The following is a 72089-nucleotide window of genomic DNA, read 5'->3' on the forward strand; positions in this document are numbered from 1 at the left end:
GACTTGTAATTTTAATAATTCATATTTAGACACAAAAGAATTGTCTCTAGCACCTTTTGTGAATAATTTGAAGAAGGAATTCAGAAGTTTCAGATCAAATTTCACATTGCACATTTCTGCATTTCAAGGTATTAGTCTGATGAAGGACTTGTAGACAAAAAGGTTACTTCTTGAAGAAAATAATTCTCGTGAACATTCATTAAAATTGGTCAAGGTGTCATTCATATTTCTGTGGAGGATAGTTGTGCTTCTGCACACTGCCTCGTGCATTGAACTCTCCAGCCAGCGGTATCCTGAACTGCAGCATTTTTCCGTTGTATTCACAGGTAATTGCTACCATGTTCAGGAATCCACTCTCTTGTTACTCTCGTTCAAGCTCCTAATTCCTGCAGTTATTCATGCTACTGGCAGTTGATGAGTAGGCAGACATTTCGTTCATGTTTGTAGTACATGTATGATGATGCGGGGGTAAATCTGAATTGAATTGGTGTGTATTATCTGATGTTTCTCTATCATCTAGGCTTGATAAAATGACCAACCTGACCCCTCTGGTTTTCCTTGGCATGATGGACCATGTCGAATCAACAGTATGTATTTGCTTGTATTAAACTATCCCTCCAGTCACCTGTTGCACGATCAATGCCCAACCAGCAACCTGGGTATTCAGTTATTTGCACTTCACAATTTACAGCCTCCTAACATGTGTTTCATTGCACTGGATTCTGAAAGGAAGACTATATTGTGTAGCTTTCGCTTTGCTGTCTTGGTAGAAACTGAACTGACTGCCGTCAGCTTGGATTCGAAAGAAAATTTGGACTGCAGGTATCATGCAGCATTCATTTTTAAATTCAACTTCTTTTCCTGAAGAACGAGAAAATGCTCATCTATTTATTCTGAGTGGGTTTTTTTGCTATACAATAGTGGAGCTCTTGCTTTCGGCCATCTCTCCAAACTTCCCAGTCAGCTGCCTCCTGAACATGGGCATCTTCTGTTGAATTAATGAGAAAGTGCTGCCACGTTTAGGAGATGGCTCTCTGGCTGCTCACATCCATCTGAGGATATAACAGACATCAGAGCGACAATCCCTTCAAAAAGAAAAAGAGTTGTCACAGAAAATTTCCTGCATTTCTCCATTTCAGTCTCTCTTATTCGGAAATTTGTCTTTGGTAATGGTCACTGGTTCACAGGTTTCTTTGTATTGAAACACACAACAAGGTTGTGAAAGGATAGATTCAATAATGGAAGTCGAGTTTTCGCCCACTTTTAGATAATATTGCTGAATTTAAGTTTTATGACAAGAAAGTGTGTATTCAAAATTTGCACGTTTTAAATTCCGGACCATTAGCATTTAACATTCTTACACTGAGCACAAAAAATTTGTGCTTCTGTCTTGTGGGAATGATTTCAAGACGGAGTTCAGAAGAGTCTGAACAAGTTTGACTGCACAAATACCAATTTTTCAAAGTAATAGCATGAAGAGCATTGCACCAGATTGGAAAATTCACAGGAAAACCAGTTTTTTTGAACATTCTCATATTTGTCACGTTGTAGGTAATATTGTGTCTCTGGCTTTGCCCTTGTCCATTGAAAATTCCAGCCAGCGGTATCCTGAACAGCAGCATTTTCCGTTGTATTCACTGGTAAGTGCTGCCATGTTCAGGATTCAGCTCTGTGGCTACTCTCGATCAAGCTCATGGTTCCAGCAGATACCCTTGCAATGGCCAGTTATTATGTAGGCAGAGGTTTTGCTCAGGTATGCAGTAAATGTGCTATCATTTAGAGATGAATAGGAACGGAAATGTTGGTTGTGATCTAATGTTTATACATAATGTGTAGCTTTGATGGAAGATTTAATCTGAATTCTCTCACTAGTCTTAGGCATTACTGAAGTTGGTGGATGTCAAATCAACAAGTTGCATTCCGTTGCATGAAACACTACATGCGAGAACCCAGAGCACGATCATTGCTAATCGGGAAACATGTGTGTACAAATATTTTGACGTCTTAACTTCCAGACTTGTAATTTTAATAATTCATATTTAGACACAAAAGAATTGTCTCTAGCACCTTTTGTGAATAATTTGAAGAAGGAATTCAGAAGTTTCAGATCAAATTTCACATTGCACATTTCTGCATTTCAAGGTATTAGTCTGATGAAGGACTTGTAGACAAAAAGGTTACTTCTTGAAGAAAATAATTCTCGTGAACATTCATTAAAATTGGTCAAGGTGTCATTCATATTTCTGTGGAGGATAGTTGTGCTTCTGCACACTGCCTCGTGCATTGAACTCTCCAGCCAGCGGTATCCTGAACTGCAGCATTTTTCCGTTGTATTCACAGGTAATTGCTACCATGTTCAGGAATCCACTCTCTTGTTACTCTCGTTCAAGCTCCTAATTCCTGCAGTTATTCATGCTACTGGCAGTTGATGAGTAGGCAGACATTTCGTTCATGTTTGTAGTACATGTATGATGATGCGGGGGTAAATCTGAATTGAATTGGTGTGTATTATCTGATGTTTCTCTATCATCTAGGCTTGATAAAATGACCAACCTGACCCCTCTGGTTTTCCTTGGCATGATGGACCATGTCGAATCAACAGTATGTATTTGCTTGTATTAAACTATCCCTCCAGTCACCTGTTGCACGATCAATGCCCAACCAGCAACCTGGGTATTCAGTTATTTGCACTTCACAATTTACAGCCTCCTAACATGTGTTTCATTGCACTGGATTCTGAAAGGAAGACTATATTGTGTAGCTTTCGCTTTGCTGTCTTGGTAGAAACTGAACTGACTGCCGTCAGCTTGGATTCGAAAGAAAATTTGGACTGCAGGTATCATGCAGCATTCATTTTTAAATTCAACTTCTTTTCCTGAAGAACGAGAAAATGCTCATCTATTTATTCTGAGTGGGTTTTTTTGCTATACAATAGTGGAGCTCTTGCTTTCGGCCATCTCTCCAAACTTCCCAGTCAGCTGCCTCCTGAACATGGGCATCTTCTGTTGAATTAATGAGAAAGTGCTGCCACGTTTAGGAGATGGCTCTCTGGCTGCTCACATCCATCTGAGGATATAACAGACATCAGAGCGACAATCCCTTCAAAAAGAAAAAGAGTTGTCACAGAAAATTTCCTGCATTTCTCCATTTCAGTCTCTCTTATTCGGAAATTTGTCTTTGGTAATGGTCACTGGTTCACAGGTTTCTTTGTATTGAAACACACAACAAGGTTGTGAAAGGATAGATTCAATAATGGAAGTCGAGTTTTCGCCCACTTTTAGATAATATTGCTGAATTTAAGTTTTATGACAAGAAAGTGTGTATTCAAAATTTGCACGTTTTAAATTCCGGACCATTAGCATTTAACATTCTTACACTGAGCACAAAAAATTTGTGCTTCTGTCTTGTGGGAATGATTTCAAGACGGAGTTCAGAAGAGTCTGAACAAGTTTGACTGCACAAATACCAATTTTTCAAAGTAATAGCATGAAGAGCATTGCACCAGATTGGAAAATTCACAGGAAAACCAGTTTTTTTGAACATTCTCATATTTGTCACGTTGTAGGTAATATTGTGTCTCTGGCTTTGCCCTTGTCCATTGAAAATTCCAGCCAGCGGTATCCTGAACAGCAGCATTTTCCGTTGTATTCACTGGTAAGTGCTGCCATGTTCAGGATTCAGCTCTGTGGCTACTCTCGATCAAGCTCATGGTTCCAGCAGATACCCTTGCAATGGCCAGTTATTATGTAGGCAGAGGTTTTGCTCAGGTATGCAGTAAATGTGCTATCATTTAGAGATGAATAGGAACGGAAATGTTGGTTGTGATCTAATGTTTATACATAATGTGTAGCTTTGATGGAAGATTTAATCTGAATTCTCTAACTAGTCTTAGGCATTACTGAAGTTGGTGGATGTCAAATCAACAAGTTGCATTCCGTTGCATGAAACACTACATGCGAGAACCCAGAGCACGATCATTGCTAATCGGGAAACATGTGTGTACAGATATTTTGACGTCTTAACTTCCAGACTTGTAATTTTAATAATTCATATTTAGACACAAAAGAATTGTCTCTAGCACCTTTTGTGAATAATTTGAAGAAGGAATTCAGAAGTTTCAGATCAAATTTCACATTGCACATTTCTGCATTTCAAGGTATTAGTCTGATGAAGGACTTGTAGACAAAAAGGTTACTTCTTGAAGAAAATAATTCTCGTGAACATTCATTAAAATTGGTCAAGGTGTCATTCATATTTCTGTGGAGGATAGTTGTGCTTCTGCACACTGCCTCGTGCATTGAACTCTCCAGCCAGCGGTATCCTGAACTGCAGCATTTTTCCGTTGTATTCACAGGTAATTGATACCATGATCAGGAATCCACTCTCTTGTTACTCTCGTTCAAGCTCCTAATTCCTGCAGTTATTCATGCTACTGGCAGTTCATGAGTAGGCAGACATTTCGTTCATGTTTGTAGTACATGTATGATGATGCGGGGGTAAATCTGAATTGAATTGGTGTGTATTATCTGATGTTTCTCTATCATCTAGGCTTGATAAAATGGCCAACCTGACCCCTCTGGTTTTCCTTAGGAATCTTGGCATGATAGACCATGTCAAATGAACAGTATGTATTTGCTTGTATTAAACTATCCCTCCAGTCACCTGTTGCACTATCAATGCCCAACCAGCAACCTGGGTATTCAGTTATTTGCACTTCACAATTTACAGCCTCCTAACATGTGTTTCATTGCACTGGATTCTGAAAGGAAGACTATATTGTGTAGCTTTCGCTTTGCTGTCTGGGTAGAAACTGAACTGACTGCCGTCAGCTTGGATTCGAAACAAAATGTGGACTGCATGGATCATGCAGCATTCATTTTTAAATTCAACTTCTTTTCCTGAAGAACGAGAAAATGCTCATCCATTTATTCTGAGTGGGTTTTTTTTGCTATACAATAGTGGCGCCCTTGCTTTCGGCCATCTCTCCAAACTTCCCAGTCAGCTGCCTCCTGAACATGGGCACCTTCTGTTGAATTAATTGGAAAGTGCTGCCACGTTTAGGAGATGGCTATCTGGCTGCTCACATCCATCTGAGGATATAACAGACATCGGAGCGACAATCCCTTCAAAAAGAAAAAGAGTTGTCACAGAAAATTTCCTGCATTTCTCCATTTCAGTCTCTCTTATTCGGAAATTTGTCTTTGGTAATGGTCACTGGTTCACAGGTTTCTTTGTATTGAAACACACAACAAGGTTGTGAAAGGATAGATTCAATAATGGAAGTCGAGTTTTCGCCCACTTTTAGATAATATTGCTGAATTTAAGTTTTATGACAAGAAAGTGTGTATTCAAAATTTGCACGTTTTAAATTCCGGACCATTAGCATTTAACATTCTTACACTGAGCACAAAAAATTTGTGCTTCTGTCTTGTGGGAATGATTTCAAGACGGAGTTCAGAAGAGTCTGAACAAGTTTGACTGCACAAATACCAATTTTTCAAAGTAATAGCATGAAGAGCATTGCACCAGATTGGAAAATTCACAGGAAAACCAGTTTTTTTGAACATTCTCATATTTGTCACGTTGTAGGTAATATTGTGTCTCTGGCTTTGCCCTTGTCCATTGAAAATTCCAGCCAGCGGTATCCTGAACAGCAGCATTTTCCGTTGTATTCACTGGTAAGTGCTGCCATGTTCAGGATTCAGCTCTGTGGCTACTCTCGATCAAGCTCATGGTTCCAGCAGATACCCTTGCAATGGCCAGTTATTATGTAGGCAGAGGTTTTGCTCAGGTATGCAGTAAATGTGCTATAATTTAGAGATGAATAGGAACGGAAATGTTGGTTGTGATCTAATGTTTATACATAATGTGTAGCTTTGATGGAAGATTTAATCTGAATTCTCTAACTAGTCTTAGGCATTACTGAAGTTGGTGGATGTCAAATCAACAAGTTGCATTCCGTTGCATGAAACACTACATGCGAGAACCCAGAGCACGATCATTGCTAATCGGGAAACATGTGTGTACAGATATTTTGACGTCTTAACTTCCAGACTTGTAATTTTAATAATTCATATTTAGACACAAAAGAATTGTCTCTAGCACCTTTTGTGAATAATTTGAAGAAGGAATTCAGAAGTTTCAGATCAAATTTCACATTGCACATTTCTGCATTTCAAGGTATTAGTCTGATGAAGGACTTGTAGACAAAAAGGTTACTTCTTGAAGAAAATAATTCTCGTGAACATTCATTAAAATTGGTCAAGGTGTCATTCATATTTCTGTGGAGGATAGTTGTGCTTCTGCACACTGCCTCGTGCATTGAACTCTCCAGCCAGCGGTATCCTGAACTGCAGCATTTTTCCGTTGTATTCACAGGTAATTGATACCATGATCAGGAATACACTCTCTTGTTACTCTCGTTCAAGCTCCTAATTCCTGCAGTTATTCATGCTACTGGCAGTTCATGAGTAGGCAGACATTTCGTTCATGTTTGTAGTACATGTATGATGATGCGGGGGTAAATCTGAATTGAATTGGTGTGTATTATCTGATGTTTCTCTATCATCTAGGCTTGATAAAATGGCCAACCTGACCCCTCTGGTTTTCCTTAGGAATCTTGGCATGATAGACCATGTCAAATGAACAGTATGTATTTGCTTGTATTAAACTATCCCTCCAGTCACCTGTTGCACTATCAATGCCCAACCAGCAACCTGGGTATTCAGTTATTTGAACTTCACAATTTACAGCCTCCTAACATGTGTTTCATTGCACTGGATTCTGAAAGGAAGAATATATTGTGTAGCTTTCGCTTTGCTGTCTGGGTAGAATCTGAACTGACTGCCGTCAGCTTGGATTCGAAACAAAATGTGGACTGCATGGATCATGCAGCATTCATTTTTAAATTCAACTTCTTTTCCTGAAGAACGAGAAAATGCTCATCTATTTATTCTGAGTGGGTTTTTTTTCTGATACAATAGTGGAGCTCTTGCTTTCGGCCATCTCTCCAAACTTCCCAGTCAGCTGCCTCCTGAACATGGGCACCTTCTGTTGAATTAATTGGAAAGTGCTGCCACGTTTAGGAGATGGCTCTCTGGCTGCTCACATCCATCTGAGGATATAACAGACATCGGAGCGACAATCCCTTCAAAAAGAAAAAGAGTTGTCACAGAAAATTTCCTGCATTTCTCCATTTCAGTCTCTCTTATTCAGAAATTTACCTTTGGTAATGGACACTGGTTCACAGGTTTCTTTGTATTGAAACACACAACAAGGTTGTGAAAGGATAGATTCAATAATGGAAGTCGAGTTTTCGCCCACTTTTAGATAATATTGCTGAATTTAAGTGTTATGACAAGAAAGTGGGTATTCAAAATTTGCACGTTTTAAATTCCAGACCATTAGCATTTAACATTCTTACACTGAGCACAAAGAATTTGTGCTTCTGTCTTGTGGGAATGATTTCAAGATGGAGTTCAGAAGAGTCTGAACAAGTTTGACTGCACAAATACCAATTTTTCAAAGTAATAGCATGAAGAGCATTGCACCAGATTGGAAAATTCACAGGAAAACCAGTTTTTTTGAACATTCTCATATTTGTCACGTTGTAGGTAATATTGTGTCTCTGGCTTTGCCCTTGTCCATTGAAAATTCCAGCCAGCGGTATCCTGAACAGCAGCATTTTCCGTTGTATTCACTGGTAAGTGCTGCCATGTTCAGGATTCAGCTCTGTGGCTACTCTCGATCAAGCTCATGGTTCCAGCAGATACCCTTGCAATGGCCAGTTATTATGTAGGCAGAGGTTTTGCTCAGGTATGCAGTAAATGTGCTATCATTTAGAGATGAATAGGAACGGAAATGTTGGTTGTGATCTAATGTTTATACATAATGTGTAGCTTTGATGGAAGATTTAATCTGAATTCTCTCACTAGTCTTAGGCATTACTGAAGTTGGTGGATGTCAAATCAACAAGTTGCATTCCGTTGCATGAAACACTACATGCGAGAACCCAGAGCACGATCATTGCTAATCGGGAAACATGTGTGTACAAATATTTTGACGTCTTAACTTCCAGACTTGTAATTTTAATAATTCATATTTAGACACAAAAGAATTGTCTCTAGCACCTTTTGTGAATAATTTGAAGAAGGAATTCAGAAGTTTCAGATCAAATTTCACATTGCACATTTCTGCATTTCAAGGTATTAGTCTGATGAAGGACTTGTAGACAAAAAGGTTACTTCTTGAAGAAAATAATTCTCGTGAACATTCATTAAAATTGGTCAAGGTGTCATTCATATTTCTGTGGAGGATAGTTGTGCTTCTGCACACTGCCTCGTGCATTGAACTCTCCAGCCAGCGGTATCCTGAACTGCAGCATTTTTCCGTTGTATTCACAGGTAATTGATACCATGATCAGGAATCCACTCTCTTGTTACTCTCGTTCAAGCTCCTAATTCCTGCAGTTATTCATGCTACTGGCAGTTCATGAGTAGGCAGACATTTCGTTCATGTTTGTAGTACATGTATGATGATGCGGGGGTAAATCTGAATTGAATTGGTGTGTATTATCTGATGTTTCTCTATCATCTAGGCTTGATAAAATGGCCAACCTGACCCCTCTGGTTTTCCTTAGGAATCTTGGCATGATAGACCATGTCAAATGAACAGTATGTATTTGCTTGTATTAAACTATCCCTCCAGTCACCTGTTGCACTATCAATGCCCAACCAGCAACCTGGGTATTCAGTTATTTGAACTTCACAATTTACAGCCTCCTAACATGTGTTTCATTGCACTGGATTCTGAAAGGAAGAATATATTGTGTAGCTTTCGCTTTGCTGTCTGGGTAGAATCTGAACTGACTGCCGTCAGCTTGGATTCGAAACAAAATGTGGACTGCATGGATCATGCAGCATTCATTTTTAAATTCAACTTCTTTTCCTGAAGAACGAGAAAATGCTCATCTATTTATTCTGAGTGGGTTTTTTTTCTGATACAATAGTGGAGCTCTTGCTTTCGGCCATCTCTCCAAACTTCCCAGTCAGCTGCCTCCTGAACATGGGCACCTTCTGTTGAATTAATTGGAAAGTGCTGCCACGTTTAGGAGATGGCTCTCTGGCTGCTCACATCCATCTGAGGATATAACAGACATCGGAGCGACAATCCCTTCAAAAAGAAAAAGAGTTGTCACAGAAAATTTCCTGCATTTCTCCATTTCAGTCTCTCTTATTCAGAAATTTACCTTTGGTAATGGACACTGGTTCACAGGTTTCTTTGTATTGAAACACACAACAAGGTTGTGAAAGGATAGATTCAATAATGGAAGTCGAGTTTTCGCCCACTTTTAGATAATATTGCTGAATTTAAGTGTTATGACAAGAAAGTGGGTATTCAAAATTTGCACGTTTTAAATTCCAGACCATTAGCATTTCACATTCTTACACTGAGCACAAAGAATTTGTGCTTCTGTCTTGTGGGAATGATTTCAAGATGGAGTTCAGAAGAGTCTGAACAAGTTTGACTGCACAAATACCAATTTTTCAAAGTAATAGCATGAAGAGCATTGCACCAGATTGGAAAATTCACAGGAAAACCAGTTTTTTTGAACATTCTCATATTTGTCACGTTGTAGGTAATATTGTGTCTCTGGCTTTGCCCTTGTCCATTGAAAATTCCAGCCAGCGGTATCCTGAACAGCAGCATTTTCCGTTGTATTCACTGGTAAGTGCTGCCATGTTCAGGATTCAGCTCTGTGGCTACTCTCGATCAAGCTCATGATTCCAGCAGATACCCTTGCAATGGCCAGTTATTATGTAGGCAGAGGTTTTGCTCAGGTATGCAGTAAATGTGCTATCATTTAGAGATGAATAGGAACGGAAATGTTGGTTGTGATCTAATGTTTGTACATAATGTGTAGCTTTGATGGAAGATTTAATCTGAATTCTCTCACTAGTCTTAGGCATTACTGAAGTTGGTGGATGTCAAATCAACAAGTTGCATTCCGTTGCATGAAACACTACATGCGAGAACCCAGAGCACGATCATTGCTAATCGGGAAACATGTGTGTACAAATATTTTGACGTCTTAACTTCCAGACTTGTAATTTTAATAATTCATATTTAGACACAAAAGAATTGTCTCTAGCACCTTTTGTGAATAATTTGAAGAAGGAATTCAGAAGTTTCAGATCAAATTTCACATTGCACATTTCTGCATTTCAAGGTATTAGTCTGATGAAGGACTTGTAGACAAAAAGGTTACTTCTTGAAGAAAATAATTCTCGTGAACATTCATTAAAATTGGTCAAGGTGTCATTCATATTTCTGTGGAGGATAGTTGTGCTTCTGCACACTGCCTCGTGCATTGAACTCTCCAGCGAGCGGTATCCTGAACTGCAGCATTTTTCCGTTGTATTCACAGGTAATTGCTACCATGTTCAGGAATCCACTCTCTTGTTACTCGTTCAAGCTCCTAATTCCTGCAGTTATTCATGCTACTGGCAGTTCATGAGTAGGCAGACATTTCGTTCATGTTTGTAGTACATGTATGATGATGCGGGGGTAAATCTGAATTGAATTGGTGTGTATTATCTGATGTTTCTCTATCATCTAGGCTTGATAAAATGGCCAACCTGACCCCTCTGGTTTTCCTTAGGAATCTTGGCATGATAGACCATGTCAAATGAACAGTATGTATTTGCTTGTATTAAACAATCCCTCCAGTCACCTGTTGCACGATCAATGCCCAACCAGCAACCTGGGTATTCAGTTATTTGCACTTCACAATTTACAGCCTCCTAACATGTGTTTCATTGCACTGGATTCTGAAAGGAAGACTATATTGTGTAGCTTTCGCTTTGCTGTCTTGGTAGAAACTGAACTGACTGCCGTCAGCTTGGATTCGAAACAAAATGTGGACTGCATGGATCATGCAGCATTCATTTTTAAATTCAACTTCTTTTCCTGAAGAACGAGAAAATGCTCATCCATTTATTCTGAGTGGGTTTTTTTTGCTATACAATAGTGGAGCCCTTGCTTTCGGCCATCTCTCCAAACTTCCCAGTCAGCTGCCTCCTGAACATGGGCATCTTCTGTTGAATTAATTGGAAAGTGCTGCCACGTTTAGGAGATGGCTCTCTGGCTGCTCACATCCATCTGAGGATATAACAGACATCGGAGCGACAATCCCTTCAAAAAGAAAAAGAGTTGTCACAGTAAATTTCCTGCATTTCTCCATTTCAGTCTCTCTTATTCAGAAATTTACCTTTGGTAATGGACACTGGTTCACAGGTTTCTTTGTATTGAAACACACAACAAGGTTGTGAAAGGATAGATTCAATAATGGAAGTCGAGTTTTCGCCCACTTTTAGATAATATTGCTGAATTTAAGTGTTATGACAAGAAAGTGGGTATTCAAAATTTGCACGTTTTAAATTCCAGACCATTAGCATTTAACATTCTTACACTGAGCACAAAAAATTTGTGCTTCTGTCTTGTGGGAATGATTTCAAGATGGAGTTCAGAAGAGTCTGAAAAAGTTTGACTGCACAAATACCAATTTTTCAAAGTAATAGTATGAAGAGCATTGCACCAGATTGGAAAATTCACAGGAAAACCAGTTTTTTTGAACATTCTCATATTTGTCACGTTGTAGGTAATATTGTGTCTCTGGCTTTGCCCTTGTCCATTGAAAATTCCAGCCAGCGGTATCCTGAACAGCAGCATTTTCCGTTGTATTCACTGGTAAGTGCTGCCATGTTCAGGATTCAGCTCTGTGGCTACTCTCGATCAAGCTCATGGTTCCAGCAGATACCCTTGCAATGGCCAGTTGTTATGTAGGCAGAGGTTTTGCTCAGGTATGCAGTAAATGTGCTATCATTTAGAGATGAATAGGAACGGAAATGTTGGTTGTGATCTAATGTTTATACATAATGTGTAGCTCTGATGGAAGATTTAATCTGAATTCTCTCACTAGTCTTAGGCATTACTGAAGTTGGTGGATGTCAAATCAACAAGTTGCAGTCCGTTGCATGAAACACTACATGCGAGAACCCAGAGCACGATCATTGCTAATCGGGAAACATGTGTGTACAAATATTTTGACGTCTTAACTTCCAGACTTGTAATTTTAATAATTCATATTTAGACACAAAAGAATTGTCTCTAGCAGCTTTTGTGAATAATTTGAAGAAGGAATTCAGAAGTTTCAGATCAAATTTCACATTGCACATTTCTGCATTTCAAGGTATTAGTCTGATGAAGGACTTGTAGACAAAAAGGTTACTTCTTGAAGAAAATAATTCTCGTGAACATTCATTAAAATTGGTCAAGGTGTCATTCATATTTCTGTGGAGGATAGTTGTGCTTCTGCACACTGCCTCGTGCATTGAACTCTCCAGCCAGCGGTATCCTGAACTGCAGCATTTTTCCGTTGTATTCACAGGTAATTGCTACCATGTTCAGGAATCCACTCTCTTGTTACTCTCGTTCAAGCTCCTAATTCCTGCAGTTATTCATGCTACTGGCAGTTCATGAGTAGGCAGACATTTTGTTCATGTTTGTAGTACATGTATGATGATGCGGGGGTAAATCTGAATTGAATTGGTGTGTATTATCTGATGTTTCTCTATCATCTAGGCTTGATAAAATGGCCAACATGACCCCTCTGGTTTTCCTTAGGAATCTTGGCATGATAGACCATGTCAAATGAACAGTATGTATTTGCTTGTATTAAACTATCCCTCCAGTCACCTGTTGCACGATCAATGCCCAACCAGCAACCTGGGTATTCAGTTATTTGAACTTCACAATTTACAGCCTCCTAACATGTGTTTCATTGCACTGGATTCTGAAAGGAAGACTATATTGTGTAGCTTTCGCTTTGCTGTCTGGGTAGAATCTGAACTGACTGCCGTCAGCTTGGATTCGAAACAAAATGTGGACTGCATGGATCATGCAGCATTCATTTTTAAATTCAACTTCTTTTCCTGAAGAACGAGAAAATGCTCATCTATTTATTCTGAGTGGGTTTTTTTTCTGATACAATAGTGGAGCTCTTGCTTTCGGCCATCTCTCCAAACTTCCCAGTCAGCTGCCTCCTGAACATGGGCACCTTCTGTTGAATTAATTGGAAAGTGCTGCCACGTTTAGGAGATGGCTCTCTGGCTGCTCACATCCATCTGAGGATATAACAGACATCGGAGTGACAATCCCTTCAAAAAGAAAAAGAGTTGTCACAGAAAATTTCCTGCATTTCTCCATTTCAGTCTCTCTTATTCAGAAATTTACCTTTGGTAATGGACACTGGTTCACAGGTTTCTTTGTATTGAAACACACAACAAGGTTGTGAAAGGATAGATTCAATAATGGAAGTCGAGTTTTCGCCCACTTTTAGATAATATTGCTGAATTTAAGTGTTATGACAAGAAAGTGGGTATTCAAAATTTGCACGTTTTAAATTCCAGACCATTAGCATTTAACATTCTTACACTGAGCACAAAAAATTTGTGCTTCTGTCTTGTGGGAATGATTTCAAGATGGAGTTCAGAAGAGTCTGAACAAGTTTGACTGCACAAATACCAATTTTTCAAAGTAATAGCATGAAGAGCATTGCACCAGATTGGAAAATTCACAGGAAAACCAGTTTTTTTGAACATTCTCATATTTGTCACGTTGTAGGTAATATTGTGTCTCTGGCTTTGCCCTTGTCCATTGAAAATTCCAGCCAGCGGTATCCTGAACAGCAGCATTTTCCGTTGTATTCACTGCTAAGTGCTGCCATGTTCAGGATTCAGCTCTGTGGCTACTCTCGATCAAGCTCATGGTTCCAGCACTTACCCTTGCAATGGCCAGTTATTATGTAGGCAGAGGTTTTGCTCAGGTATGCAGTAAATGTGCTATCATTTAGAGATGAATAGGAACGGAAATGTTGGTTGTGATCTAATGTTTATACATAATGTGTAGCTTTGATGGAAGATTTAATCTGAATTCTCTCACTAGTCTTAGGCATTACTGAAGTTGGTGGATGTCAAATCAACAAGTTGCATTCCGTTGCATGAAACACTACATGCGAGAACCCAGAGCACGATCATTGCTAATCGGGAAACATGTGTGTACAAATATTTTGACGTCTTAACTTCCAGACTTGTAATTTTAATAATTCATATTTAGACACAAAAGAATTGTCTCTAGCACCTTTTGTGAATAATTTGAAGAAGGAATTCAGAAGTTTCAGATCAAATTTCACATTGCACATTTCTGCATTTCAAGGTATTAGTCTGATGAAGGACTTGTAGACAAAAAGGTTACTTCTTGAAGAAAATAATTCTCGTGAACATTCATTAAAATTGGTCAAGGTGTCATTCATATTTCTGTGGAGGATAGTTGTGCTTCTGCACACTGCCTCGTGCATTGAACTCTCCAGCCAGCGGTATCCTGAACTGCAGCATTTTTCCGTTGTATTCACAGGTAATTGCTACCATGTTCAGGAATCCACTCTCTTGTTACTCTCGTTCAAGCTCCTAATTCCTGCAGTTATTCATGCTACTGGCAGTTCATGAGTAGGCAGACATTTTGTTCATGTTTGTAGTACATGTATGATGATGCGGGGGTAAATCTGAATTGAATTGGTGTGTATTATCTGATGTTTCTCTATCATCTAGGCTTGATAAAATGGCCAACCTGACCCCTCTGGTTTTCCTTAGGAATCTTGGCATGATAGACCATGTCAAATGAACAGTATGTATTTGCTTGTATTAAACTATCCCTCCAGTCACCTGTTGCACGATCAATGCCCAACCAGCAACCTGGGTATTCAGTTATTTGAACTTCACAATTTACAGCCTCCTAACATGTGTTTCATTGCACTGGATTCTGAAAGGAAGACTATATTGTGTAGCTTTCGCTTTGCTGTCTGGGTAGAATCTGAACTGACTGCCGTCAGCTTGGATTCGAAACAAAATGTGGACTGCATGGATCATGCAGCATTCATTTTTAAATTCAACTTCTTTTCCTGAAGAACGAGAAAATGCTCATCTATTTATTCTGAGTGGGTTTTTTTTCTGATACAATAGTGGAGCTCTTGCTTTCGGCCATCTCTCCAAACTTCCCAGTCAGCTGCCTCCTGAACATGGGCATCTTCTGTTGAATTAATTGGAAAGTGCTGCCACGTTTAGGAGATGGCTCTCTGGCTGCTCACATCCATCTGAGGATATAACAGACATCGGAGCGACAATCCCTTCAAAAAGAAAAAGAGTTGTCACAGTAAATTTCCTGCATTTCTCCATTTCAGTCTCTCTTATTCAGAAATTTACCTTTGGTAATGGACACTGGTTCACAGGTTTCTTTGTATTGAAACACACAACAAGGTTGTGAAAGGATAGATTCAATAATGGAAGTCGAGTTTTCGCCCACTTTTAGATAATATTGCTGAATTTAAGTGTTATGACAAGAAAGTGGGTATTCAAAATTTGCACGTTTTAAATTCCAGACCATTAGCATTTAACATTCTTACACTGAGCACAAAAAATTTGTGCTTCTGTCTTGTGGGAATGATTTCAAGATGGAGTTCAGAAGAGTCTGAACAAGTTTGACTGCACAAATACCAATTTTTCAAAGTAATAGCATGAAGAGCATTGCACCAGATTGGAAAATTCACAGGAAAACCAGTTTTTTTGAACATTCTCATATTTGTCACGTTGTAGGTAATATTGTGTCTCTGGCTTTGCCCTTGTCCATTGAAAATTCCAGCCAGCGGTATCCTGAACAGCAGCATTTTCCGTTGTATTCACTGGTAAGTGCTGCCATGTTCAGGATTCAGCTCTGTGGCTACTCTCGATCAAGCTCATGGTTCCAGCAGATACCCTTGCAATGGCCAGTTATTATGTAGGCAGAGGTTTTGCTCAGGTATGCAGTAAATGTGCTATCATTTAGAGATGAATAGGAACGGAAATGTTGGTTGTGATCTAATGTTTATACATAATGTGTAGCTTTGATGGAAGATTTAATCTGAATTCTCTCACTAGTCTTAGGCATTACTGAAGTTGGTGGATGTCAAATCAACAAGTTGCATTCCGTTGCATGAAACACTACATGCGAGAACCCAGAGCACGATCATTGCTAATCGGGAAACATGTGTGTACAAATATTTTGACGTCTTAACTTCCAGACTTGTAATTTTAATAATTCATATTTAGACACAAAAGAATTGTCTCTAGCACCTTTTGTGAATAATTTGAAGAAGGAATTCAGAAGTTTCAGATCAAATTTCACATTGCACATTTCTGCATTTCAAGGTATTAGTCTGATGAAGGACTTGTAGACAAAAAGGTTACTTCTTGAAGAAAATAATTCTCGTGAACATTCATTAAAATTGGTCAAGGTGTCATTCATATTTCTGTGGAGGATAGTTGTGCTTCTGCACACTGCCTTGTGCATTGAACTCTCCAGCCAGCGGTATCCTGAACTGCAGCATTTTTCCGTTGTATTCACAGGTAATTGCTACCATGTTCAGGAATCCACTCTCTTGTTACTCTCGTTCAAGCTCCTAATTCCTGCAGTTATTCATGCTACTGGCAGTTCATGAGTAGGCAGACATTTTGTTCATGTTTGTAGTACATGTATGATGATGCGGGGGTAAATCTGAATTGAATTGGTGTGTATTATCTGATGTTTCTCTATCATCTAGGCTTGATAAAATGGCCAACCTGACCCCTCTGGTTTTCCTTAGGAATCTTGGCATGATAGACCATGTCAAATGAACAGTATGTATTTGCTTGTATTAAACTATCCCTCCAGTCACCTGTTGCACGATCAATGCCCAACCAGCAACCTGGGTATTCAGTTATTTGAACTTCACAATTTACAGCCTCCTAACATGTGTTTCATTGCACTGGATTCTGAAAGGAAGACTATATAGTGTAGCTTTCGCTTTGCTGTCTGGGTAGAATCTGAACTGACTGCCGTCAGCTTGGATTCAAAACAAAATGTGGACTGCATGGATCATGCAGCATTCATTTTTAATTTCAACTTCTTTTCCTGAAGAACGAGAAAATGCTCATCTATTTATTCTGAGTGGGTTTTTTTTCTGATACAATAGTGGAGCTCTTGCTTTCGGCCATCTCTCCAAACTTCCCAGTCAGCTGCCTCCTGAACATGGGCACCTTCTGTTGAATTAATTGGAAAGTGCTGCCACGTTTAGGAGATGGCTCTCTGGCTGCTCACATCCATCTGAGGATATAACAGACATCGGAGCGACAATCCCTTCAAAAATAAAAAGAGTTGTCACAGAAAATTTCCTGCATTTCTCCATTTCAGTCTCTCTTATTCAGAAATTTACCTTTGGTAATGGACACTGGTTCACAGGTTTCTTTGTATTGAAACACACAACAAGGTTGTGAAAGAATAGATTCAATAATGGAAGTCGAGTTTTCGCCCACTTTTAGATAATATTGCTGAATTTAAGTGTTATGACAAGAAAGTGGGTATTCAAAATTTGCACGTTTTAAATTCCAGACCATTAGCATTTAACATTCTTACACTGAGCACAAAAAATTTGTGCTTCTGTCTTGTGGGAATGATTTCAAGATGGAGTTCAGAAGAGTCTGAACAAGTTTGACTGCACAAATACCAATTTTTCAAAGTAATAGCATGAAGAGCATTGCACCAGATTGGAAAATTCACAGGAAAACCAGTTTTTTTGAACATTCTCATATTTGTCACGTTGTAGGTAATATTGTGTCTCTGGCTTTGCCCTTGTCCATTGAAAATTCCAGCCAGCGGTATCCTGAACAGCAGCATTTTCCGTTGTATTCACTGGTAAGTGCTGCCATGTTCAGGATTCAGCTCTGTGGCTACTCTCGATCAAGCTCATGGTTCCAGCAGATACCCTTGCAATGGCCAGTTATTATGTAGGCAGAGGTTTTGCTCAGGTATGCAGTAAATGTGCTATCATTTAGAGATGAATAGGAACGGAAATGTTGGTTGTGATCTAATGTTTATACATAATGTGTAGCTTTGATGGAAGATTTAATCTGAATTCTCTCACTAGTCTTAGGCATTACTGAAGTTGGTGGATGTCAAATCAACAAGTTGCATTCCGTTGCATGAAACACTACATGCGAGAACCCAGAGCACGATCATTGCTAATCGGGAAACATGTGTGTACAAATATTTTGACGTCTTAACTTCCAGACTTGTAATTTTAATAATTCATATTTAGACACAAAAGAATTGTCTCTAGCACCTTTTGTGAATAATTTGAAGAAGGAATTCAGAAGTTTCAGATCAAATTTCACATTGCACATTTCTGCATTTCAAGGTATTAGTCTGATGAAGGACTTGTAGACAAAAAGGTTACTTCTTGAAGAAAATAATTCTCGTGAACATTCATTAAAATTGGTCAAGGTGTCATTCATATTTCTGTGGAGGATAGTTGTGCTTCTGCACACTGCCTCGTGCATTGAACTCTCCAGCCAGCGGTATCCTGAACTGCAGCATTTTTCCGTTGTATTCACAGGTAATTGCTACCATGTTCAGGAATCCACTCTCTTGTTACTCTCGTTCAAGCTCCTAATTCCTGCAGTTATTCATGCTACTGGCAGTTCATGAGTAGGCAGACATTTTGTTCATGTTTGTAGTACATGTATGATGATGCGGGGGTAAATCTGAATTGAATTGGTGTGTATTATCTGATGTTTCTCTATCATCTAGGCTTGATAAAATGGCCAACCTGACCCCTCTGGTTTTCCTTAGGAATCTTGGCATGATAGACCATGTCAAATGAACAGTATGTATTTGCTTGTATTAAACTATCCCTCCAGTCACCTGTTGCACGATCAATGCCCAACCAGCAACCTGGGTATTCAGTTATTTGAACTTCACAATTTACAGCCTCCTAACATGTGTTTCATTGCACTGGATTCTGAAAGGAAGACTATATTGTGTAGCTTTCGCTTTGCTGTCTGGGTAGAATCTGAACTGACTGCCGTCAGCTTGGATTCGAAAGAAAATGTGGACTGCATGGATCATGCAGCATTCATTTTTAAATTCAACTTCTTTTCCTGAAGAACGAGAAAATGCTCATCTATTTATTCTGAGTGGGTTTTTTTTCTGATACAATAGTGGAGCTCTTGCTTTCGGCCATCTCTCCAAACTTCCCAGTCAGCTGCCTCCTGAACATGGGCATCTTCTGTTGAATTAATTGGAAAGTGCTGCCACGTTTAGGAGATGGCTCTCTGGCTGCTCACATCCATCTGAGGATATAACAGACATCGGAGCGACAATCCCTTCAAAAAGAAAAAGAGTTGTCACAGTAAATTTCCTGCATTTCTCCATTTCAGTCTCTCTTATTCAGAAATTTACCTTTGGTAATGGACACTGGTTCACAGGTTTCTTTGTATTGAAACACACAACAAGGTTGTGAAAGGATAGATTCAATAATGGAAGTCGAGTTTTCGCCCACTTTTAGATAATATTGCTGAATTTAAGTGTTATGACAAGAAAGTGGGTATTCAAAATTTGCACGTTTTAAATTCCAGACCATTAGCATTTAACATTCTTACACTGAGCACAAAAAATTTGTGCTTCTGTCTTGTGGGAATGATTTCAAGATGGAGTTCAGAAGAGTCTGAACAAGTTTGACTGCACAAATACCAATTTTTCAAAGTAATAGCATGAAGAGCATTGCACCAGATTGGAAAATTCACAGGAAAACCAGTTTTTTTGAACATTCTCATATTTGTCACGTTGTAGGTAATATTGTGTCTCTGGCTTTGCCCTTGTCCATTGAAAATTCCAGCCAGCGGTATCCTGAACAGCAGCATTTTCCGTTGTATTCACTGGTAAGTGCTGCCATGTTCAGGATTCAGCTCTGTGGCTACTCTCGATCAAGCTCATGGTTCCAGCAGATACCCTTGCAATGGCCAGTTATTATGTAGGCAGAGGTTTTGCTCAGGTATGCAGTAAATGTGCTATCATTTAGAGATGAATAGGAACGGAAATGTTGGTTGTGATCTAATGTTTATACATAATGTGTAGCTTTGGTGGAAGATTTAATCTGAATTCTCTCACTAGTCTTAGGCATTACTGAAGTTGGTGGATGTCAAATCAACAAGTTGCATTCCGTTGCATGAAACACTACATGCGAGAACCCAGAGCACGATCATTGCTAATCGGGAAACATGTGTGTACAAATATTTTGACGTCTTAACTTCCAGACTTGTAATTTTAATAATTCATATTTAGACACAAAAGAATTGTCTCTAGCACCTTTTGTGAATAATTTGAAGAAGGAATTCAGAAGTTTCAGATCAAATTTCACATTGCACATTTCTGCATTTCAAGGTATTAGTCTGATGAAGGAGTTGTAGACAAAAAGGTTACTTCTTGAAGAAAATAATTCTCGTGAACATTCATTAAAATTGGTAAAGGTGTCATTCATTTTTCTGTGGAGGATAGTTGTGCTTCTGCACACTGCCTCGTGCATTGAACTCTCCAGCCAGCGGTATCCTGAACTGCAGCATTTTTCCGTTGTATTCACAGGTAATTGCTACCATGTTCAGGAATCCACTCTCTTGTTACTCTCGTTCAAGCTCCTAATTCCTGCAGTTATTCATGCTACTGGCAGTTCATGAGTAGGCAGACATTTCGTTCATGTTTGTAGTACATGTATGATGATGCGGGGGTAAATCTGAATTGAATTGGTGTGTATTATCTGATGTTTCTCTATCATCTAGGCTTGATAAAATGACCAACCTGACCCCTCTGGTTTTCCTTAGGAATCTTGGCATGATAGACCATGTCAAATGAACAGTATGTATTTGCTTGTATTAAACTATCCCTCCAGTCACCTGTTGCACGATCAATGCCCAACCAGCAACCTGGGTATTCAGTTATTTGCACTTCACAATTTACAGCCTCCTAACATGTGTTTCATTGCACTGGATTCTGAAAGGAAGACTATATTGTGTAGCTTTCGCTTTGCTGTCTGGGTAGAATCTGAACTGACTGCCGTCAGCTTGGATTCGAAAGAAAATGTGGACTGCATGGATCATGCAGCATTCATTTTTAAATTCAACTTCTTTTCCTGAAGAACGAGAAAATGCTGATCTATTTATTCTGAGTGGGTTTTTTTTGCTATACAATAGTGGAGCTCTTGCTTTCGGCCATCTCTCCAAACTTCCCAGTCAGCTGCCTCCTGAACATGGGCATCTTCTGTTGAATTAATTGGAAAGTGCTGCCACGTTTAGGAGATGGCTCTCTGGCTGCTCACATCCATCTGAGGATATAACAGACATCAGAGCGACAATCCCTTCAAAAAGAAAAAGAGTTGTCACAGAAAATTTCCTGCATTTCTCCATTTCAGTCTCTCTTATTCAGAAATTTACCTTTGGTAATGGACACTGGTTCACAGGTTTCTTTGTATTGAAACACACAACAAGGTTGTGAAAGGATAGAGTCAATAATGGAAGTCGAGTTTTCGCCCACTTTTAGATAATATTGCTGAATTTAAGTGTTATGACAAGAAAGTGGGTATTCAAAATTTGCACGTTTTAAATTCCAGACCATTAGCATTTAACATTCTTACACTGAGCACAAAAAATTTGTGCTTCTGTCTTGTGGGAATGATTTCAAGATGGAGTTCAGAAGAGTCTGAACAAGTTTGACTGCACAAATACCAATTTTTCAAAGTAATAGCATGAAGAGCATTGCACCAGATTGGAAAATTCACAGGAAAACCAGTTTTTTTGAACATTCTCATATTTGTCACGTTGTAGGTAATATTGTGTCTCTGGCTTTGCCCTTGTCCATTGAAAATTCCAGCCAGCGGTATCCTGAACAGCAGCATTTTCCGTTGTATTCACTGGTAAGTGCTGCCATGTTCAGGATTCAGCTCTGTGGCTACTCTCGATCAAGCTCATGGTTCCAGCAGATACCCTTGCAATGGCCAGTTATTATGTAGGCAGAGGTTTTGCTCAGGTATGCAGTAAATGTGCTATCATTTAGAGATGAATAGGAACGGAAATGTTGGTTGTGATCTAATGTTTATACATAATGTGTAGCTTTGGTGGAAGATTTAATCTGAATTCTCTCACTAGTCTTAGGCATTACTGAAGTTGGTGGATGTCAAATCAACAAGTTGCATTCCGTTGCATGAAACACTACATGCGAGAACCCAGAGCACGATCATTGCTAATCGGGAAACATGTGTGTACAAATATTTTGACGTCTTAACTTCCAGACTTGTAATTTTAATAATTCATATTTAGACACAAAAGAATTGTCTCTAGCACCTTTTGTGAATAATTTGAAGAAGGAATTCAGAAGTTTCAGATCAAATTTCACATTGCACATTTCTGCATTTCAAGGTATTAGTCTGATGAAGGACTTGTAGACAAAAAGGTTACTTCTTGAAGAAAATAATTCTCGTGAACATTCATTAAAATTGGTCAAGGTGTCATTCATATTTCTGTGGAGGATAGTTGTGCTTCTGCACACTGCCTCGTGCATTGAACTCTCCAGCCAGCGGTAACCTGAACTGCAGCATTTTTCCGTTGTATTCACAGGTAATTGCTACCATGTTCAGGAATCCACTCTCTTGTTACTCTCGTTCAAGCTCCTAATTCCTGCAGTTATTCATGCTACTGGCAGTTCATGAGTAGGCAGACATTTTGTTCATGTTTGTAGTACATGTATGATGATGCGGGGGTAAATCTGAATTGAATTGGTGTGTATTATCTGATGTTTCTCTATCATCTAGGCTTGATAAAATGGCCAACCTGACCCCTCTGGTTTTCCTTAGGAATCTTGGCATGATAGACCATGTCAAATGAACAGTATGTATTTGCTTGTATTAAACTATCCCTCCAGTCACCTGTTGCACGATCAATGCCCAACCAGCAACCTGGGTATTCAGTTATTTGCACTTCACAATTTACAGCCTCCTAACATGTGTTTCATTGCACTGGATTCTGAAAGGAAGACTATATTGTGTAGCTTTCGCTTTGCTGTCTTGGTAGAAACTGAACTGACTGCCGTCAGCTTGGATTCGAAAGAAAATGTGGACTGCATGGATCATGCAGCATTCATTTTTAAATTCAACTTCTTTTCCTGAAGAACGAGAAAATGCTGATCTATTTATTCTGAGTGGGTTTTTTTTGCTATACAATAGTGGAGCTCTTGCTTTCGGCCATCTCTCCAAACTTCCCAGTCAGCTGCCTCCTGAACATGGGCATCTTCTGTTGAATTAATTGGAAAGTGCTGCCACGTTTAGGAGATGGCTCTCTGGCTGCTCACATCCATCTGAGGATATAACAGACATCAGAGCGACAATCCCTTCAAAAAGAAAAAGAGTTGTCACAGAAAATTTCCTGTATTTCTCCATTTCAGTCTCTCTTATTCGGAAATTTGCCTTTGGTAATGGACACTGGTTCACAGGTTTCTTTGTATTGAAACACACAACAAGGTTGTGAAAGGATAGATTCATTAATGGAAGTCGAGTTTCCCCCCACTTTTAGATAATATTGCTGAATTTAAGTGTTATGACAAGAAAGTGAGTATTCAAAATTTGCACGTTTTAAATTCCAGACCATTAGCATTTAACATTCTTACACTGAGCACAAAAAATTTGTGCTTCTGTCTTGTGGGAATGATTTCAAGACGGAGTTCAGAAGAGTCTGAACAAGTTTGACTGCACAAATACCAATTTTTCAACGTAATAGCATGAAGAGCATTGCACCAGATTGGAAAATTCACAGGAAAACCAGTTTTTTTGAACATTCTCATATTTGTCACGTTGTAGGTAATATTGTGTCTCTGGCTTTGCCCTTGTCCATTGAAAATTCCAGCCAGCGGTATCCTGAACAGCAGCATTTTCCGTTGTATTCACTGGTAAGTGCTGCCATGTTCAGGATTCAACTCTGTGGCTACTCTCGATCAAGCTCATGGTTCCAGCAGATACCCTTGCAATGGCCAGTTATTATGTAGGCAGAGGTTTTGCTCAGGTATGCAGTAAATGTGCTATCATTTAGAGATGAATAGGAACGGAAATGTTGGTTGTGATCTAATGTTTATACATAATGTGTAGCTTTGATGGAAGATTTAATCTGAATTCTCTCACTAGTCTTAGGCATTACTGAAGTTGGTGGATGTCAAATCAACAAGTTGCATTCCGTTGCATGAAACACTACATGCGAGAACCCAGAGCACGATCATTGCTAATCGGGAAACATGTGTGTACAAATATTTTGACGTCTTAACTTCCAGACTTGTAATTTTAATAATTCATATTTAGACACAAAAGAATTGTCTCTAGCACCTTTTGTGAATAATTTGAAGAAGGAATTCAGAAGTTTCAGATCAAATTTCACATTGCACATTTCTGCATTTCAAGGTATTAGTCTGATGAAGGAGTTGTAGACAAAATGGTTACTTCTTGAAGAAAATAATTCTTGTGAACATTCATTAAAATTGGTCAAGGTGTCATTCATATTTCTGTGGAGGATAGTTGTGCTTCTGCACACTGCCTCGTGCATTGAACTCTCCAGCCAGCGGTATCCTGAACTGCAGCATTTTTCCGTTGTATTCACAGGTAATTGCTACCATGTTCAGGAATCCACTCTCTTGTTACTCTCGTTCAAGCTCCTAATTCCTGCAGTTATTCATGCTACTGGCAGTTCATGAGTAGGCAGACATTTTGTTCATGTTTGTAGTACATTTATGATGATGCGGGGGTAAATCTGAATTGAATTGGTGTGTATTATCTGATGTTTCTCTATCATCTAGGCTTGACAAAATGGCCAACCTGACCCCTCTGGTTTTCCTTAGGAATCTTGGCATGATAGACCATGTCAAATGAACAGTATGTATTTGCTTGTATTAAACAATCCCTCCAGTCACCTGTTGCACGATCAATGCCCAACCAGCAACCTGGGTATTCAGTTATTTGCACTTCACAATTTACAGCCTCCTAACATGTGTTTCATTGCACTGGATTCTGAAAGGAAGACTATATTGTGTAGCTTTCGCTTTGCTGTCTTGGTAGAAACTGAACTGACTGCCGTCAGCTTGGATTCGAAACAAAATGTGGACTGCATGGATCATGCAGCATTCATTTTTAAATTCAACTTCTTTTCCTGAAGAACGAGAAAATGCTCATCTATTTATTCTGAGTGGGTTTTTTTGCTATACAATAGTGGAGCTCTTGCTTTCGGCCATCTCTCCAAACTTCCCAGTCAGCTGCCTCCTGAACATGGGCATCTTCTGTTGAATTAATGAGAAAGTGCTGCCACGTTTAGGAGATGGCTCTCTGGCTGCTCACATCCATCTGAGGATATAACAGACATCAGAGCGACAATCCCTTCAAAAAGAAAAAGAGTTGTCACAGAAAATTTCCTGCATTTCTCCATTTCAGTCTCTCTTATTCGGAAATTTGCCTTTGGTAATGGTCACTGGTTCACAGGTTTCTTTGTATTGAAACACACAACAAGGTTGTTAAAGGGTAGATTCAATAATGGAAGTCGAGTTTTCGCCCACTTTTAGATAATATTGCTGAATTTAAGTGTTATGACAAGAAAGTGTGTATTCAAAATTTGCACGTTTTAAATTCCGGACCATTAGCATTTAACATTCTTACACTGAGCACAAAAAATTTGTGCTTCTGTCTTGTGGGAATGATTTCAAGACGGAGTTCAGAAGAGTCTGAACAAGTTTGACTGCACAAATACCAATTTTTCAAAGTAATAGCATGAAGAGCATTGCACCAGATTGGAAAATTCACAGGAAAACCAGTTTTTTGGAACATTCTCATATTTGTCACGTTGTAGGTAATATTGTGTCTCTGGCTTTGCCCTTGTCCATTGAAAATTCCAGCCAGCGGTATCCTGAACAGCAGCATTTTCCGTTGTATTCACTGGTAAGTGCTGCCATGTTCAGGATTCAACTCTGTGGCTACTCTCGATCAAGCTCATGGTTCCAGCAGATACCCTTGCAATGGCCAGTTATTATGTAGGCAGAGGTTTTGCTCAGGTATGCAGTAAATGTGCTATCATTTAGAGATGAATAGGAACAGAAATGTTGGTTGTGATCTAATGTTTATACATAATGTGTAGCTTTGGTGGAAGATTTAATCTGAATTCTCTCACTAGTCTTAGGCATTACTGAAGTTGGTGGATGTCAAATCAACAAGTTGCATTCCGTTGCATGAAACACTACATGCGAGAACCCAGAGCACGATCATTGCTAATCGGGAAACATGTGTGTACAAATATTTTGACGTCTTAACTTCCAGACTTGTAATTTTAATAATTCATATTTAGACACAAAAGAATTGTCTCTAGCACCTTTTGTGAATAATTTGAAGAAGGAATTCAGAAGTTTCAGATCAAATTTCACATTGCACATTTCTGCATTTCAAGGTATTAGTCTGATGAAGGAGTTGTAGACAAAAAGGTTACTTCTTGAAGAAAATAATTCTCGTGAACATTCATTAAAATTGGTAAAGGTGTCATTCATTTTTCTGTGGAGGATAGTTGTGCTTCTGCACACTGCCTCGTGCATTGAACTCTCCAGCCAGCGGTATCCTGAACTGCAGCATTTTTCCGTTGTATTCACAGGTAATTGCTACCATGTTCAGGAATCCACTCTCTTGTTACTCTCGTTCAAGCTCCTAATTCCTGCAGTTATTCATGCTACTGGCAGTTCATGAGTAGGCAGACATTTCGTTCATGTTTGTAGTACATGTATGATGATGCGGGGGTAAATCTGAATTGAATTGGTGTGTATTATCTGATGTTTCTCTATCATCTAGGCTTGATAAAATGACCAACCTGACCCCTCTGGTTTTCCTTAGGAATCTTGGCATGATAGACCATGTCAAATGAACAGTATGTATTTGCTTGTATTAAACTATCCCTCCAGTCACCTGTTGCACGATCAATGCCCAACCAGCAACCTGGGTATTCAGTTATTTGCACTTCACAATTTACAGCCTCCTAACATGTGTTTCATTGCACTGGATTCTGAAAGGAAGACTATATTGTGTAGCTTTCGCTTTGCTGTCTGGGTAGAATCTGAACTGACTGCCGTCAGCTTGGATTCGAAACAAAATGTGGACTGCATGGATCATGCAGCATTCATTTATAAATTCAACTTCTTTTCCTGAAGAACGAGAAAATGCTCATCTATTTATTCTGAGTGGGTTTTTTTTCTGATACAATAGTGGAGCTCTTGCTTTCGGCCATCTCTCCAAACTTCCCAGTCAGCTGCCTCCTGAACATGGGCATCTTCTGTTGAATTAATGAGAAAGTGCTGCCACGTTTAGGAGATGGCTCTCTGGCTGCTCACATCCATCTGAGGATATAACAGACATCAGAGCGACAATCCCTTCAAAAAGAAAAAGAGTTGTCACAGAAAATTTCCTGCATTTCTCCATTTCAGTCTCTCTTATTCGGAAATTTGCCTTTGGTAATGGTCACTGGTTCACAGGTTTCTTTGTATTGAAACACACAACAAGGTTGTTAAAGGGTAGATTCAATAATGGAAGTCGAGTTTTCGCCCACTTTTAGATAATATTGCTGAATTTAAGTGTTATGACAAGAAAGTGTGTATTCAAAATTTGCACGTTTTAAATTCCGGACCATTAGCATTTAACATTCTTACACTGAGCACAAAAAATTTGTGCTTCTGTCTTGTGGGAATGATTTCAAGACGGAGTTCAGAAGAGTCTGAACAAGTTTGACTGCACAAATACCAATTTTTCAAAGTAATAGCATGAAGAGCATTGCACCAGATTGGAAAATTCACAGGAAAACCAGTTTTTTGGAACATTCTCATATTTGTCACGTTGTAGGTAATATTGTGTCTCTGGCTTTGCCCTTGTCCATTGAAAATTCCAGCCAGCGGTATCCTGAACAGCAGCATTTTCCGTTGTATTCACTGGTAAGTGCTGCCATGTTCAGGATTCAACTCTGTGGCTACTCTCGATCAAGCTCATGGTTCCAGCAGATACCCTTGCAATGGCCAGTTATTATGTAGGCAGAGGTTTTGCTCAGGTATGCAGTAAATGTGCTATCATTTAGAGATGAATAGGAACAGAAATGTTGGTTGTGATCTAATGTTTATACATAATGTGTAGCTTTGGTGGAAGATTTAATCTGAATTCTCTCACTAGTCTTAGGCATTACTGAAGTTGGTGGATGTCAAATCAACAAGTTGCATTCCGTTGCATGAAACACTACATGCGAGAACCCAGAGCACGATCATTGCTAATCGGGAAACATGTGTGTACAAATATTTTGACGTCTTAACTTCCAGACTTGTAATTTTAATAATTCATATTTAGACACAAAAGAATTGTCTCTAGCACCTTTTGTGAATAATTTGAAGAAGGAATTCAGAAGTTTCAGATCAAATTTCACATTGCACATTTCTGCATTTCAAGGTATTAGTCTGATGAAGGAGTTGTAGACAAAAAGGTTACTTCTTGAAGAAAATAATTCTCGTGAACATTCATTAAAATTGGTAAAGGTGTCATTCATTTTTCTGTGGAGGATAGTTGTGCTTCTGCACACTGCCTCGTGCATTGAACTCTCCAGCCAGCGGTATCCTGAACTGCAGCATTTTTCCGTTGTATTCACAGGTAATTGCTACCATGTTCAGGAATCCACTCTCTTGTTACTCTCGTTCAAGCTCCTAATTCCTGCAGTTATTCATGCTACTGGCAGTTCATGAGTAGGCAGACATTTCGTTCATGTTTGTAGTACATGTATGATGATGCGGGGGTAAATCTGAATTGAATTGGTGTGTATTATCTGATGTTTCTCTATCATCTAGGCTTGATAAAATGACCAACCTGACCCCTCTGGTTTTCCTTAGGAATCTTGGCATGATAGACCATGTCAAATGAACAGTATGTATTTGCTTGTATTAAACTATCCCTCCAGTCACCTGTTGCACGATCAATGCCCAACCAGCAACCTGGGTATTCAGTTATTTGCACTTCACAATTTACAGCCTCCTAACATGTGTTTCATTGCACTGGATTCTGAAAGGAAGACTATATTGTGTAGCTTTCGCTTTGCTGTCTGGGTAGAATCTGAACTGACTGCCGTCAGCTTGGATTCGAAACAAAATGTGGACTGCATGGATCATGCAGCATTCATTTATAAATTCAACTTCTTTTCCTGAAGAACGAGAAAATGCTCATCTATTTATTCTGAGTGGGTTTTTTTTCTGATACAATAGTGGAGCTCTTGCTTTCGGCCATCTCTCCAAACTTCCCAGTCAGCTGCCTCCTGAACATGGGCATCTTCTGTTGAATTAATTGGAAAGTGCTGCCACGTTTAGGAGATGGCTCTCTGGCTGCTCACATCCATCTGAGGATATAACAGACATCGGAGCGACAATCCCTTCAAAAAGAAAAAGAGTTGTCACAGAAAATTTCCTGCATTTCTCCATTTCAGTCTCTCTTATTCGGAAATTTGCCTTTGGTAATGGTCACTGGTTCACAGGTTTCTTTGTATTGAAACACACAACAAGGTTGTTAAAGGGTAGATTCAATAATGGAAGTCGAGTTTTCGCCCACTTTTAGATAATATTGCTGAATTTAAGTGTTATGACAAGAAAGTGTGTATTCAAAATTTGCACGTTTTAAATTCCGGACCATTAGCATTTAACATTCTTACACTGAGCACAAAAAATTTGTGCTTCTGTCTTGTGGGAATGATTTCAAGACGGAGTTCAGAAGAGTCTGAACAAGTTTGACTGCACAAATACCAATTTTTCAAAGTAATAGCATGAAGAGCATTGCACCAGATTGGAAAATTCACAGGAAAACCAGTTTTTTGGAACATTCTCATATTTGTCACGTTGTAGGTAATATTGTGTCTCTGGCTTTGCCCTTGTCCATTGAAAATTCCAGCCAGCGGTATCCTGAACAGCAGCATTTTCCGTTGTATTCACTGGTAAGTGCTGCCATGTTCAGGATTCAACTCTGTGGCTACTCTCGATCAAGCTCATGGTTCCAGCAGATACCCTTGCAATGGCCAGTTATTATGTAGGCAGAGGTTTTGCTCAGGTATGCAGTAAATGTGCTATCATTTAGAGATGAATAGGAACAGAAATGTTGGTTGTGATCTAATGTTTATACATAATGTGTAGCTTTGGTGGAAGATTTAATCTGAATTCTCTCACTAGTCTTAGGCATTACTGAAGTTGGTGGATGTCAAATCAACAAGTTGCATTCCGTTGCATGAAACACTACATGCGAGAACCCAGAGCACGATCATTGCTAATCGGGAAACATGTGTGTACAAATATTTTGACGTCTTAACTTCCAGACTTGTAATTTTAATAATTCATATTTAGACACAAAAGAATTGTCTCTAGCACCTTTTGTGAATAATTTGAAGAAGGAATTCAGAAGTTTCAGATCAAATTTCACATTGCACATTTCTGCATTTCAAGGTATTAGTCTGATGAAGGAGTTGTAGACAAAAAGGTTACTTCTTGAAGAAAATAATTCTCGTGAACATTCATTAAAATTGGTAAAGGTGTCATTCATTTTTCTGTGGAGGATAGTTGTGCTTCTGCACACTGCCTCGTGCATTGAACTCTCCAGCCAGCGGTATCCTGAACTGCAGCATTTTTCCGTTGTATTCACAGGTAATTGCTACCATGTTCAGGAATCCACTCTCTTGTTACTCTCGTTCAAGCTCCTAATTCCTGCAGTTATTCATGCTACTGGCAGTTCATGAGTAGGCAGACATTTCGTTCATGTTTGTAGTACATGTATGATGATGCGGGGGTAAATCTGAATTGAATTGGTGTGTATTATCTGATGTTTCTCTATCATCTAGGCTTGATAAAATGACCAACCTGACCCCTCTGGTTTTCCTTAGGAATCTTGGCATGATAGACCATGTCAAATGAACAGTATGTATTTGCTTGTATTAAACTATCCCTCCAGTCACCTGTTGCACGATCAATGCCCAACCAGCAACCTGGGTATTCAGTTATTTGCACTTCACAATTTACAGCCTCCTAACATGTGTTTCATTGCACTGGATTCTGAAAGGAAGACTATATTGTGTAGCTTTCGCTTTGCTGTCTGGGTAGAATCTGAACTGACTGCCGTCAGCTTGGATTCGAAACAAAATGTGGACTGCATGGATCATGCAGCATTCATTTATAAATTCAACTTCTTTTCCTGAAGAACGAGAAAATGCTCATCTATTTATTCTGAGTGGGTTTTTTTTCTGATACAATAGTGGAGCTCTTGCTTTCGGCCATCTCTCCAAACTTCCCAGTCAGCTGCCTCCTGAACATGGGCATCTTCTGTTGAATTAATTGGAAAGTGCTGCCACGTTTAGGAGATGGCTCTCTGGCTGCTCACATCCATCTGAGGATATAACAGACATCGGAGCGACAATCCCTTCAAAAAGAAAAAGAGTTGTCACAGAAAATTTCCTGCATTTCTCCATTTCAGTCTCTCTTATTCGGAAATTTGCCTTTGGTAATGGTCACTGGTTCACAGGGTTCTTTGTATTGAAACACACAACAAGGTTGTTAAAGGGTAGATTCAATAATGGAAGTCGAGTTTTCGCCCACTTTTAGATAATATTGCTGAATTTAAGTGTTATGACAAGAAAGTGTGTATTCAAAATTTGCACGTTTTAAATTCCGGACCATTAGCATTTAACATTCTTACACTGAGCACAAAAAATTTGTGCTTCTGTCTTGTGGGAATGATTTCAAGACGGAGTTCAGAAGAGTCTGAACAAGTTTGACTGCACAAATACCAATTTTTCAAAGTAATAGCATGAAGAGCATTGCACCAGATTGGAAAATTCACAGGAAAACCAGTTTTTTGGAACATTCTCATATTTGTCACGTTGTAGGTAATATTGTGTCTCTGGCTTTGCCCTTGTCCATTGAAAATTCCAGCCAGCGGTATCCTGAACAGCAGCATTTTCCGTTGTATTCACTGGTAAGTGCTGCCATGTTCAGGATTCAACTCTGTGGCTACTCTCGATCAAGCTCATGGTTCCAGCAGATACCCTTGCAATGGCCAGTTATTATGTAGGCAGAGGTTTTGCTCAGGTATGCAGTAAATGTGCTATCATTTAGAGATGAATAGGAACAGAAATGTTGGTTGTGATCTAATGTTTATACATAATGTGTAGCTTTGGTGGAAGATTTAATCTGAATTCTCTCACTAGTCTTAGGCATTACTGAAGTTGGTGGATGTCAAATCAACAAGTTGCATTCCGTTGCATGAAACACTACATGCGAGAACCCAGAGCACGATCATTGCTAATCGGGAAACATGTGTGTACAAATATTTTGACGTCTTAACTTCCAGACTTGTAATTTTAATAATTCATATTTAGACACAAAAGAATTGTCTCTAGCACCTTTTGTGAATAATTTGAAGAAGGAATTCAGAAGTTTCAGATCAAATTTCACATTGCACATTTCTGCATTTCAAGGTATTAGTCTGATGAAGGAGTTGTAGACAAAAAGGTTACTTCTTGAAGAAAATAATTCTCGTGAACATTCATTAAAATTGGTAAAGGTGTCATTCATTTTTCTGTGGAGGATAGTTGTGCTTCTGCACACTGCCTCGTGCATTGAACTCTCCAGCCAGCGGTATCCTGAACTGCAGCATTTTTCCGTTGTATTCACAGGTAATTGCTACCATGTTCAGGAATCCACTCTCTTGTTACTCTCGTTCAAGCTCCTAATTCCTGCAGTTATTCATGCTACTGGCAGTTCATGAGTAGGCAGACATTTCGTTCATGTTTGTAGTACATGTATGATGATGCGGGGGTAAATCTGAATTGAATTGGTGTGTATTATCTGATGTTTCTCTATCATCTAGGCTTGATAAAATGACCAACCTGACCCCTCTGGTTTTCCTTAGGAATCTTGGCATGATAGACCATGTCAAATGAACAGTATGTATTTGCTTGTATTAAACTATCCCTCCAGTCACCTGTTGCACGATCAATGCCCAACCAGCAACCTGGGTATTCAGTTATTTGCACTTCACAATTTACAGCCTCCTAACATGTGTTTCATTGCACTGGATTCTGAAAGGAAGACTATATTGTGTAGCTTTCGCTTTGCTGTCTGGGTAGAATCTGAACTGACTGCCGTCAGCTTGGATTCGAAACAAAATGTGGACTGCATGGATCATGCAGCATTCATTTATAAATTCAACTTCTTTTCCTGAAGAACGAGAAAATGCTCATCTATTTATTCTGAGTGGGTTTTTTTTCTGATACAATAGTGGAGCTCTTGCTTTCGGCCATCTCTCCAAACTTCCCAGTCAGCTGCCTCCTGAACATGGGCATCTTCTGTTGAATTAATTGGAAAGTGCTGCCACGTTTAGGAGATGGCTCTCTGGCTGCTCACATCCATCTGAGGATATAACAGACATCGGAGCGACAATCCCTTCAAAAAGAAAAAGAGTTGTCACAGAAAATTTCCTGCATTTCTCCATTTCAGTCTCTCTTATTCAGAAATTTACCTTTGGTAATGGACACTGGTTCACAGGTTTCTTTGTATTGAAACACACAACAAGGTTGTGAAAGGATAGATTCAATAATGGAAGTCGAGTTTTCGCCCACTTTTAGATAATATTGCTGAATTTAAGTGTTATGACAAGAAAGTGGGTATTCAAAATTTGCACGTTTTAAATTCCAGACCATTAGCATTTAACATTCTTACACTGAGCACAAAAAATTTGTGCTTCTGTCTTGTGGGAATGATTTCAAGATGGAGTTCAGAAGAGTCTGAACAAGTTTGACTGCACAAATACCAATTTTTCAAAGTAATAGCATGAAGAGCATTGCACCAGATTGGAAAATTCACAGGAAAACCAGTTTTTTTGAACATTCTCATATTTGTCACGTTGTAGGTAATATTGTGTCTCTGGCTTTGCCCTTGTCCATTGAAAATTCCAGCCAGCGGTATCCTGAACAGCAGCATTTTCCGTTGTATTCACTGGTAAGTGCTGCCATGTTCAGGATTCAGCTCTGTGGCTACTCTCGATCAAGCTCATGGTTCCAGCAGATACCCTTGCAATGGCCAGTTATTATGTAGGCAGAGGTTTTGCTCAGGTATGCAGTAAATGTGCTATCATTTAGAGATGAATAGGAACAGAAATGTTGGTTGTGATCTAATGTTTATACATAATGTGTAGCTTTGGTGGAAGATTTAATCTGAATTCTCTCACTAGTCTTAGGCATTACTGAAGTTGGTGGATGTCAAATCAACAAGTTGCATTCCGTTGCATGAAACTCTACATGCGAGAACCCAGAGCACGATCATTGCTAATCGGGAAACATGTGTGTACAAATATTTTGACGTCTTAACTTCCAGACTTGTAATTTTAATAATTCATATTTAGACACAAAAGAATTGTCTCTAGCACCTTTTGTGAATAATTTGAAGAAGGAATTCAGAAGTTTCAGATCAAATTTCACATTGCACATTTCTGCATTTCAAGGTATTAGTCTGATGAAGGAGTTGTAGACAAAAAGGTTACTTCTTGAAGAAAATAATTCTCGTGAACATTCATTAAAATTGGTAAAGGTGTCATTCATTTTTCTGTGGAGGATAGTTGTGCTTCTGCACACTGCCTCGTGCATTGAACTCTCCAGCCAGCGGTATCCTGAACTGCAGCATTTTTCCGTTGTATTCACAGGTAATTGCTACCATGTTCAGGAATCCACTCTCTTGTTACTCTCGTTCAAGCTCCTAATTCCTGCAGTTATTCATGCTACTGGCAGTTCATGAGTAGGCAGACATTTCGTTCATGTTTGTAGTACATGTATGATGATGCGGGGGTAAATCTGAATTGAATTGGTGTGTATTATCTGATGTTTCTCTATCATCTAGGCTTGATAAAATGACCAACCTGACCCCTCTGGTTTTCCTTAGGAATCTTGGCATGATAGACCATGTCAAATGAACAGTATGTATTTGCTTGTATTAAACTATCCCTCCAGTCACCTGTTGCACGATCAATGCCCAACCAGCAACCTGGGTATTCAGTTATTTGCACTTCACAATTTACAGCCTCTTAACATGTGTTTCATTGCACTGGATTCTGAAAGGAAGACTATATTGTGTAGCTTTCGCTTTGCTGTCTGGGTAGAATCTGAACTGACTGCCGTCAGCTTGGATTCGAAACAAAATGTGGACTGCATGGATCATGCAGCATTCATTTATAAATTCAACTTCTTTTCCTGAAGAACGAGAAAATGCTCATCTATTTATTCTGAGTGGGTTTTTTTTCTGATACAATAGTGGAGCTCTTGCTTTCGGCCATCTCTCCAAACTTCCCAGTCAGCTGCCTCCTGAACATGGGCATCTTCTGTTGAATTAATTGGAAAGTGCTGCCACGTTTAGGAGATGGCTCTCTGGCTGCTCACATCCATCTGAGGATATAACAGACATCGGAGCGACAATCCCTTCAAAAAGAAAAAGAGTTGTCACAGAAAATTTCCTGCATTTCTCCATTTCAGTCTCTCTTATTCAGAAATTTACCTTTGGTAATGGACACTGGTTCACAGGTTTCTTTGTATTGAAACACACAACAAGGTTGTGAAAGGATAGATTCAATAATGGAAGTCGAGTTTTCGCCCACTTTTAGATAATATTGCTGAATTTAAGTGTTATGACAAGAAAGTGGGTATTCAAAATTTGCACGTTTTAAATTCCAGACCATTAGCATTTAACATTCTTACACTGAGCACAAAAAATTTGTGCTTCTGTCTTGTGGGAATGATTTCAAGATGGAGTTCAGAAGAGTCTGAACAAGTTTGACTGCACAAATACCAATTTTTCAAAGTAATAGCATGAAGAGCATTGCACCAGATTGGAAAATTCACAGGAAAACCAGTTTTTTTGAACATTCTCATATTTGTCACGTTGTAGGTAATATTGTGTCTCTGGCTTTGCCCTTGTCCATTGAAAATTCCAGCCAGCGGTATCCTGAACAGCAGCATTTTCCGTTGTATTCACTGGTAAGTGCTGCCATGTTCAGGATTCAGCTCTGTGGCTACTCTCGATCAAGCTCATGGTTCCAGCAGATACCCTTGCAATGGCCAGTTATTATGTAGGCAGAGGTTTTGCTCAGGTATGCAGTAAATGTGCTATCATTTAGAGATGAATAGGAACAGAAATGTTGGTTGTGATCTAATGTTTATACATAATGTGTAGCTTTGGTGGAAGATTTAATCTGAATTCTCTCACTAGTCTTAGGCATTACTGAAGTTGGTGGATGTCAAATCAACAAGTTGCATTCGGTTGCATGAAACTCTACATGCGAGAACCCAGAGCACGATCATTGCTAATCGGGAAACATGTGTGTACAAATATTTTGACGTCTTAACTTCCAGACTTGTAATTTTAATAATTCATATTTAGACACAAAAGAATTGTCTCTAGCACCTTTTGTGAATAATTTGAAGAAGGAATTCAGAAGTTTCAGATCAAATTTCACATTGCACATTTCTGCATTTCAAGGTATTAGTCTGATGAAGGAGTTGTAGACAAAAAGGTTACTTCTTGAAGAAAATAATTCTCGTGAACATTCATTAAAATTGGTAAAGGTGTCATTCATTTTTCTGTGGAGGATAGTTGTGCTTCTGCACACTGCCTCGTGCATTGAACTCTCCAGCCAGCGGTATCCTGAACTGCAGCATTTTTCCGTTGTATTCACAGGTAATTGCTACCATGTTCAGGAATCCACTCTCTTGTTACTCTCGTTCAAGCTCCTAATTCCTGCAGTTATTCATGCTACTGGCAGTTCATGAGTAGGCAGACATTTCGTTCATGTTTGTAGTACATGTATGATGATGCGGGGGTAAATCTGAATTGAATTGGTGTGTATTATCTGATGTTTCTCTATCATCTAGGCTTGATAAAATGACCAACCTGACCCCTCTGGTTTTCCTTAGGAATCTTGGCATGATAGACCATGTCAAATGAACAGTATGTATTTGCTTGTATTAAACTATCCCTCCAGTCACCTGTTGCACGATCAATGCCCAACCAGCAACCTGGGTATTCAGTTATTTGCACTTCACAATTTACAGCCTCCTAACATGTGTTTCATTGCACTGGATTCTGAAAGGAAGACTATATTGTGTAGCTTTCGCTTTGCTGTCTGGGTAGAATCTGAACTGACTGCCGTCAGCTTGGATTCGAAAGAAAATGTGGACTGCATGGATCATGCAGCATTCATTTTTAAATTCAACTTCTTTTCCTGAAGAACGAGAAAATGCTCATCTATTTATTCTGAGTGGGTTTTTTTTGCTATACAATAGTGGAGCTCTTGCTTTCGGCCATCTCTCCAAACTTCCCAGTCAGCTGCCTCCTGAACATGGGCATCTTCTGTTGAATTAATTGGAAAGTGCTGCCACGTTTAGGAGATGGCTCTCTGGCTGCTCACATCCATCTGAGGATATAACAGACATCAGAGCGACAATCCCTTCAAAAAGAAAAAGAGTTGTCACAGAAAATTTCCTGCATTTCTCCATTTCAGTCTCTCTTATTCGGAAATTTGCCTTTGGTAATGGACACTGGTTCACAGGTTTCTTTGTATTGAAACACACAACAAGGTTGTGAAAGGATAGATTCATTAATGGAAGTCGAGTTTCCCCCCACTTTTAGATAATATTGCTGAATTTAAGTGTTATGACAAGAAAGTGAGTATTCAAAATTTGCACGTTTTAAATTCCAGACCATTAGCATTTAACATTCTTACACTGAGCACAAAAAATTTGTGCTTCTGTCTTGTGGGAATGATTTCAAGACGGAGTTCAGAAGAGTCTGAACAAGTTTGACTGCACAAATACCAATTTTTCAACGTAATAGCATGAAGAGCATTGCACCAGATTGGAAAATTCACAGGAAAACCAGTTTTTTTGAACATTCTCATATTTGTCACGTTGTAGGTAATATTGTGTCTCTGGCTTTGCCCTTGTCCATTGAAAATTCCAGCCAGCGGTATCCTGAACAGCAGCATTTTCCGTTGTATTCACTGGTAAGTGCTGCCATGTTCAGGATTCAACTCTGTGGCTACTCTCGATCAAGCTCATGGTTCCAGCAGATACCCTTGCAATGGCCAGTTATTATGTAGGCAGAGGTTTTGCTCAGGTATGCAGTAAATGTGCTATCATTTAGAGATGAATAGGAACGGAAATGTTGGTTGTGATCTAATGTTTATACATAATGTGTAGCTTTGATGGAAGATTTAATCTGAATTCTCTCACTAGTCTTAGGCATTACTGAAGTTGGTGGATGTCAAATCAACAAGTTGCATTCCGTTGCATGAAACACTACATGCGAGAACCCAGAGCACGATCATTGCTAATCGGGAAACATGTGTGTACAAATATTTTGACGTCTTAACTTCCAGACTTGTAATTTTAATAATTCATATTTAGACACAAAAGAATTGTCTCTAGCACCTTTTGTGAATAATTTGAAGAAGGAATTCAGAAGTTTCAGATCAAATTTCACATTGCACATTTCTGCATTTCAAGGTATTAGTCTGATGAAGGAGTTGTAGACAAAATGGTTACTTCTTGAAGAAAATAATTCTTGTGAACATTCATTAAAATTGGTCAAGGTGTCATTCATATTTCTGTGGAGGATAGTTGTGCTTCTGCACACTGCCTCGTGCATTGAACTCTCCAGCCAGCGGTATCCTGAACTGCAGCATTTTTCCGTTGTATTCACAGGTAATTGCTACCATGTTCAGGAATCCACTCTCTTGTTACTCTCGTTCAAGCTCCTAATTCCTGCAGTTATTCATGCTACTGGCAGTTCATGAGTAGGCAGACATTTTGTTCATGTTTGTAGTACATTTATGATGATGCGGGGGTAAATCTGAATTGAATTGGTGTGTATTATCTGATGTTTCTCTATCATCTAGGCTTGACAAAATGGCCAACCTGACCCCTCTGGTTTTCCTTAGGAATCTTGGCATGATAGACCATGTCAAATGAACAGTATGTATTTGCTTGTATTAAACAATCCCTCCAGTCACCTGTTGCACGATCAATGCCCAACCAGCAACCTGGGTATTCAGTTATTTGCACTTCACAATTTACAGCCTCCTAACATGTGTTTCATTGCACTGGATTCTGAAAGGAAGACTATATTGTGTAGCTTTCGCTTTGCTGTCTTGGTAGAAACTGAACTGACTGCCGTCAGCTTGGATTCGAAACAAAATGTGGACTGCATGGATCATGCAGCATTCATTTTTAAATTCAACTTCTTTTCCTGAAGAACGAGAAAATGCTCATCTATTTATTCTGAGTGGGTTTTTTTGCTATACAATAGTGGAGCTCTTGCTTTCGGCCATCTCTCCAAACTTCCCAGTCAGCTGCCTCCTGAACATGGGCATCTTCTGTTGAATTAATGAGAAAGTGCTGCCACGTTTAGGAGATGGCTCTCTGGCTGCTCACATCCATCTGAGGATATAACAGACATCAGAGCGACAATCCCTTCAAAAAGAAAAAGAGTTGTCACAGAAAATTTCCTGCATTTCTCCATTTCAGTCTCTCTTATTCGGAAATTTGCCTTTGGTAATGGTCACTGGTTCACAGGTTTCTTTGTATTGAAACACACAACAAGGTTGTTAAAGGGTAGATTCAATAATGGAAGTCGAGTTTTCGCCCACTTTTAGATAATATTGCTGAATTTAAGTGTTATGACAAGAAAGTGTGTATTCAAAATTTGCACGTTTTAAATTCCGGACCATTAGCATTTAACATTCTTACACTGAGCACAAAAAATTTGTGCTTCTGTCTTGTGGGAATGATTTCAAGACGGAGTTCAGAAGAGTCTGAACAAGTTTGACTGCACAAATACCAATTTTTCAAAGTAATAGCATGAAGAGCATTGCACCAGATTGGAAAATTCACAGGAAAACCAGTTTTTTGGAACATTCTCATATTTGTCACGTTGTAGGTAATATTGTGTCTCTGGCTTTGCCCTTGTCCATTGAAAATTCCAGCCAGCGGTATCCTGAACAGCAGCATTTTCCGTTGTATTCACTGGTAAGTGCTGCCATGTTCAGGATTCAACTCTGTGGCTACTCTCGATCAAGCTCATGGTTCCAGCAGATACCCTTGCAATGGCCAGTTATTATGTAGGCAGAGGTTTTGCTCAGGTATGCAGTAAATGTGCTATCATTTAGAGATGAATAGGAACAGAAATGTTGGTTGTGATCTAATGTTTATACATAATGTGTAGCTTTGGTGGAAGATTTAATCTGAATTCTCTCACTAGTCTTAGGCATTACTGAAGTTGGTGGATGTCAAATCAACAAGTTGCATTCCGTTGCATGAAACACTACATGCGAGAACCCAGAGCACGATCATTGCTAATCGGGAAACATGTGTGTACAAATATTTTGACGTCTTAACTTCCAGACTTGTAATTTTAATAATTCATATTTAGACACAAAAGAATTGTCTCTAGCACCTTTTGTGAATAATTTGAAGAAGGAATTCAGAAGTTTCAGATCAAATTTCACATTGCACATTTCTGCATTTCAAGGTATTAGTCTGATGAAGGAGTTGTAGACAAAAAGGTTACTTCTTGAAGAAAATAATTCTCGTGAACATTCATTAAAATTGGTAAAGGTGTCATTCATTTTTCTGTGGAGGATAGTTGTGCTTCTGCACACTGCCTCGTGCATTGAACTCTCCAGCCAGCGGTATCCTGAACTGCAGCATTTTTCCGTTGTATTCACAGGTAATTGCTACCATGTTCAGGAATCCACTCTCTTGTTACTCTCGTTCAAGCTCCTAATTCCTGCAGTTATTCATGCTACTGGCAGTTCATGAGTAGGCAGACATTTCGTTCATGTTTGTAGTACATGTATGATGTTGCGGGGGTAAATCTGAATTGAATTGGTGTGTATTATCTGATGTTTCTCTATCATCTAGGCTTGATAAAATGACCAACCTGACCCCTCTGGTTTTCCTTAGGAATCTTGGCATGATAGACCATGTCAAATGAACAGTATGTATTTGCTTGTATTAAACTATCCCTCCAGTCACCTGTTGCACGATCAATGCCCAACCAGCAACCTGGGTATTCAGTTATTTGCACTTCACAATTTACAGCCTCCTAACATGTGTTTCATTGCACTGGATTCTGAAAGGAAGACTATATTGTGTAGCTTTCGCTTTGCTGTCTGGGTAGAATCTGAACTGACTGCCGTCAGCTTGGATTCGAAACAAAATGTGGACTGCATGGATCATGCAGCATTCATTTATAAATTCAACTTCTTTTCCTGAAGAACGAGAAAATGCTCATCTATTTATTCTGAGTGGGTTTTTTTTCTGATACAATAGTGGAGCTCTTGCTTTCGGCCATCTCTCCAAACTTCCCAGTCAGCTGCCTCCTGAACATGGGCATCTTCTGTTGAATTAATTGGAAAGTGCTGCCACGTTTAGGAGATGGCTCTCTGGCTGCTCACATCCATCTGAGGATATAACAGACATCGGAGCGACAATCCCTTCAAAAAGAAAAAGAGTTGTCACAGAAAATTTCCTGCATTTCTCCATTTCAGTCTCTCTTATTCAGAAATTTACCTTTGGTAATGGACACTGGTTCACAGGTTTCTTTGTATTGAAACACACAACAAGGTTGTGAAAGGATAGATTCAATAATGGAAGTCGAGTTTTCGCCCACTTTTAGATAATATTGCTGAATTTAAGTGTTATGACAAGAAAGTGGGTATTCAAAATTTGCACGTTTTAAATTCCAGACCATTAGCATTTAACATTCTTACACTGAGCACAAAAAATTTGTGCTTCTGTCTTGTGGGAATGATTTCAAGATGGAGTTCAGAAGAGTCTGAACAAGTTTGACTGCACAAATACCAATTTTTCAAAGTAATAGCATGAAGAGCATTGCACCAGATTGGAAAATTCACAGGAAAACCAGTTTTTTTGAACATTCTCATATTTGTCACGTTGTAGGTAATATTGTGTCTCTGGCTTTGCCCTTGTCCATTGAAAATTCCAGCCAGCGGTATCCTGAACAGCAGCATTTTCCGTTGTATTCACTGGTAAGTGCTGCCATGTTCAGGATTCAGCTCTGTGGCTACTCTCGATCAAGCTCATGGTTCCAGCAGATACCCTTGCAATGGCCAGTTATTATGTAGGCAGAGGTTTTGCTCAGGTATGCAGTAAATGTGCTATCATTTAGAGATGAATAGGAACAGAAATGTTGGTTGTGATCTAATGTTTATACATAATGTGTAGCTTTGGTGGAAGATTTAATCTGAATTCTCTCACTAGTCTTAGGCATTACTGAAGTTGGTGGATGTCAAATCAACAAGTTGCATTCCGTTGCATGAAACACTACATGCGAGAACCCAGAGCACGATCATTGCTAATCGGGAAACATGTGTGTACAAATATTTTGACGTCTTAACTTCCAGACTTGTAATTTTATTAATTCATATTTAGACACAAAAGAATTGTCTCTAGCACCTTTTGTGAATAATTTGAAGAAGGAATTCAGAAGTTTCAGATCAAATTTCACATTGCACATTTCTGCATTTCAAGGTATTAGTCTGATGAAGGAGTTGTAGACAAAAAGGTTACTTCTTGAAGAAAATAATTCTCGTGAACATTCATTAAAATTGGTCAAGGTGTCATTCATTTTTCTGTGGAGGATAGTTGTGCTTCTGCACACTGCCTCGTGCATTGAACTCTCCAGCCAGCGGTATCCTGAACTGCAGCATTTTTCCGTTGTATTCACAGGTAATTGCTACCATGTTCAGGAATCCACTCTCTTGTTACTCTCGTTCAAGCTCCTAATTCCTGCAGTTATTCATGCTACTGGCAGTTCATGAGTAGGCAGACATTTCGTTCATGTTTGTAGTACATGTATGATGATGCGGGGGTAAATCTGAATTGAATTGGTGTGTATTATCTGATGTTTCTCTATCATCTAGGCTTGATAAAATGACCAACCTGACCCCTCTGGTTTTCCTTAGGAATCTTGGCATGATAGACCATGTCAAATGAACAGTATGTATTTGCTTGTATTAAACTATCCCTCCAGTCACCTGTTGCACGATCAATGCCCAACCAGCAACCTGGGTATTCAGTTATTTGCACTTCACAATTTACAGCCTCCTAACATGTGTTTCATTGCACTGGATTCTGAAAGGAAGACTATATTGTGTAGCTTTCGCTTTGCTGTCTGGGTAGAATCTGAACTGACTGCCGTCAGCTTGGATTCGAAAGAAAATGTGGACTGCATGGATCATGCAGCATTCATTTTTAAATTCAACTTCTTTTCCTGAAGAACGAGAAAATGCTCATCTATTTATTCTGAGTGGGTTTTTTTTGCTATACAATAGTGGAGCTCTTGCTTTCGGCCATCTCTCCAAACTTCCCAGTCAGCTGCCTCCTGAACATGGGCATCTTCTGTTGAATTAATTGGAAAGTGCTGCCACGTTTAGGAGATGGCTCTCTGGCTGCTCACATCCATCTGAGGATATAACAGACATCAGAGCGACAATCCCTTCAAAAAGAAAAAGAGTTGTCACAGAAAATTTCCTGCATTTCTCCATTTCAGTCTCTCTTATTCGGAAATTTGCCTTTGGTAATGGACACTGGTTCACAGGTTTCTTTGTATTGAAACACACAACAAGGTTGTGAAAGGATAGATTCATTAATGGAAGTCGAGTTTCCCCCCACTTTTAGATAATATTGCTGAATTTAAGTGTTATGACAAGAAAGTGAGTATTCAAAATTTGCACGTTTTAAATTCCAGACCATTAGCATTTAACATTCTTACACTGAGCACAAAAAATTTGTGCTTCTGTCTTGTGGGAATGATTTCAAGACGGAGTTCAGAAGAGTCTGAACAAGTTTGACTGCACAAATACCAATTTTTCAACGTAATAGCATGAAGAGCATTGCACCAGATTGGAAAATTCACAGGAAAACCAGTTTTTTTGAACATTCTCATATTTGTCACGTTGTAGGTAATATTGTGTCTCTGGCTTTGCCCTTGTCCATTGAAAATTCCAGCCAGCGGTATCCTGAACAGCAGCATTTTCCGTTGTATTCACTGGTAAGTGCTGCCATGTTCAGGATTCAACTCTGTGGCTACTCTCGATCAAGCTCATGGTTCCAGCAGATACCCTTGCAATGGCCAGTTATTATGTAGGCAGAGGTTTTGCTCAGGTATGCAGTAAATGTGCTATCATTTAGAGATGAATAGGAACGGAAATGTTGGTTGTGATCTAATGTTTATACATAATGTGTAGCTTTGATGGAAGATTTAATCTGAATTCTCTCACTAGTCTTAGGCATTACTGAAGTTGGTGGATGTCAAATCAACAAGTTGCATTCCGTTGCATGAAACACTACATGCGAGAACCCAGAGCACGATCATTGCTAATCGGGAAACATGTGTGTACAAATATTTTGACGTCTTAACTTCCAGACTTGTAATTTTAATAATTCATATTTAGACACAAAAGAATTGTCTCTAGCACCTTTTGTGAATAATTTGAAGAAGGAATTCAGAAGTTTCAGATCAAATTTCACATTGCACATTTCTGCATTTCAAGGTATTAGTCTGATGAAGGAGTTGTAGACAAAAAGGTTACTTCTTGAAGAAAATAATTCTCGTGAACATTCATTAAAATTGGTAAAGGTGTCATTCATTTTTCTGTGGAGGATAGTTGTGCTTCTGCACACTGCCTCGTGCATTGAACTCTCCAGCCAGCGGTATCCTGAACTGCAGCATTTTTCCGTTGTATTCACAGGTAATTGCTACCATGTTCAGGAATCCACTCTCTTGTTACTCTCGTTCAAGCTCCTAATTCCTGCAGTTATTCATGCTACTGGCAGTTCATGAGTAGGCAGACATTTCGTTCATGTTTGTAGTACATGTATGATGTTGCGGGGGTAAATCTGAATTGAATTGGTGTGTATTATCTGATGTTTCTCTATCATCTAGGCTTGATAAAATGACCAACCTGACCCCTCTGGTTTTCCTTAGGAATCTTGGCATGATAGACCATGTCAAATGAACAGTATGTATTTGCTTGTATTAAACTATCCCTCCAGTCACCTGTTGCACGATCAATGCCCAACCAGCAACCTGGGTATTCAGTTATTTGCACTTCACAATTTACAGCCTCCTAACATGTGTTTCATTGCACTGGATTCTGAAAGGAAGACTATATTGTGTAGCTTTCGCTTTGCTGTCTGGGTAGAATCTGAACTGACTGCCGTCAGCTTGGATTCGAAACAAAATGTGGACTGCATGGATCATGCAGCATTCATTTATAAATTCAACTTCTTTTCCTGAAGAACGAGAAAATGCTCATCTATTTATTCTGAGTGGGTTTTTTTTCTGATACAATAGTGGAGCTCTTGCTTTCGGCCATCTCTCCAAACTTCCCAGTCAGCTGCCTCCTGAACATGGGCATCTTCTGTTGAATTAATTGGAAAGTGCTGCCACGTTTAGGAGATGGCTCTCTGGCTGCTCACATCCATCTGAGGATATAACAGACATCGGAGCGACAATCCCTTCAAAAAGAAAAAGAGTTGTCACAGAAAATTTCCTGCATTTCTCCATTTCAGTCTCTCTTATTCAGAAATTTACCTTTGGTAATGGACACTGGTTCACAGGTTTCTTTGTATTGAAACACACAACAAGGTTGTGAAAGGATAGATTCAATAATGGAAGTCGAGTTTTCGCCCACTTTTAGATAATATTGCTGAATTTAAGTGTTATGACAAGAAAGTGGGTATTCAAAATTTGCACGTTTTAAATTCCAGACCATTAGCATTTAACATTCTTACACTGAGCACAAAAAATTTGTGCTTCTGTCTTGTGGGAATGATTTCAAGATGGAGTTCAGAAGAGTCTGAACAAGTTTGACTGCACAAATACCAATTTTTCAAAGTAATAGCATGAAGAGCATTGCACCAGATTGGAAAATTCACAGGAAAACCAGTTTTTTTGAACATTCTCATATTTGTCACGTTGTAGGTAATATTGTGTCTCTGGCTTTGCCCTTGTCCATTGAAAATTCCAGCCAGCGGTATCCTGAACAGCAGCATTTTCCGTTGTATTCACTGGTAAGTGCTGCCATGTTCAGGATTCAGCTCTGTGGCTACTCTCGATCAAGCTCATGGTTCCAGCAGATACCCTTGCAATGGCCAGTTATTATGTAGGCAGAGGTTTTGCTCAGGTATGCAGTAAATGTGCTATCATTTAGAGATGAATAGGAACAGAAATGTTGGTTGTGATCTAATGTTTATACATAATGTGTAGCTTTGGTGGAAGATTTAATCTGAATTCTCTCACTAGTCTTAGGCATTACTGAAGTTGGTGGATGTCAAATCAACAAGTTGCATTCCGTTGCATGAAACACTACATGCGAGAACCCAGAGCACGATCATTGCTAATCGGGAAACATGTGTGTACAAATATTTTGACGTCTTAACTTCCAGACTTGTAATTTTATTAATTCATATTTAGACACAAAAGAATTGTCTCTAGCACCTTTTGTGAATAATTTGAAGAAGGAATTCAGAAGTTTCAGATCAAATTTCACATTGCACATTTCTGCATTTCAAGGTATTAGTCTGATGAAGGAGTTGTAGACAAAAAGGTTACTTCTTGAAGAAAATAATTCTCGTGAACATTCATTAAAATTGGTCAAGGTGTCATTCATTTTTCTGTGGAGGATAGTTGTGCTTCTGCACACTGCCTCGTGCATTGAACTCTCCAGCCAGCGGTATCCTGAACTGCAGCATTTTTCCGTTGTATTCACAGGTAATTGCTACCATGTTCAGGAATCCACTCTCTTGTTACTCTCGTTCAAGCTCCTAATTCCTGCAGTTATTCATGCTACTGGCAGTTCATGAGTAGGCAGACATTTCGTTCATGTTTGTAGTACATGTATGATGATGCGGGGGTAAATCTGAATTGAATTGGTGTGTATTATCTGATGTTTCTCTATCATCTAGGCTTGATAAAATGACCAACCTGACCCCTCTGGTTTTCCTTAGGAATCTTGGCATGATAGACCATGTCAAATGAACAGTATGTATTTGCTTGTATTAAACTATCCCTCCAGTCACCTGTTGCACGATCAATGCCCAACCAGCAACCTGGGTATTCAGTTATTTGCACTTCACAATTTACAGCCTCCTAACATGTGTTTCATTGCACTGGATTCTGAAAGGAAGACTATATTGTGTAGCTTTCGCTTTGCTGTCTGGGTAGAATCTGAACTGACTGCCGTCAGCTTGGATTCGAAAGAAAATGTGGACTGCATGGATCATGCAGCATTCATTTTTAAATTCAACTTCTTTTCCTGAAGAACGAGAAAATGCTCATCTATTTATTCTGAGTGGGTTTTTTTTGCTATACAATAGTGGAGCTCTTGCTTTCGGCCATCTCTCCAAACTTCCCAGTCAGCTGCCTCCTGAACATGGGCATCTTCTGTTGAATTAATTGGAAAGTGCTGCCACGTTTAGGAGATGGCTCTCTGGCTGCTCACATCCATCTGAGGATATAACAGACATCAGAGCGACAATCCCTTCAAAAAGAAAAAGAGTTGTCACAGAAAATTTCCTGCATTTCTCCATTTCAGTCTCTCTTATTCGGAAATTTGCCTTTGGTAATGGACACTGGTTCACAGGTTTCTTTGTATTGAAACACACAACAAGGTTGTGAAAGGATAGATTCATTAATGGAAGTCGAGTTTCCCCCCACTTTTAGATAATATTGCTGAATTTAAGTGTTATGACAAGAAAGTGAGTATTCAAAATTTGCACGTTTTAAATTCCAGACCATTAGCATTTAACATTCTTACACTGAGCACAAAAAATTTGTGCTTCTGTCTTGTGGGAATGATTTCAAGACGGAGTTCAGAAGAGTCTGAACAAGTTTGACTGCACAAATACCAATTTTTCAACGTAATAGCATGAAGAGCATTGCACCAGATTGGAAAATTCACAGGAAAACCAGTTTTTTTGAACATTCTCATATTTGTCACGTTGTAGGTAATATTGTGTCTCTGGCTTTGCCCTTGTCCATTGAAAATTCCAGCCAGCGGTATCCTGAACAGCAGCATTTTCCGTTGTATTCACTGGTAAGTGCTGCCATGTTCAGGATTCAACTCTGTGGCTACTCTCGATCAAGCTCATGGTTCCAGCAGATACCCTTGCAATGGCCAGTTATTATGTAGGCAGAGGTTTTGCTCAGGTATGCAGTAAATGTGCTATCATTTAGAGATGAATAGGAACGGAAATGTTGGTTGTGATCTAATGTTTATACATAATGTGTAGCTTTGATGGAAGATTTAATCTGAATTCTCTCACTAGTCTTAGGCATTACTGAAGTTGGTGGATGTCAAATCAACAAGTTGCATTCCGTTGCATGAAACACTACATGCGAGAACCCAGAGCACGATCATTGCTAATCGGGAAACATGTGTGTACAAATATTTTGACGTCTTAACTTCCAGACTTGTAATTTTAATAATTCATATTTAGACACAAAAGAATTGTCTCTAGCACCTTTTGTGAATAATTTGAAGAAGGAATTCAGAAGTTTCAGATCAAATTTCACATTGCACATTTCTGCATTTCAAGGTATTAGTCTGATGAAGGAGTTGTAGACAAAATGGTTACTTCTTGAAGAAAATAATTCTTGTGAACATTCATTAAAATTGGTCAAGGTGTCATTCATATTTCTGTGGAGGATAGTTGTGCTTCTGCACACTGCCTCGTGCATTGAACTCTCCAGCCAGCGGTATCCTGAACTGCAGCATTTTTCCGTTGTATTCACAGGTAATTGCTACCATGTTCAGGAATCCACTCTCTTGTTACTCTCGTTCAAGCTCCTAATTCCTGCAGTTATTCATGCTACTGGCAGTTCATGAGTAGGCAGACATTTTGTTCATGTTTGTAGTACATTTATGATGATGCGGGGGTAAATCTGAATTGAATTGGTGTGTATTATCTGATGTTTCTCTATCATCTAGGCTTGACAAAATGGCCAACCTGACCCCTCTGGTTTTCCTTAGGAATCTTGGCATGATAGACCATGTCAAATGAACAGTATGTATTTGCTTGTATTAAACAATCCCTCCAGTCACCTGTTGCACGATCAATGCCCAACCAGCAACCTGGGTATTCAGTTATTTGCACTTCACAATTTACAGCCTCCTAACATGTGTTTCATTGCACTGGATTCTGAAAGGAAGACTATATTGTGTAGCTTTCGCTTTGCTGTCTTGGTAGAAACTGAACTGACTGCCGTCAGCTTGGATTCGAAACAAAATGTGGACTGCATGGATCATGCAGCATTCATTTTTAAATTCAACTTCTTTTCCTGAAGAACGAGAAAATGCTCATCTATTTATTCTGAGTGGGTTTTTTTGCTATACAATAGTGGAGCTCTTGCTTTCGGCCATCTCTCCAAACTTCCCAGTCAGCTGCCTCCTGAACATGGGCATCTTCTGTTGAATTAATGAGAAAGTGCTGCCACGTTTAGGAGATGGCTCTCTGGCTGCTCACATCCATCTGAGGATATAACAGACATCAGAGCGACAATCCCTTCAAAAAGAAAAAGAGTTGTCACAGAAAATTTCCTGCATTTCTCCATTTCAGTCTCTCTTATTCGGAAATTTGCCTTTGGTAATGGTCACTGGTTCACAGGTTTCTTTGTATTGAAACACACAACAAGGTTGTTAAAGGGTAGATTCAATAATGGAAGTCGAGTTTTCGCCCACTTTTAGATAATATTGCTGAATTTAAGTGTTATGACAAGAAAGTGTGTATTCAAAATTTGCACGTTTTAAATTCCGGACCATTAGCATTTAACATTCTTACACTGAGCACAAAAAATTTGTGCTTCTGTCTTGTGGGAATGATTTCAAGACGGAGTTCAGAAGAGTCTGAACAAGTTTGACTGCACAAATACCAATTTTTCAAAGTAATAGCATGAAGAGCATTGCACCAGATTGGAAAATTCACAGGAAAACCAGTTTTTTGGAACATTCTCATATTTGTCACGTTGTAGGTAATATTGTGTCTCTGGCTTTGCCCTTGTCCATTGAAAATTCCAGCCAGCGGTATCCTGAACAGCAGCATTTTCCGTTGTATTCACTGGTAAGTGCTGCCATGTTCAGGATTCAACTCTGTGGCTACTCTCGATCAAGCTCATGGTTCCAGCAGATACCCTTGCAATGGCCAGTTATTATGTAGGCAGAGGTTTTGCTCAGGTATGCAGTAAATGTGCTATCATTTAGAGATGAATAGGAACAGAAATGTTGGTTGTGATCTAATGTTTATACATAATGTGTAGCTTTGGTGGAAGATTTAATCTGAATTCTCTCACTAGTCTTAGGCATTACTGAAGTTGGTGGATGTCAAATCAACAAGTTGCATTCCGTTGCATGAAACACTACATGCGAGAACCCAGAGCACGATCATTGCTAATCGGGAAACATGTGTGTACAAATATTTTGACGTCTTAACTTCCAGACTTGTAATTTTAATAATTCATATTTAGACACAAAAGAATTGTCTCTAGCACCTTTTGTGAATAATTTGAAGAAGGAATTCAGAAGTTTCAGATCAAATTTCACATTGCACATTTCTGCATTTCAAGGTATTAGTCTGATGAAGGAGTTGTAGACAAAAAGGTTACTTCTTGAAGAAAATAATTCTCGTGAACATTCATTAAAATTGGTAAAGGTGTCATTCATTTTTCTGTGGAGGATAGTTGTGCTTCTGCACACTGCCTCGTGCATTGAACTCTCCAGCCAGCGGTATCCTGAACTGCAGCATTTTTCCGTTGTATTCACAGGTAATTGCTACCATGTTCAGGAATCCACTCTCTTGTTACTCTCGTTCAAGCTCCTAATTCCTGCAGTTATTCATGCTACTGGCAGTTCATGAGTAGGCAGACATTTCGTTCATGTTTGTAGTACATGTATGATGTTGCGGGGGTAAATCTGAATTGAATTGGTGTGTATTATCTGATGTTTCTCTATCATCTAGGCTTGATAAAATGACCAACCTGACCCCTCTGGTTTTCCTTAGGAATCTTGGCATGATAGACCATGTCAAATGAACAGTATGTATTTGCTTGTATTAAACTATCCCTCCAGTCACCTGTTGCACGATCAATGCCCAACCAGCAACCTGGGTATTCAGTTATTTGCACTTCACAATTTACAGCCTCCTAACATGTGTTTCATTGCACTGGATTCTGAAAGGAAGACTATATTGTGTAGCTTTCGCTTTGCTGTCTGGGTAGAATCTGAACTGACTGCCGTCAGCTTGGATTCGAAACAAAATGTGGACTGCATGGATCATGCAGCATTCATTTATAAATTCAACTTCTTTTCCTGAAGAACGAGAAAATGCTCATCTATTTATTCTGAGTGGGTTTTTTTTCTGATACAATAGTGGAGCTCTTGCTTTCGGCCATCTCTCCAAACTTCCCAGTCAGCTGCCTCCTGAACATGGGCATCTTCTGTTGAATTAATTGGAAAGTGCTGCCACGTTTAGGAGATGGCTCTCTGGCTGCTCACATCCATCTGAGGATATAACAGACATCGGAGCGACAATCCCTTCAAAAAGAAAAAGAGTTGTCACAGAAAATTTCCTGCATTTCTCCATTTCAGTCTCTCTTATTCAGAAATTTACCTTTGGTAATGGACACTGGTTCACAGGTTTCTTTGTATTGAAACACACAACAAGGTTGTGAAAGGATAGATTCAATAATGGAAGTCGAGTTTTCGCCCACTTTTAGATAATATTGCTGAATTTAAGTGTTATGACAAGAAAGTGGGTATTCAAAATTTGCACGTTTTAAATTCCAGACCATTAGCATTTAACATTCTTACACTGAGCACAAAAAATTTGTGCTTCTGTCTTGTGGGAATGATTTCAAGATGGAGTTCAGAAGAGTCTGAACAAGTTTGACTGCACAAATACCAATTTTTCAAAGTAATAGCATGAAGAGCATTGCACCAGATTGGAAAATTCACAGGAAAACCAGTTTTTTTGAACATTCTCATATTTGTCACGTTGTAGGTAATATTGTGTCTCTGGCTTTGCCCTTGTCCATTGAAAATTCCAGCCAGCGGTATCCTGAACAGCAGCATTTTCCGTTGTATTCACTGGTAAGTGCTGCCATGTTCAGGATTCAGCTCTGTGGCTACTCTCGATCAAGCTCATGGTTCCAGCAGATACCCTTGCAATGGCCAGTTATTATGTAGGCAGAGGTTTTGCTCAGGTATGCAGTAAATGTGCTATCATTTAGAGATGAATAGGAACGGAAATGTTGGTTGTGATCTAATGTTTATACATAATGTGTAGCTTTGGTGGAAGATTTAATCTGAATTCTCTCACTAGTCTTAGGCATTACTGAAGTTGGTGGATGTCAAATCAACAAGTTGCATTCCGTTGCATGAAACACTACATGCGAGAACCCAGAGCACGATCATTGCTAATCGGGAAACATGTGTGTACAAATATTTTGACGTCTTAACTTCCAGACTTGTAATTTTATTAATTCATATTTAGACACAAAAGAATTGTCTCTAGCACCTTTTGTGAATAATTTGAAGAAGGAATTCAGAAGTTTCAGATCAAATTTCACATTGCACATTTCTGCATTTCAAGGTATTAGTCTGATGAAGGAGTTGTAGACAAAAAGGTTACTTCTTGAAGAAAATAATTCTCGTGAACATTCATTAAAATTGGTCAAGGTGTCATTCATTTTTCTGTGGAGGATAGTTGTGCTTCTGCACACTGCCTCGTGCATTGAACTCTCCAGCCAGCGGTATCCTGAACTGCAGCATTTTTCCGTTGTATTCACAGGTAATTGCTACCATGTTCAGGAATCCACTCTCTTGTTACTCTCGTTCAAGCTCCTAATTCCTGCAGTTATTCATGCTACTGGCAGTTCATGAGTAGGCAGACATTTCGTTCATGTTTGTAGTACATGTATGATGATGCGGGGGTAAATCTGAATTGAATTGGTGTGTATTATCTGATGTTTCTCTATCATCTAGGCTTGATAAAATGACCAACCTGACCCCTCTGGTTTTCCTTAGGAATCTTGGCATGATAGACCATGTCAAATGAACAGTATGTATTTGCTTGTATTAAACTATCCCTCCAGTCACCTGTTGCACGATCAATGCCCAACCAGCAACCTGGGTATTCAGTTATTTGCACTTCACAATTTACAGCCTCCTAACATGTGTTTCATTGCACTGGATTCTGAAAGGAAGACTATATTGTGTAGCTTTCGCTTTGCTGTCTGGGTAGAATCTGAACTGACTGCCGTCAGCTTGGATTCGAAAGAAAATGTGGACTGCATGGATCATGCAGCATTCATTTTTAAATTCAACTTCTTTTCCTGAAGAACGAGAAAATGCTCATCTATTTATTCTGAGTGGGTTTTTTTTGCTATACAATAGTGGAGCTCTTGCTTTCGGCCATCTCTCCAAACTTCCCAGTCAGCTGCCTCCTGAACATGGGCATCTTCTGTTGAATTAATTGGAAAGTGCTGCCACGTTTAGGAGATGGCTCTCTGGCTGCTCACATCCATCTGAGGATATAACAGACATCAGAGCGACAATCCCTTCAAAAAGAAAAAGAGTTGTCACAGAAAATTTCCTGCATTTCTCCATTTCAGTCTCTCTTATTCGGAAATTTGCCTTTGGTAATGGACACTGGTTCACAGGTTTCTTTGTATTGAAACACACAACAAGGTTGTGAAAGGATAGATTCATTAATGGAAGTCGAGTTTCCCCCCACTTTTAGATAATATTGCTGAATTTAAGTGTTATGACAAGAAAGTGAGTATTCAAAATTTGCACGTTTTAAATTCCAGACCATTAGCATTTAACATTCTTACACTGAGCACAAAAAATTTGTGCTTCTGTCTTGTGGGAATGATTTCAAGACGGAGTTCAGAAGAGTCTGAACAAGTTTGACTGCACAAATACCAATTTTTCAACGTAATAGCATGAAGAGCATTGCACCAGATTGGAAAATTCACAGGAAAACCAGTTTTTTTGAACATTCTCATATTTGTCACGTTGTAGGTAATATTGTGTCTCTGGCTTTGCCCTTGTCCATTGAAAATTCCAGCCAGCGGTATCCTGAACAGCAGCATTTTCCGTTGTATTCACTGGTAAGTGCTGCCATGTTCAGGATTCAACTCTGTGGCTACTCTCGATCAAGCTCATGGTTCCAGCAGATACCCTTGCAATGGCCAGTTATTATGTAGGCAGAGGTTTTGCTCAGGTATGCAGTAAATGTGCTATCATTTAGAGATGAATAGGAACGGAAATGTTGGTTGTGATCTAATGTTTATACATAATGTGTAGCTTTGATGGAAGATTTAATCTGAATTCTCTCACTAGTCTTAGGCATTACTGAAGTTGGTGGATGTCAAATCAACAAGTTGCATTCCGTTGCATGAAACACTACATGCGAGAACCCAGAGCACGATCATTGCTAATCGGGAAACATGTGTGTACAAATATTTTGACGTCTTAACTTCCAGACTTGTAATTTTAATAATTCATATTTAGACACAAAAGAATTGTCTCTAGCACCTTTTGTGAATAATTTGAAGAAGGAATTCAGAAGTTTCAGATCAAATTTCACATTGCACATTTCTGCATTTCAAGGTATTAGTCTGATGAAGGAGTTGTAGACAAAATGGTTACTTCTTGAAGAAAATAATTCTTGTGAACATTCATTAAAATTGGTCAAGGTGTCATTCATATTTCTGTGGAGGATAGTTGTGCTTCTGCACACTGCCTCGTGCATTGAACTCTCCAGCCAGCGGTATCCTGAACTGCAGCATTTTTCCGTTGTATTCACAGGTAATTGCTACCATGTTCAGGAATCCACTCTCTTGTTACTCTCGTTCAAGCTCCTAATTCCTGCAGTTATTCATGCTACTGGCAGTTCATGAGTAGGCAGACATTTTGTTCATGTTTGTAGTACATTTATGATGATGCGGGGGTAAATCTGAATTGAATTGGTGTGTATTATCTGATGTTTCTCTATCATCTAGGCTTGACAAAATGGCCAACCTGACCCCTCTGGTTTTCCTTAGGAATCTTGGCATGATAGACCATGTCAAATGAACAGTATGTATTTGCTTGTATTAAACAATCCCTCCAGTCACCTGTTGCACGATCAATGCCCAACCAGCAACCTGGGTATTCAGTTATTTGCACTTCACAATTTACAGCCTCCTAACATGTGTTTCATTGCACTGGATTCTGAAAGGAAGACTATATTGTGTAGCTTTCGCTTTGCTGTCTTGGTAGAAACTGAACTGACTGCCGTCAGCTTGGATTCGAAACAAAATGTGGACTGCATGGATCATGCAGCATTCATTTTTAAATTCAACTTCTTTTCCTGAAGAACGAGAAAATGCTCATCTATTTATTCTGAGTGGGTTTTTTTGCTATACAATAGTGGAGCTCTTGCTTTCGGCCATCTCTCCAAACTTCCCAGTCAGCTGCCTCCTGAACATGGGCATCTTCTGTTGAATTAATGAGAAAGTGCTGCCACGTTTAGGAGATGGCTCTCTGGCTGCTCACATCCATCTGAGGATATAACAGACATCAGAGCGACAATCCCTTCAAAAAGAAAAAGAGTTGTCACAGAAAATTTCCTGCATTTCTCCATTTCAGTCTCTCTTATTCGGAAATTTGCCTTTGGTAATGGTCACTGGTTCACAGGTTTCTTTGTATTGAAACACACAACAAGGTTGTTAAAGGGTAGATTCAATAATGGAAGTCGAGTTTTCGCCCACTTTTAGATAATATTGCTGAATTTAAGTGTTATGACAAGAAAGTGTGTATTCAAAATTTGCACGTTTTAAATTCCGGACCATTAGCATTTAACATTCTTACACTGAGCACAAAAAATTTGTGCTTCTGTCTTGTGGGAATGATTTCAAGACGGAGTTCAGAAGAGTCTGAACAAGTTTGACTGCACAAATACCAATTTTTCAAAGTAATAGCATGAAGAGCATTGCACCAGATTGGAAAATTCACAGGAAAACCAGTTTTTTGGAACATTCTCATATTTGTCACGTTGTAGGTAATATTGTGTCTCTGGCTTTGCCCTTGTCCATTGAAAATTCCAGCCAGCGGTATCCTGAACAGCAGCATTTTCCGTTGTATTCACTGGTAAGTGCTGCCATGTTCAGGATTCAACTCTGTGGCTACTCTCGATCAAGCTCATGGTTCCAGCAGATACCCTTGCAATGGCCAGTTATTATGTAGGCAGAGGTTTTGCTCAGGTATGCAGTAAATGTGCTATCATTTAGAGATGAATAGGAACAGAAATGTTGGTTGTGATCTAATGTTTATACATAATGTGTAGCTTTGGTGGAAGATTTAATCTGAATTCTCTCACTAGTCTTAGGCATTACTGAAGTTGGTGGATGTCAAATCAACAAGTTGCATTCCGTTGCATGAAACACTACATGCGAGAACCCAGAGCACGATCATTGCTAATCGGGAAACATGTGTGTACAAATATTTTGACGTCTTAACTTCCAGACTTGTAATTTTAATAATTCATATTTAGACACAAAAGAATTGTCTCTAGCACCTTTTGTGAATAATTTGAAGAAGGAATTCAGAAGTTTCAGATCAAATTTCACATTGCACATTTCTGCATTTCAAGGTATTAGTCTGATGAAGGAGTTGTAGACAAAAAGGTTACTTCTTGAAGAAAATAATTCTCGTGAACATTCATTAAAATTGGTAAAGGTGTCATTCATTTTTCTGTGGAGGATAGTTGTGCTTCTGCACACTGCCTCGTGCATTGAACTCTCCAGCCAGCGGTATCCTGAACTGCAGCATTTTTCCGTTGTATTCACAGGTAATTGCTACCATGTTCAGGAATCCACTCTCTTGTTACTCTCGTTCAAGCTCCTAATTCCTGCAGTTATTCATGCTACTGGCAGTTCATGAGTAGGCAGACATTTCGTTCATGTTTGTAGTACATGTATGATGATGCGGGGGTAAATCTGAATTGAATTGGTGTGTATTATCTGATGTTTCTCTATCATCTAGGCTTGATAAAATGACCAACCTGACCCCTCTGGTTTTCCTTAGGAATCTTGGCATGATAGACCATGTCAAATGAACAGTATGTATTTGCTTGTATTAAACTATCCCTCCAGTCACCTGTTGCACGATCAATGCCCAACCAGCAACCTGGGTATTCAGTTATTTGCACTTCACAATTTACAGCCTCCTAACATGTGTTTCATTGCACTGGATTCTGAAAGGAAGACTATATTGTGTAGCTTTCGCTTTGCTGTCTGGGTAGAATCTGAACTGACTGCCGTCAGCTTGGATTCGAAACAAAATGTGGACTGCATGGATCATGCAGCATTCATTTATAAATTCAACTTCTTTTCCTGAAGAACGAGAAAATGCTCATCTATTTATTCTGAGTGGGTTTTTTTTCTGATACAATAGTGGAGCTCTTGCTTTCGGCCATCTCTCCAAACTTCCCAGTCAGCTGCCTCCTGAACATGGGCATCTTCTGTTGAATTAATTGGAAAGTGCTGCCACGTTTAGGAGATGGCTCTCTGGCTGCTCACATCCATCTGAGGATATAACAGACATCGGAGCGACAATCCCTTCAAAAAGAAAAAGAGTTGTCACAGAAAATTTCCTGCATTTCTCCATTTCAGTCTCTCTTATTCAGAAATTTACCTTTGGTAATGGACACTGGTTCACAGGTTTCTTTGTATTGAAACACACAACAAGGTTGTGAAAGGATAGATTCAATAATGGAAGTCGAGTTTTCGCCCACTTTTAGATAATATTGCTGAATTTAAGTGTTATGACAAGAAAGTGGGTATTCAAAATTTGCACGTTTTAAATTCCAGACCATTAGCATTTAACATTCTTACACTGAGCACAAAAAATTTGTGCTTCTGTCTTGTGGGAATGATTTCAAGATGGAGTTCAGAAGAGTCTGAACAAGTTTGACTGCACAAATACCAATTTTTCAAAGTAATAGCATGAAGAGCATTGCACCAGATTGGAAAATTCACAGGAAAACCAGTTTTTTTGAACATTCTCATATTTGTCACGTTGTAGGTAATATTGTGTCTCTGGCTTTGCCCTTGTCCATTGAAAATTCCAGCCAGCGGTATCCTGAACAGCAGCATTTTCCGTTGTATTCACTGGTAAGTGCTGCCATGTTCAGGATTCAGCTCTGTGGCTACTCTCGATCAAGCTCATGGTTCCAGCAGATACCCTTGCAATGGCCAGTTATTATGTAGGCAGAGGTTTTGCTCAGGTATGCAGTAAATGTGCTATCATTTAGAGATGAATAGGAACGGAAATGTTGGTTGTGATCTAATGTTTATACATAATGTGTAGCTTTGGTGGAAGATTTAATCTGAATTCTCTCACTAGTCTTAGGCATTACTGAAGTTGGTGGATGTCAAATCAACAAGTTGCATTCCGTTGCATGAAACACTACATGCGAGAACCCAGAGCACGATCATTGCTAATCGGGAAACATGTGTGTACAAATATTTTGACGTCTTAACTTCCAGACTTGTAATTTTATTAATTCATATTTAGACACAAAAGAATTGTCTCTAGCACCTTTTGTGAATAATTTGAAGAAGGAATTCAGAAGTTTCAGATCAAATTTCACATTGCACATTTCTGCATTTCAAGGTATTAGTCTGATGAAGGAGTTGTAGACAAAAAGGTTACTTCTTGAAGAAAATAATTCTCGTGAACATTCATTAAAATTGGTCAAGGTGTCATTCATTTTTCTGTGGAGGATAGTTGTGCTTCTGCACACTGCCTCGTGCATTGAACTCTCCAGCCAGCGGTATCCTGAACTGCAGCATTTTTCCGTTGTATTCACAGGTAATTGCTACCATGTTCAGGAATCCACTCTCTTGTTACTCTCGTTCAAGCTCCTAATTCCTGCAGTTATTCATGCTACTGGCAGTTCATGAGTAGGCAGACATTTCGTTCATGTTTGTAGTACATGTATGATGATGCGGGGGTAAATCTGAATTGAATTGGTGTGTATTATCTGATGTTTCTCTATCATCTAGGCTTGATAAAATGACCAACCTGACCCCTCTGGTTTTCCTTAGGAATCTTGGCATGATAGACCATGTCAAATGAACAGTATGTATTTGCTTGTATTAAACTATCCCTCCAGTCACCTGTTGCACGATCAATGCCCAACCAGCAACCTGGGTATTCAGTTATTTGCACTTCACAATTTACAGCCTCCTAACATGTGTTTCATTGCACTGGATTCTGAAAGGAAGACTATATTGTGTAGCTTTCGCTTTGCTGTCTGGGTAGAATCTGAACTGACTGCCGTCAGCTTGGATTCGAAACAAAATGTGGACTGCATGGATCATGCAGCATTCATTTATAAATTCAACTTCTTTTCCTGAAGAACGAGAAAATGCTCATCTATTTATTCTGAGTGGGTTTTTTTTCTGATACAATAGTGGAGCTCTTGCTTTCGGCCATCTCTCCAAACTTCCCAGTCAGCTGCCTCCTGAACATGGGCATCTTCTGTTGAATTAATTGGAAAGTGCTGCCACGTTTAGGAGATGGCTCTCTGGCTGCTCACATCCATCTGAGGATATAACAGACATCGGAGCGACAATCCCTTCAAAAAGAAAAAGAGTTGTCACAGAAAATTTCCTGCATTTCTCCATTTCAGTCTCTCTTATTCAGAAATTTACCTTTGGTAATGGACACTGGTTCACAGGTTTCTTTGTATTGAAACACACAACAAGGTTGTGAAAGGATAGATTCAATAATGGAAGTCGAGTTTTCGCCCACTTTTAGATAATATTGCTGAATTTAAGTGTTATGACAAGAAAGTGGGTATTCAAAATTTGCACGTTTTAAATTCCAGACCATTAGCATTTAACATTCTTACACTGAGCACAAAAAATTTGTGCTTCTGTCTTGTGGGAATGATTTCAAGACGGAGTTCAGAAGAGTCTGAACAAGTTTGTCTGCACAAATACCAATTTTTCAACGTAATAGCATGAAGAGCATTGCACCAGATTGGAAAATTCACAGGAAAACCAGTTTTTTTGAACATTCTCATATTTGTCACGTTGTAGGTAATATTGTGTCTCTGGCTTTGCCCTTGTCCATTGAAAATTCCAGCCAGCGGTATCCTGAACAGCAGCATTTTCCGTTGTATTCACTGGTAAGTGCTGCCATGTTCAGGATTCAGCTCTGTGGCTACTCTCGATCAAGCTCATGGTTCCAGCAGATACCCTTGCAATGGCCAGTTATTATGTAGGCAGAGGTTTTGCTCAGGTATGCAGTAAATGTGCTATCATTTAGAGATGAATAGGAACGGAAATGTTGGTTGTGATCTAATGTTTATACATAATGTGTAGCTTTGGTGGAAGATTTAATCTGAATTCTCTCACTAGTCTTAGGCATTACTGAAGTTGGTGGATGTCAAATCAACAAGTTGCATTCCGTTGCATGAAACACTACATGCGAGAACCCAGAGCACGATCATTGCTAATCGGGAAACATGTGTGTACAAATATTTTGACGTCTTAACTTCCAGACTTGTAATTTTATTAATTCATATTTAGACACAAAAGAATTGTCTCTAGCACCTTTTGTGAATAATTTGAAGAAGGAATTCAGAAGTTTCAGATCAAATTTCACATTGCACATTTCTGCATTTCAAGGTATTAGTCTGATGAAGGAGTTGTAGACAAAAAGGTTACTTCTTGAAGAAAATAATTCTCGTGAACATTCATTAAAATTGGTCAAGGTGTCATTCATTTTTCTGTGGAGGATAGTTGTGCTTCTGCACACTGCCTCGTGCATTGAACTCTCCAGCCAGCGGTATCCTGAACTGCAGCATTTTTCCGTTGTATTCACAGGTAATTGCTACCATGTTCAGGAATCCACTCTCTTGTTACTCTCGTTCAAGCTCCTAATTCCTGCAGTTATTCATGCTACTGGCAGTTCATGAGTAGGCAGACATTTCGTTCATGTTTGTAGTACATGTATGATGATGCGGGGGTAAATCTGAATTGAATTGGTGTGTATTATCTGATGTTTCTCTATCATCTAGGCTTGATAAAATGACCAACCTGACCCCTCTGGTTTTCCTTAGGAATCTTGGCATGATAGACCATGTCAAATGAACAGTATGTATTTGCTTGTATTAAACTATCCCTCCAGTCACCTGTTGCACGATCAATGCCCAACCAGCAACCTGGGTATTCAGTTATTTGCACTTCACAATTTACAGCCTCCTAACATGTGTTTCATTGCACTGGATTCTGAAAGGAAGACTATATTGTGTAGCTTTCGCTTTGCTGTCTGGGTAGAATCTGAACTGACTGCCGTCAGCTTGGATTCGAAAGAAAATGTGGACTGCATGGATCATGCAGCATTCATTTTTAAATTCAACTTCTTTTCCTGAAGAACGAGAAAATGCTCATCTATTTATTCTGAGTGGGTTTTTTTTGCTATACAATAGTGGAGCTCTTGCTTTCGGCCATCTCTCCAAACTTCCCAGTCAGCTGCCTCCTGAACATGGGCATCTTCTGTTGAATTAATTGGAAAGTGCTGCCACGTTTAGGAGATGGCTCTCTGGCTGCTCACATCCATCTGAGGATATAACAGACATCAGAGCGACAATCCCTTCAAAAAGAAAAAGAGTTGTCACAGAAAATTTCCTGCATTTCTCCATTTCAGTCTCTCTTATTCGGAAATTTGCCTTTGGTAATGGACACTGGTTCACAGGTTTCTTTGTATTGAAACACACAACAAGGTTGTGAAAGGATAGATTCATTAATGGAAGTCGAGTTTCCCCCCACTTTTAGATAATATTGCTGAATTTAAGTGTTATGACAAGAAAGTGAGTATTCAAAATTTGCACGTTTTAAATTCCAGACCATTAGCATTTAACATTCTTACACTGAGCACAAAAAATTTGTGCTTCTGTCTTGTGGGAATGATTTCAAGACGGAGTTCAGAAGAGTCTGAACAAGTTTGACTGCACAAATACCAATTTTTCAACGTAATAGCATGAAGAGCATTGCACCAGATTGGAAAATTCACAGGAAAACCAGTTTTTTTGAACATTCTCATATTTGTCACGTTGTAGGTAATATTGTGTCTCTGGCTTTGCCCTTGTCCATTGAAAATTCCAGCCAGCGGTATCCTGAACAGCAGCATTTTCCGTTGTATTCACTGGTAAGTGCTGCCATGTTCAGGATTCAACTCTGTGGCTACTCTCGATCAAGCTCATGGTTCCAGCAGATACCCTTGCAATGGCCAGTTATTATGTAGGCAGAGGTTTTGCTCAGGTATGCAGTAAATGTGCTATCATTTAGAGATGAATAGGAACGGAAATGTTGGTTGTGATCTAATGTTTATACATAATGTGTAGCTTTGATGGAAGATTTAATCTGAATTCTCTCACTAGTCTTAGGCATTACTGAAGTTGGTGGATGTCAAATCAACAAGTTGCATTCCGTTGCATGAAACACTACATGCGAGAACCCAGAGCACGATCATTGCTAATCGGGAAACATGTGTGTACAAATATTTTGACGTCTTAACTTCCAGACTTGTAATTTTAATAATTCATATTTAGACACAAAAGAATTGTCTCTAGCACCTTTTGTGAATAATTTGAAGAAGGAATTCAGAAGTTTCAGATCAAATTTCACATTGCACATTTCTGCATTTCAAGGTATTAGTCTGATGAAGGAGTTGTAGACAAAATGGTTACTTCTTGAAGAAAATAATTCTTGTGAACATTCATTAAAATTGGTCAAGGTGTCATTCATATTTCTGTGGAGGATAGTTGTGCTTCTGCACACTGCCTCGTGCATTGAACTCTCCAGCCAGCGGTATCCTGAACTGCAGCATTTTTCCGTTGTATTCACAGGTAATTGCTACCATGTTCAGGAATCCACTCTCTTGTTACTCTCGTTCAAGCTCCTAATTCCTGCAGTTATTCATGCTACTGGCAGTTCATGAGTAGGCAGACATTTTGTTCATGTTTGTAGTACATTTATGATGATGCGGGGGTAAATCTGAATTGAATTGGTGTGTATTATCTGATGTTTCTCTATCATCTAGGCTTGACAAAATGGCCAACCTGACCCCTCTGGTTTTCCTTAGGAATCTTGGCATGATAGACCATGTCAAATGAACAGTATGTATTTGCTTGTATTAAACAATCCCTCCAGTCACCTGTTGCACGATCAATGCCCAACCAGCAACCTGGGTATTCAGTTATTTGCACTTCACAATTTACAGCCTCCTAACATGTGTTTCATTGCACTGGATTCTGAAAGGAAGACTATATTGTGTAGCTTTCGCTTTGCTGTCTTGGTAGAAACTGAACTGACTGCCGTCAGCTTGGATTCGAAACAAAATGTGGACTGCATGGATCATGCAGCATTCATTTTTAAATTCAACTTCTTTTCCTGAAGAACGAGAAAATGCTCATCTATTTATTCTGAGTGGGTTTTTTTGCTATACAATAGTGGAGCTCTTGCTTTCGGCCATCTCTCCAAACTTCCCAGTCAGCTGCCTCCTGAACATGGGCATCTTCTGTTGAATTAATGAGAAAGTGCTGCCACGTTTAGGAGATGGCTCTCTGGCTGCTCACATCCATCTGAGGATATAACAGACATCAGAGCGACAATCCCTTCAAAAAGAAAAAGAGTTGTCACAGAAAATTTCCTGCATTTCTCCATTTCAGTCTCTCTTATTCGGAAATTTGCCTTTGGTAATGGTCACTGGTTCACAGGTTTCTTTGTATTGAAACACACAACAAGGTTGTTAAAGGGTAGATTCAATAATGGAAGTCGAGTTTTCGCCCACTTTTAGATAATATTGCTGAATTTAAGTGTTATGACAAGAAAGTGTGTATTCAAAATTTGCACGTTTTAAATTCCGGACCATTAGCATTTAACATTCTTACACTGAGCACAAAAAATTTGTGCTTCTGTCTTGTGGGAATGATTTCAAGACGGAGTTCAGAAGAGTCTGAACAAGTTTGACTGCACAAATACCAATTTTTCAAAGTAATAGCATGAAGAGCATTGCACCAGATTGGAAAATTCACAGGAAAACCAGTTTTTTTGAACATTCTCATATTTGTCACGTTGTAGGTAATATTGTGTCTCTGGCTTTGCCCTTGTCCATTGAAAATTCCAGCCAGCGGTATCCTGAACAGCAGCATTTTCCGTTGTATTCACTGGTAAGTGCTGCCATGTTCAGGATTCAACTCTGTGGCTACTCTCGATCAAGCTCATGGTTCCAGCAGATACCCTTGCAATGGCCAGTTATTATGTAGGCAGAGGTTTTGCTCAGGTATGCAGTAAATGTGCTATCATTTAGAGATGAATAGGAACAGAAATGTTGGTTGTGATCTAATGTTTATACATAATGTGTAGCTTTGGTGGAAGATTTAATCTGAATTCTCTCACTAGTCTTAGGCATTACTGAAGTTGGTGGATGTCAAATCAACAAGTTGCATTCCGTTGCATGAAACACTACATGCGAGAACCCAGAGCACGATCATTGCTAATCGGGAAACATGTGTGTACAAATATTTTGACGTCTTAACTTCCAGACTTGTAATTTTAATAATTCATATTTAGACACAAAAGAATTGTCTCTAGCACCTTTTGTGAATAATTTGAAGAAGGAATTCAGAAGTTTCAGATCAAATTTCACATTGCACATTTCTGCATTTCAAGGTATTAGTCTGATGAAGGAGTTGTAGACAAAAAGGTTACTTCTTGAAGAAAATAATTCTCGTGAACATTCATTAAAATTGGTAAAGGTGTCATTCATTTTTCTGTGGAGGATAGTTGTGCTTCTGCACACTGCCTCGTGCATTGAACTCTCCAGCCAGCGGTATCCTGAACTGCAGCATTTTTCCGTTGTATTCACAGGTAATTGCTACCATGTTCAGGAATCCACTCTCTTGTTACTCTCGTTCAAGCTCCTAATTCCTGCAGTTATTCATGCTACTGGCAGTTCATGAGTAGGCAGACATTTCGTTCATGTTTGTAGTACATGTATGATGATGCGGGGGTAAATCTGAATTGAATTGGTGTGTATTATCTGATGTTTCTCTATCATCTAGGCTTGATAAAATGACCAACCTGACCCCTCTGGTTTTCCTTAGGAATCTTGGCATGATAGACCATGTCAAATGAACAGTATGTATTTGCTTGTATTAAACTATCCCTCCAGTCACCTGTTGCACGATCAATGCCCAACCAGCAACCTGGGTATTCAGTTATTTGCACTTCACAATTTACAGCCTCCTAACATGTGTTTCATTGCACTGGATTCTGAAAGGAAGACTATATTGTGTAGCTTTCGCTTTGCTGTCTGGGTAGAATCTGAACTGACTGCCGTCAGCTTGGATTCGAAACAAAATGTGGACTGCATGGATCATGCAGCATTCATTTATAAATTCAACTTCTTTTCCTGAAGAACGAGAAAATGCTCATCTATTTATTCTGAGTGGGTTTTTTTTCTGATACAATAGTGGAGCTCTTGCTTTCGGCCATCTCTCCAAACTTCCCAGTCAGCTGCCTCCTGAACATGGGCATCTTCTGTTGAATTAATTGGAAAGTGCTGCCACGTTTAGGAGATGGCTCTCTGGCTGCTCACATCCATCTGAGGATATAACAGACATCGGAGCGACAATCCCTTCAAAAAGAAAAAGAGTTGTCACAGAAAATTTCCTGCATTTCTCCATTTCAGTCTCTCTTATTCAGAAATTTACCTTTGGTAATGGACACTGGTTCACAGGTTTCTTTGTATTGAAACACACAACAAGGTTGTGAAAGGATAGATTCAATAATGGAAGTCGAGTTTTCGCCCACTTTTAGATAATATTGCTGAATTTAAGTGTTATGACAAGAAAGTGGGTATTCAAAATTTGCACGTTTTAAATTCCAGACCATTAGCATTTAACATTCTTACACTGAGCACAAAAAATTTGTGCTTCTGTCTTGTGGGAATGATTTCAAGATGGAGTTCAGAAGAGTCTGAACAAGTTTGACTGCACAAATACCAATTTTTCAAAGTAATAGCATGAAGAGCATTGCACCAGATTGGAAAATTCACAGGAAAACCAGTTTTTTTGAACATTCTCATATTTGTCACGTTGTAGGTAATATTGTGTCTCTGGCTTTGCCCTTGTCCATTGAAAATTCCAGCCAGCGGTATCCTGAACAGCAGCATTTTCCGTTGTATTCACTGGTAAGTGCTGCCATGTTCAGGATTCAGCTCTGTGGCTACTCTCGATCAAGCTCATGGTTCCAGCAGATACCCTTGCAATGGCCAGTTATTATGTAGGCAGAGGTTTTGCTCAGGTATGCAGTAAATGTGCTATCATTTAGAGATGAATAGGAACGGAAATGTTGGTTGTGATCTAATGTTTATACATAATGTGTAGCTTTGGTGGAAGATTTAATCTGAATTCTCTCACTAGTCTTAGGCATTACTGAAGTTGGTGGATGTCAAATCAACAAGTTGCATTCCGTTGCATGAAACACTACATGCGAGAACCCAGAGCACGATCATTGCTAATCGGGAAACATGTGTGTACAAATATTTTGACGTCTTAACTTCCAGACTTGTAATTTTATTAATTCATATTTAGACACAAAAGAATTGTCTCTAGCACCTTTTGTGAATAATTTGAAGAAGGAATTCAGAAGTTTCAGATCAAATTTCACATTGCACATTTCTGCATTTCAAGGTATTAGTCTGATGAAGGAGTTGTAGACAAAAAGGTTACTTCTTGAAGAAAATAATTCTCGTGAACATTCATTAAAATTGGTCAAGGTGTCATTCATTTTTCTGTGGAGGATAGTTGTGCTTCTGCACACTGCCTCGTGCATTGAACTCTCCAGCCAGCGGTATCCTGAACTGCAGCATTTTTCCGTTGTATTCACAGGTAATTGCTACCATGTTCAGGAATCCACTCTCTTGTTACTCTCGTTCAAGCTCCTAATTCCTGCAGTTATTCATGCTACTGGCAGTTCATGAGTAGGCAGACATTTCGTTCATGTTTGTAGTACATGTATGATGATGCGGGGGTAAATCTGAATTGAATTGGTGTGTATTATCTGATGTTTCTCTATCATCTAGGCTTGATAAAATGACCAACCTGACCCCTCTGGTTTTCCTTAGGAATCTTGGCATGATAGACCATGTCAAATGAACAGTATGTATTTGCTTGTATTAAACTATCCCTCCAGTCACCTGTTGCACGATCAATGCCCAACCAGCAACCTGGGTATTCAGTTATTTGCACTTCACAATTTACAGCCTCCTAACATGTGTTTCATTGCACTGGATTCTGAAAGGAAGACTATATTGTGTAGCTTTCGCTTTGCTGTCTGGGTAGAATCTGAACTGACTGCCGTCAGCTTGGATTCGAAACAAAATGTGGACTGCATGGATCATGCAGCATTCATTTATAAATTCAACTTCTTTTCCTGAAGAACGAGAAAATGCTCATCTATTTATTCTGAGTGGGTTTTTTTTCTGATACAATAGTGGAGCTCTTGCTTTCGGCCATCTCTCCAAACTTCCCAGTCAGCTGCCTCCTGAACATGGGCATCTTCTGTTGAATTAATTGGAAAGTGCTGCCACGTTTAGGAGATGGCTCTCTGGCTGCTCACATCCATCTGAGGATATAACAGACATCGGAGCGACAATCCCTTCAAAAAGAAAAAGAGTTGTCACAGAAAATTTCCTGCATTTCTCCATTTCAGTCTCTCTTATTCAGAAATTTACCTTTGGTAATGGACACTGGTTCACAGGTTTCTTTGTATTGAAACACACAACAAGGTTGTGAAAGGATAGATTCAATAATGGAAGTCGAGTTTTCGCCCACTTTTAGATAATATTGCTGAATTTAAGTGTTATGACAAGAAAGTGGGTATTCAAAATTTGCACGTTTTAAATTCCAGACCATTAGCATTTAACATTCTTACACTGAGCACAAAAAATTTGTGCTTCTGTCTTGTGGGAATGATTTCAAGACGGAGTTCAGAAGAGTCTGAACAAGTTTGTCTGCACAAATACCAATTTTTCAACGTAATAGCATGAAGAGCATTGCACCAGATTGGAAAATTCACAGGAAAACCAGTTTTTTTGAACATTCTCATATTTGTCACGTTGTAGGTAATATTGTGTCTCTGGCTTTGCCCTTGTCCATTGAAAATTCCAGCCAGCGGTATCCTGAACAGCAGCATTTTCCGTTGTATTCACTGGTAAGTGCTGCCATGTTCAGGATTCAGCTCTGTGGCTACTCTCGATCAAGCTCATGGTTCCAGCAGATACCCTTGCAATGGCCAGTTATTATGTAGGCAGAGGTTTTGCTCAGGTATGCAGTAAATGTGCTATCATTTAGAGATGAATAGGAACGGAAATGTTGGTTGTGATCTAATGTTTATACATAATGTGTAGCTTTGGTGGAAGATTTAATCTGAATTCTCTCACTAGTCTTAGGCATTACTGAAGTTGGTGGATGTCAAATCAACAAGTTGCATTCCGTTGCATGAAACACTACATGCGAGAACCCAGAGCACGATCATTGCTAATCGGGAAACATGTGTGTACAAATATTTTGACGTCTTAACTTCCAGACTTGTAATTTTATTAATTCATATTTAGACACAAAAGAATTGTCTCTAGCACCTTTTGTGAATAATTTGAAGAAGGAATTCAGAAGTTTCAGATCAAATTTCACATTGCACATTTCTGCATTTCAAGGTATTAGTCTGATGAAGGAGTTGTAGACAAAAAGGTTACTTCTTGAAGAAAATAATTCTCGTGAACATTCATTAAAATTGGTCAAGGTGTCATTCATTTTTCTGTGGAGGATAGTTGTGCTTCTGCACACTGCCTCGTGCATTGAACTCTCCAGCCAGCGGTATCCTGAACTGCAGCATTTTTCCGTTGTATTCACAGGTAATTGCTACCATGTTCAGGAATCCACTCTCTTGTTACTCTCGTTCAAGCTCCTAATTCCTGCAGTTATTCATGCTACTGGCAGTTCATGAGTAGGCAGACATTTCGTTCATGTTTGTAGTACATGTATGATGATGCGGGGGTAAATCTGAATTGAATTGGTGTGTATTATCTGATGTTTCTCTATCATCTAGGCTTGATAAAATGACCAACCTGACCCCTCTGGTTTTCCTTAGGAATCTTGGCATGATAGACCATGTCAAATGAACAGTATGTATTTGCTTGTATTAAACTATCCCTCCAGTCACCTGTTGCACGATCAATGCCCAACCAGCAACCTGGGTATTCAGTTATTTGCACTTCACAATTTACAGCCTCCTAACATGTGTTTCATTGCACTGGATTCTGAAAGGAAGACTATATTGTGTAGCTTTCGCTTTGCTGTCTTGGTAGAAACTGAACTGACTGCCGTCAGCTTGGATTCGAAAGAAAATGTGGACTGCATGGATCATGCAGCATTCATTTTTAAATTCAACTTCTTTTCCTGAAGAACGAGAAAATGCTCATCTATGTATTCTGAGTGGGTTTTTTTTGCTATACAATAGTGGAGCTCTTGCTTTCGGCCATCTCTCCAAACTTCCCAGTCAGCTGCCTCCTGAACATGGGCATCTTCTGTTGAATTAATTGGAAAGTGCTGCCACGTTTAGGAGATGGCTCTCTGGCTGCTCACATCCATCTGAGGATATAACAGACATCAGAGCGACAATCCCTTCAAAAAGAAAAAGAGTTGTCACAGAAAATTTCCTGCATTTCTCCATTTCAGTCTCTCTTATTCGGAAATTTGCCTTTGGTAATGGACACTGGTTCACAGGTTTCTTTGTATTGAAACACACAACAAGGTTGTGAAAGGATAGATTCATTAATGGAAGTCGAGTTTCCCCCCACTTTTAGATAATATTGCTGAATTTAAGTGTTATGACAAGAAAGTGGGTATTCAAAATTTGCACGTTTTAAATTCCAGACCATTAGCATTTAACATTCTTACACTGAGCACAAAAAATTTGTGCTTCTGTCTTGTGGGAATGATTTCAAGACGGAGTTCAGAAGAGTCTGAACAAGTTTGACTGCACAAATACCAATTTTTCAACGTAATAGCATGAAGAGCATTGCACCAGATTGGAAAATTCACAGGAAAACCAGTTTTTTTGAACATTCTCATATTTGTCACGTTGTAGGTAATATTGTGTCTCTGGCTTTGCCCTTGTCCATTGAAAATTCCAGCCAGCGGTATCCTGAACAGCAGCATTTTCCGTTGTATTCACTGGTAAGTGCTGCCATGTTCAGGATTCAACTCTGTGGCTACTCTCGATCAAGCTCATGGTTCCAGCAGATACCCTTGCAATGGCCAGTTATTATGTAGGCAGAGGTTTTGCTCAGGTATGCAGTAAATGTGCTATCATTTAGAGATGAATAGGAACGGAAATGTTGGTTGTGATCTAATGTTTATACATAATGTGTAGCTTTGATGGAAGATTTAATCTGAATTCTCTCACTAGTCTTAGGCATTACTGAAGTTGGTGGATGTCAAATCAACAAGTTGCATTCCGTTGCATGAAACACTACATGCGAGAACCCAGAGCACGATCATTGCTAATCGGGAAACATGTGTGTACAAATATTTTGACGTCTTAACTTCCAGACTTGTAATTTTAATAATTCATATTTAGACACAAAAGAATTGTCTCTAGCACCTTTTGTGAATAATTTGAAGAAGGAATTCAGAAGTTTCAGATCAAATTTCACATTGCACATTTCTGCATTTCAAGGTATTAGTCTGATGAAGGAGTTGTAGACAAAAAGGTTACTTCTTGAAGAAAATAATTCTCGTGAACATTCATTAAAATTGGTAAAGGTGTCATTCATTTTTCTGTGGAGGATAGTTGTGCTTCTGCACACTGCCTCGTGCATTGAACTCTCCAGCCAGCGGTATCCTGAACTGCAGCATTTTTCCGTTGTATTCACAGGTAATTGCTACCATGTTCAGGAATCCACTCTCTTGTTACTCTCGTTCAAGCTCCTAATTCCTGCAGTTATTCATGCTACTGGCAGTTCATGAGTAGGCAGACATTTCGTTCATGTTTGTAGTACATGTATGATGATGCGGGGGTAAATCTGAATTGAATTGGTGTGTATTATCTGATGTTTCTCTATCATCTAGGCTTGATAAAATGACCAACCTGACCCCTCTGGTTTTCCTTAGGAATCTTGGCATGATAGACCATGTCAAATGAACAGTATGTATTTGCTTGTATTAAACTATCCCTCCAGTCACCTGTTGCACGATCAATGCCCAACCAGCAACCTGGGTATTCAGTTATTTGCACTTCACAATTTACAGCCTCCTAACATGTGTTTCATTGCACTGGATTCTGAAAGGAAGACTATATTGTGTAGCTTTCGCTTTGCTGTCTGGGTAGAATCTGAACTGACTGCCGTCAGCTTGGATTCGAAACAAAATGTGGACTGCATGGATCATGCAGCATTCATTTATAAATTCAACTTCTTTTCCTGAAGAACGAGAAAATGCTCATCTATTTATTCTGAGTGGGTTTTTTTTCTGATACAATAGTGGAGCTCTTGCTTTCGGCCATCTCTCCAAACTTCCCAGTCAGCTGCCTCCTGAACATGGGCATCTTCTGTTGAATTAATTGGAAAGTGCTGCCACGTTTAGGAGATGGCTCTCTGGCTGCTCACATCCATCTGAGGATATAACAGACATCGGAGCGACAATCCCTTCAAAAAGAAAAAGAGTTGTCACAGAAAATTTCCTGCATTTCTCCATTTCAGTCTCTCTTATTCAGAAATTTACCTTTGGTAATGGACACTGGTTCACAGGTTTCTTTGTATTGAAACACACAACAAGGTTGTGAAAGGATAGATTCAATAATGGAAGTCGAGTTTTCGCCCACTTTTA

Source organism: Hypanus sabinus, chromosome 14, assembly GCF_030144855.1.
Source record: "Hypanus sabinus isolate sHypSab1 chromosome 14, sHypSab1.hap1, whole genome shotgun sequence".
In the NCBI taxonomy this organism is placed as follows: Eukaryota; Metazoa; Chordata; class Chondrichthyes; order Myliobatiformes; family Dasyatidae; genus Hypanus; species Hypanus sabinus.